Source organism: Mytilus galloprovincialis, chromosome 9 (genome assembly GCF_965363235.1).
Source record: "Mytilus galloprovincialis chromosome 9, xbMytGall1.hap1.1, whole genome shotgun sequence".
NCBI classification, from domain to species: Eukaryota; Metazoa; Mollusca; class Bivalvia; order Mytilida; family Mytilidae; genus Mytilus; species Mytilus galloprovincialis.
In genome coordinates, this window is record NC_134846.1 from 84424660 (window position 1) to 84492576 (window position 67917).

General features: G+C 31.8%; 2 protein-coding genes across 2 annotated transcripts; one reads left to right on the forward strand and one right to left on the reverse strand.

Moving 5' to 3' along the window:
* Positions 1-5396: 5396 nt before the first annotated feature.
* LOC143046195 (uncharacterized) lies at positions 5397-29374 on the forward strand. Its single transcript, XM_076219237.1, has 13 exons — positions 5397-5630; positions 7432-7555; positions 8266-8364; positions 9447-9512; positions 10053-10118; positions 10496-10587; positions 11620-11720; positions 12376-12566; positions 13031-13105; positions 27257-27376; positions 27964-28095; positions 28589-28719; positions 29166-29374. The coding sequence occupies exons 1-13, from the start codon at positions 5521-5523 to the stop codon at positions 29278-29280; spliced, it is 1422 nt and encodes a 473-aa protein (XP_076075352.1). The 5' UTR covers positions 5397-5520; the 3' UTR covers positions 29281-29374.
* Positions 29375-36928: 7554 nt separating this feature from the next.
* On the reverse strand, positions 36929-53801 carry LOC143046196 (uncharacterized). The gene is made up of 4 exons (XM_076219238.1): positions 53684-53801; positions 40542-40655; positions 39067-39387; positions 36929-37668 (listed from the first exon to the last, which is right to left on the reverse strand). The coding sequence occupies exons 2-4, from the start codon at positions 40638-40640 to the stop codon at positions 37063-37065; spliced, it is 1026 nt and encodes a 341-aa protein (XP_076075353.1). The 5' UTR covers positions 40641-40655; positions 53684-53801; the 3' UTR covers positions 36929-37062.
* Positions 53802-67917: the final 14116 nt, after the last annotated feature.

Genomic DNA, 67917 nt, shown 5'->3' on the forward strand with positions numbered 1-67917 from the left:
GCTAGCTCTAATTGTAAAGTTTTATTGTTATATTCATCCCAATTTGTATCTAGTGTTAAATTGTGTATTTATATGACATAACTTTCTTGGTATTCCTAATTATTTCAAAAGTGATTATTTTCGAAGGGTTAAATATTTCGCGGTGGTGTTTTGCCATGGCTTTGTTTGGACTTTTTTTGTTTGCTTTTTGGCCTTGAATGTTTGTCCCTAATATTTTATTAACTGTGCATTTGCATTCAGGTATTGCAGATCAAATTTATTCGTTCATAGTATGTTAATTTACGTTTTTTTTTTTTATTGAGTTAAGCCTTCCAATTTTTCCTTTTATCGTGTGGTTTTCTATGTTGTGATGTTATGCTATTGTTTCAGAAAAAGGGAGAAGGTTTGGTACCATTAAAACGTTAAATCCCGCTGCAAATGTTTGCACCTGTCCTAAGTCAGGAATCTTATGTACAGGAGTTGTCGTTTGTTTGTGTAATTTATACGTAATTGTCGTTTCTCGTTTTTTATATAGATTAGACCGTTGGTTTTCCCGTTTGAATGGTTTTACACTAGTAATTTTGGGGCCCTGTATAGCTTTTTGTTCGGTGTGAGCCAAGGCTCCGAGTTGAAGGTCGTACATTGACCTATAATGTTTTACTTTTATAAATTGTTGTTTGGATGGAGAGCTGTCTCATTGGCACTTACACCACATCTTCCTGTATCTAAGTAGTAAACAAAGTAACAATTTAAAAGCAAATATAAAGGAGACAGCCAAGCCATTATAAAAAAAACCGAAATCATTACGCAGAAAATATATCTTCGTTTACGAATCCTACTAGTTAGATTGTTTCAGATTTCTTATTGTGACTGTAATGCAAATAGTCGTCATTACATTACATTGCATATCTGAACAAAAAGACAAAGCTTTGAATATTTCGTAGTTCAACGACATGCGAAGAAAATAAAGTAATAAATTCATCAACAAATATTCTTTAAAAAAAACCTCGAGGACTTTTTATACAATTAAGGATAAATGAACTGCGTAAATATCAATATTTTGTCAGTATTTGGTTAACTTATTATCCTAGCAGGAAAACTTCAACTTAGTTTAATGTATATAGTATTGTTTAACTTATTATCCTAGCAGGAAAACTTCAACTTAATTTAATGTATAAAGTATTGGTTAACTTATTATTCTAGCAGGAAAACTTCAACTTAATTTAATGTATATAGTATTGGTTAACTTGTTATCCTAGCAGGAAAACTTCAACTTAATATAATGTATAAAGTATTGGTTAACTTGTTTATAAAGTTCTAGCTGCTATTACTTCGAGTCAATTGCTAAACTGGTAAATGCAGATCTTGTGGAAACTACAGTACGGCTGGTTTGAATCTAAATTTGGTATAAATTTTCATGAAGAACTTTTGAAAGAGAATCCTACAACATCCACATATGTGACATGTGTGTTGTGCTTACAAATACTGTGAGCGCTTAGTTCTCCAATGACATCTCTTTTTTCCATGGTCCATTGAATTAAGGCTTAAGGTGGTCAGCATTTATTACTCAATATGTGTTATATTCGTATTCTAAATATCACGTAATTCCAATACAATTCACAGTAATAAACTATTTGGGATATAGTTTAGAAATCGAACGGTTGTATAAAAGCTCATGCACCCAAAGCGCTTATAAATTGTTCTAATTGTTTATCTTTTGTTTTATGCAAATGGGGAATACGAAATGCTCCTAGTGGTAAAAGATCTCTCATGTAAAATCATGTGTTGCTAAGAAGTGACCGTTGATATGACCAACACTTCTTTGGCAATATGTGTAGATCGATGACTAGATTGTTTATTTGAAATTGATCATCATTTGAAGTCATGCACAAAAATCTAGCACACAGGTTAGGGATGGTAAAATGAGTCTTTCATTTACTATTTATACATACTACATATGCTCTGTTTTAACGTCCGATAACCTGCTGGGGGGAAATGTCACCCTTCCAGGACTTCGAAGGAAGCGAATATTCTATGATACCATGTGCTAAAGAGAAGCAGCAAATGTTGTAATCTTTCTTTTTATCTATGAAGGCGGCAATAAAAAACATTATCTTCTGCACTTGGTGCAAGTACACTAGTACTACTAGATCAATTAACGAGACGGTCACTTTTGGTAAATGTGTTGCACCTCATGATAATAATAATGTTGCACTTATAATAATAATGTTGCAATACAGTATTATCGTATTACACTTCTAAGAAATTCATATCAACGGAAATCTAAATCACTGAATCGCAAGTGGGAGGACTCGTTAGCCGATTTACTGTCTCGTGGACTATCCTTAACTACATCTCTTTTTTTAAACGCCTAACATCATCGTCTTTTATTCTCTGGTGGATAGTTGTCTCAACGTCGTCTTTTTATAATGTTTAGTTTATGTAAATTAAGATTCATTTACTACAACATACTTATGATCAGTTTTGGTTTTCAGACCGTATTATATAGATAAACATTAATCACGGTGATACGATTCTATTTTAGCATTGTTCATCCCATCAAAGCTAGACATCAAAGGTTAAAAAAACAAAACTAGATGATAAGGAAAAGACGATTGAAAAAAAAAACGGGAAATTAACTCGTCAGTAATAGTATATGGAGACTTACTTAATAATTGATTATGGTTATACAATTTATAAATTTTTTCGCTTTTATATTGCATTTGGAGGAAACTTGTGTATGTACATAATAATGATCGACAAATATCATATAAAGCAACAAACAACAACCATTGACTTCCAGACTCCTGACTTGGGACAGCCACATACAGAAAAGGATCCCAACCCTCCCCTAACCTGGGTCAGTGGCGTAACAGTACAACATATGAACACACTGTAATAATCCGTTGAAAAGGGCTTAACTCATCAGATCGATATGTACAAAGTATAAACTTGTCACAAAATACCGAGTTGAGGTAGGGTACTTAAATACATTCCCACACCAAAAAGTCACAAAGTGCAGATCTGCGTACATGTATACTCTCAGTTACTGACAGCTAGTTCAAAGCCAATAAAAATAGTTTGCATCTAAGGTAGCAACCATTTGATTTTCGGGGGGGGGGGGGGTGCTATGGGTTTTTTTTTTGGAAAAAAAGTTTGTTTCCAGTTTTTGGAGAAAAAAGTAATGTTTATCTATATAATACGGTCTGAAAACCAAAACTGATCATAAGTATGTTGTAGTAAATGAATCTTAATTTACATAAACTAAACATTATAAAAAGACGATGTTGAGACAACTATCCACCAGAGAATAAAAGACGATGATGTTAGGCGTTTAAAAAAAGAGATGTAGTTAAGGATAGTCCACGAGACAGTAAATCGGCTAACGAGTCCTCCCACTTGCGATTCAGTGATTTAGATTTCCGTTGATACGGGTTATGTTCTTCTCATATATGTTATAATGGTATGATACTAAACCCCTAACGGGAAGGATTGTGCCTGATATTCATATGATGAAATCATAATCTTTCAATCAGTTTAATTGAAGTCTGGAGCTGGCAAGTCAGTTAACTGCTAGTAGTCTGTTGTTATTTATGTATTATTGTCATTTTGTTTATTTTCTTTGGTTACATCTTCTGACATCAGACTCGGACTTCTCTTGAATTGAATTTTAAATGTGCGTATTGTTATGCATTTACTTTTCTACATTGGCTAGAGGTATAGGGGGAGGGTTGAGATCTCATAAACATGTTTAACCCCGCCGCATTTTTGCGCCTGTCCCAAATCAGGAGCCTCTGGCCTTTGTTAGTCTTGTATTTTTTTTTAATTTTAGTTTCTTGTGTACAATTCGGAAATTAGTATGGCGTTCATTATCACTGAACTAGTATATATTTGTTTAGGGGCCAGCTGAAGGACGCCTCCGGGTGCGGGAATGTCTCGCTACATTGAAGACCTGTTGGTGACCTTCTGCTGTTGTTATTTCTATTGTCGGGTTGTTGTCTCTTTGACACATTCCCCATTTCCATTCTCAATTTTATTTGTTTTTTTGAAAGCCATGCATGTGAATATGTATACAACGATAATATTTAGTTTGATTTTAGTTTACTGATAACAAAATCAATATTGATACCATTAAAACAGTATTCAAAGTTATAATTATAGTGTTGTATCGGTATATATATATATATAACCTTTTAGAATAAGTTTGTGTATCGAAATTTCCGAACATCTCCATAAAAACTAGGATGCGATATCCCGTTAGAATTGAGTTTTTTACAGGTACAACCAAAAGATGGTGCCAAATAAATTTGAGAATGGAAATGCATACAGTCTTTCGAAAAAGGAAAATTAACAATAGAGAAAGAAAAATCGTCCTTTTTGTGGCAAATATTAGTGTAGAGTTTCTCGAGTAAAACTTAAATATCTAAATCTTTGAAAAGACAGTTGTTATCGGTTACCGTTATATTTGATTATTTTAAGTTCCGTTCCGCGAACAAATTTGAAAGTGTATTTAGAACGTTCTAGATGTATAAGTTTAACGAAAAAAAATATCAAGATAACGGTAACTGTTACATTAAATTCATCAATAACATGCAATTTAAACGGGTCTCATAGGCAGCTCCAGGGTGGACCCTAGTGTCCCCCTCTTGTTTGAAAAAAATGGTTGATTATATAGGGAATCACTGAAGCATGACTGGAACGGGCCTCCCTTAGGTCACTTCTGGATCCGCCACTGGATCTTTAATGAGTTTGGTTATAAACTGTGATTCTTAACAGCACAAATATCAGTCTGCTATTTAAGAAAAACAATTGGTACCCATAGGATTTACAGGTGGTTTTAAATGTCAAATTAGACTGTTTTTATGTTATTTATAAATTATGTTTTTATATTCGGTCAAAAGCTCCTTAGAGCTTGTGTTGTATATTTGTACTTTGCCGAATCAAAATAAAGTTTTCTACATTTTATCTTATAGGAATAACTAAAACCTATCGACAAACTTTATTGCTGGAACGTACATAAACATTATCAAGGAGAACATTAACAGCTTCAATCATCTCATCTGCGGTAAGTATATCATGGCTAGCATGTATACCTTTCTCATTGGAGAAGAATGCTTTGAATGAGTTGGAGCAAATATTTTTGCATCCAGATTTACATATACACCATGTACACTGAAATGTGCCTCTTTCAACTTTTTAAGTACTTGAAGCTATGTTAATAACATATAAAACTTCTATATAGAATTACTTTCTGAAATTCAGTACTTCTAATTACTCTAACCAAGGATTTTTATAGTGAGACCATATACAAATCCTTGCTCTAACTTGAGTAACCATAGATGAATTTATAAACTTTAGATAACTCCGGATCTTATTTTCCGATATCGACAAGTAAATTATAAAAAGAGTTTCCGGTGTAAACAAGGAGGCGGGGACTTTAACTTATCGAGACTTTCAAGAAGTTCATTTATCTGTTATAAGATTAGAACGAGACGGATCGCATGATCTAAATATGTAGATTGAAATAATTTGAAACTGAAAATGGGAGCTATCCGACCTGTGAAGCTTGAAGGTTTAGATATATATCCCGCTACGGTAGAAGGTTTGCAAGAGACATTTGGTTCTCCAAATTTTATATTAGCAAAGGCAAGGTAAACATTAAACACTGAGACGATAGATCTTGCATATCAATTTATGGACTTTACTTTTCAGTTCACATATTGACAGTTGAATCATAGAATCCAGGGGGATTTCATTTCATGTTAAATTTTATTCTAAACCTTCAAATAAGCTCATATGTCGGTTAAAAGCTCATTAGAGCTTATGTTTGTCTATGTTTTATATACCATGCCGACTCTAAATAAAGCTTATTTATTATTTATTCAAGACGTCATAATTATTTGTGATTTTGTTATTTGTCAAATTCTTAGTATATTTAGCAAGAGTGAAGTTTCTGAGACCTTCCCCTTATTACACCCTTTGACCAATGAAACAAATGGCTTGTCAACAACTTCAAACATTTCTGGTGTATAAATAACTGTTTACTTACATGTAGTTGTCTAGATAACATGATAAAACCAGAGACATATATATGTATATGTGTATATATGTCTCTGATAAAACTTAGCACTTTATCTGTATACTGTACTTAAATTGCTTTTAATTTTAAATAAGATCTTTAAAAAAAAATGAAAGATATGATATGGACATGATGAATGATTGCCAATAGAAAAACTACATGCATTTATAAGAGACCAAAGTACAAATGTGATCACCAATTAAGTGTACTTTTTTAAATGAGTTTTGAAGCAAGAGGGGTTTCAAGCACATCTCCTCTACCCCCTAAAAAAAAATGTTAATAAGATAAAATTACAGCTAAGTTTTTGTTGAACTCAGGTCATCTATTCCTAATGCACAGGAGTACCCAACTGCCCCCTCCAATATCAAATTATGGAACCCACTTGTGTTAGCATTATTAAAGTTTATTCTTATACTGAAAAATATGTATCAGCAGAATTAACCAAACAGACACCCCTTGCACAAAATCTTGGTGACAATTTAGGGAGTGATGTCGGAGTTTCCTGGTGTCACACCAGCAAAAAACTCGGTGTTTGGAGTTTGGGATGGCTTTCGCGAAAATTGAACTGTACCTCAACAGAAGTAGCCAAGTAGCCAACATATATTTATAGTTCAACATATAGTCTTCAACAATAATCACAGAGACGGATCCAGCCATTTTAAAAGAGGGGATTCCCAACCCAGGACAAAAGGGGGGAGGGGGTTCCAACTATACATTGTATGTTCCTATTCAAACATGTCAAATGCATTGATCGGCTTAAAAAAAGGGGGGGTTTCGACCCCCTGGATCCCCGACTGAAGCAGTTGCATTTACACTGTCAGTTTGTCAAGGTCCCATGAATAAAGAAATTTTGTTGTAAATAAATTTAATAGCAGTGCTCTACCACAGATCTGTCAGATACACCAATTTAAAAACAAATCACATTTAATAAGGATCCAGACCTCATACAGCTCAGAAAAATCACAACTTATAACAAGGATCCTGACCTCATACAGCTCAACACATTAATGCCTGGCTGGTTGAAAAAGTTTTTTGGGATTTCAACCCTACCCGTTACAATGATTATCAGTTATGTCAGTGGAAAGACAAGCGGTCCAACACTCAGGAATAAGTATTAGAAAAACACATATCTCAATGATAAAGATATAATAGATAAAAAACACAAGTTCAAAATGTACAAGTAAAAAGGTTGTGTAGTTTGATTTTGATTAGATAACCTTAATATCCCAGTGTTCTAGGTCTTAATTCATCAAAAACATGCAATTAAACAGAAATAGCAAATGAAATAGTTGTGTGGTGCCAGAATTAAACCACACCACATTATTTCTATTTAATTTTTACCTAAATGTACAAGTATTGTATTAATGTTTCAGATGGATGTCAGATGATGAAGCTTCAAACTGTGTCTTATGTCAGAACAAATTTAACCAGCTACGAAGAAAACATCATTGTAGGATGTGTGGAAGAATCTTGTGCAGCAAATGTTGTAAAGAAAAGGTAGGTAGAGCATTTATGCACATATTTGTCAATGTTTAAAAAAAAAATGTGTATTCATCTATATATATGAAAATAAAAAGGTGTGGTATGATTGCTAATGAGACAACTCTCCACCAGAAATGAAATGACATAGAAGTTAACAATGAAAGGTCACCATATGGCCTTCAACAATATCTGTCTGAATGAGTAAAGCCCATACTGCATTGTAAGCTATAAAAGGCCCTGTAATGACAAATGTAAAACATTTCAAATGAGTAGACTAATGGCCCATTAATGATCAAATACATGTATGTATACATTGTCAAAAACTCAGCCGAGGATCATTTGTCAAAGACAAGGAAAACTTCAGCTGATAAACACCAAGACTTTCTTTGTTTTTTCAAAAGATGATAGAAAGGAAATATGCTTTCCTAAAATTTAATAAAGAAACAATAACTTTGAAGAAAATAAAAAAAAAAGCTGAAAGGATGACATTTCCTCATTCAAAACAAATAAAATTTGAGATTTGTTTTTTCGGGTCCACGGGACACTTATTATATTAACAAATTGCTATATCCATTAGATTGAATCTTTAAATTCCATGTACATAGTTAGGAAAAATAATCATATTTTGAAGATAAAATATAAAATTGAAATTGTTCAATTTGAAAGCTAAAAAAAAAATAGAATCTATATGTCAATGATATTATTTGGTTTCTGCCATCTTATAGATGCCCCTACCACAGCTTAGATGTGAAGAACCAGAAAGAGTTTGTGAGATTTGTCGTCCTGCAGCAGAATGTGTAACTAAGTCAAGGTCAACCATACTGGTAAGTTAGTTACACTCAGAAAGAGTTTGTGAGATTTGTCGTCCTGCAGCAGAATGTGTAACTAAGTCAAGGTCAACCATTTTGGTAAGTTAGTTACACTCAGAGAGAGTTTGTGAGATTTGTTGTCCCGCAGCAAATGTCAAGCTAAGTCAAGGTCAACCATACTGGTAAGTTAGCTTCAATCAGAGAGGTCAATTTATGGGTAACCACTCATGACAAGTCAATAATATTTGGTATTCAGTTGAAGTTATATTTGCACATTCTGATTTTTTTGCAGTTTTTTCTGCCCAACCCTTAATCATGGATTTTTTTAGTTTGAATACATGTAAGATAACAGATCAAAACTTCAATGTTAAATTTAGCATTATAGTAACAATATAACATACAGGTGAGACATATATCTGTGTAAACATTTTATTACATTAGTACACATTGTTATTTAAAGTCTACAGTTTCTTACATTAGTACCATGTAGATCTACATTTTATTACATTAGTACACAATGTAGATCTACATTTTATTACATTAGTACACAATGTAGATCTTAAGTCTAATTTTATTACATTAGTACACAATGTAGATCTGAAGTTTACAGTTTATTACATAATGTAGATCTACAATTTACTTCAATAGTGCAAAGTAGATCTTAAGTCAACAATTTATTACATTATAGTACACAATTTACAATGTACGTAGATCTGAAGTTTATAGTTTATTACATAATGTAGATCTACAGTTTACTTCAATAGTACATAACGTAGATCTTCAGTCAACAATTTATTACATTATAGTACACAATGAACGTAGATCTGAAGTTTATAGTTTATTACATAATGTAGATCTGAAGAAGAAAAAGATAATTGTCTGGTTTCACTCTGAATGTCATGCTCTTAAAACAAACTGCTTATTTGAAAATAAGTTATTTGTTTCTGAAAAAAAAACTTAAGAAGATGAAAATAAATATCAGTTAGTCATTTATTTGCAATGCGAGCAAGTCACTCTACTCCAGCAATAGGAGCCTTTTGTTTGAAAACTTTTACTTTTTAGATATTTGAATTTGTAATTTATTTTTTTAATTTTAGTCCTTTAAGTTTGAAGCTGTGAAAGGTATTGTTAGTATGTGTAAAGAAGATAAAGGGCTGTGTAAGGTACATGTATGACAATTTAATAGCTTCAGTTGAGGTCAAAGTTCGTGTTGAGGAGACCAGTAAAGTACAAACATAATTCATTTTGGTAAAAAAAAATAGTCTAATTCCTTTATTCCTAGATTTGAACTGTTGCTGTTTACAAATGTAAAAGAAATTGATATAGAAATTTCAATTGACATAAAAGCGAATGAAAAACTAAAGAGTTCAAACAGAAATTCATGATAATAAAGTACAACCTGTGATATAAAACCAAAAACAGTTGATTTCAAACAAACAGGTTAGTCATATAAGAGTAAAATAAACAATTTTGACAACAAGCACCATGTTCCTTCGTTCTTGTATAACAACTGTATGCACAGGATGGCATAAGACAAGATTTAAGGTTTGAAACTATTTATGGTTAAAAATGCATTTTTTTCTGAAAATGCTTCAATGTAATTTGATATTAGTTACTAAGAAAGTTTTAAAAATAAATTCCTTAATATTTATAAAGTTTCTCTTAGATGTTTTGTGCTTACACTTGTACCATTTAAATTTCAGTTAGTAGAACTTGGAGGTGTACAGATGTTGATTTCTATGTCAAAGGAGCCAGATGCTGCTTTACGGGTATGTCTAGGAGACCAGTAATTGATGTTACATGGTAACCCTAAATGCTGTAAATTTAGAGCTAAAAATTAATAATTTGAATGAATATATATCTATGATCTTTTAGATTTTTTATGGACATGAATCCTTTATTTGATTGTTGAAGTTTTGATACACCATCACTGCAATAAAATAACAAATCTTAAAACGAAATTCATGGAAGTAAGATATGAAAAAATAAAGAAAAGGAAGTAGAAAAATTCAGAAGTTATTATAAAGTTTTAAGGGGAGAAAATATGAACAATATTTTTACCTTTTATCAATCAAAGTTTTCGATATGAAGGACTGCTTAGGCATGAGGATGTTTTTTTAGCTATAATTTTCTTTGTTATATTTAGGCTATGATAGCTGAAGGCTTACATATATTGTCAACACACCAGCCTCTACATCAGATGTTATCTGTTGTTGGTGTTATCAAAGCTTTATGTTGGTAAGTAATGCTGAGTTGTGATGTTTATGGTTAAACATGTTGTTTTGGAGCCTGTCATGCTTTGGTGACCACTAGACCTAATTGTCTATTTTGGTTAAAATGTATTGTTAGATTCCTTTATTATTTATTATCATTTATCATTCTCTTTACAAAACAATAACTGATTAAACTGAATACTGAACGACAAGATATCAACAAATGGGTGTGAGTAGAATAAATATAAGAAGATGTGGTATGAGTGCAATTGAGACAACTCTCCACCCAATTCACAGTTTGTAAAAGTAAACCATTATAGGTCAAAGTACAGTCTTCAGCATGGAGCCAAATGGCTCACACCGAACAGCAAGCTTTAAAGAGCGCCCAAAATTACTATTTTAAACCATTCAAACGGGAAAACCCAAACACTTATGAACCATACCAATAAACAACAGTAAGTTCTACCAATGATTTACACTCTTAAAACTTGACTGAGCATTTCTAAAGAAAAATTTTGACAGGAAAAATGCTCCTATCAAAGTTTTGAAATTTTTCAGATACTAATTAGGTTCAACCTCTCTAAGACAAGATTGATCTTATATTAGAATTTAACTATAAATGTTAGATCCCTTTTGGTCATATATCTCTACACCTGTTTCCATACTTATACATCCTTGACTTTAAATTATAAGGCTTTTTAGGGTTCCTGATGAAGGTAGATCAAGAAATGCATAATGGACACATACATTTATTTAAGTGCTATTTCAATTTTATAATTATTAATAAGATGTTTGCTTCTAAATGATTTATCCTACATATATTTGTACCAAGTGACTTGTATATGGTATCAGTAAGAATGACAAGAATAGAAAATCAATGGAAACCTTTCATTATTAATATAATGTTAAACAAATTAAACCTGTATCCAAGGGGAGATAATTACTCTCCCGTATTGATAGTTGTAGGAGTACAGTCATTATGTTTTTATTAATTATCTATAATAGGTTGTATAAAATGTTTACATTAATGCATCCTCTTTGTATGATGTATTTTTAGGATGATATCGGCCTGTGATATAGTGACGGAGGAAAAAGCAGTTATTGACAGCCTTAGTGCATTAACTATCTTCTGTAAACTCGATGAATTTAAGATGAAAGGTAAAACACGGGAAGTTAGAACAATTATCCTCCTCGTGCATTGGTTAGAGTGTGTGTGTCTAGTTATAGCATGTCTAAGAAAATTATGGGTATTAAATGTCAAAGCTATATACATACATATTTAAAATTACATGTGCTAAGGGAGATAATGCTAAATGCTTTTAAAAAAGTTCACTTGTTTTATGAAAAAAAAATTCTAACACATTGATTAAACAATAAAATCATGAGATGTATTATGGGAACCCCTTGCCAGTCAAAAATTGGACTAAGGTATAATGTTTTCAGTAATTATGGTGATTGCTGCAGCAGTGTCAACGGGTTATGAAATAAAGGCAGCTGCAGCAGTGTCAGTGGATGTAGGACCACCAATGGTAAATCAGTGATATTTTGTATGCATTTGTATACATGTTGGTGAATTTCATTTCAATTTATATGATTTCGCCTTGTTTCCTTAGTCATGGTCTATTAGTTTTGCATATTTAGCATGTTATTTATTATACAGTTGAATAATAATTGGCATATCTTATATCTCAGAAATTATTTGGCGCTCTTCATTCAGTCATGGTATAATGAATTTAAGAATTTTGCATAATTTACATCTTATAGATTTGCTGTTTTAATTTCCACATTATTTTACAATATAATAATTTTCCAGCCTTACAAGATGGTGCCTTAGATGCTGTATTAAAGTTATTCCAGGCCCAGACAACACCAGCCATATCTCTTGTAGCAGTCAGTACTCTATCTTTACTCATGGAAAATCCTAATACACATACCAAGATCATGGACAACCCTGGGAATATACTGAGGAATATGTTACTTCTGTGTGGATCAGAAGATGAACAGGTATGATTTATATATATATTTAAACGAATAGAAAACTCCAACATATGCTAAAACATAACCTATGCTGTGTAATCCATAGATAAAACAGGGATAATATATGCATATTCTTATGTTATAGGCAATTCTAACAATGAAGAGTCATCAAAAATGCAGTTTTATAAATTTGCAGAACATTTACATGAATCTGAATTTCTACTATATTTCATTAATGTATAAAAAATATGGTGAAACTGATGGTTAAATAATCAAGCTGATGTACTAATTTCATAATAATAGTTATGGCCCTTTGTATAATAATTTTCTTTATTCAAGATACTAGTTTACAAGAACATGTTGGTGATTATGTTGCATGGTTGATAATCTCTATTGCATCATTTTATTTTTTACAATCCTGGTGAACATCATCATTTTACTGAATTTATAATTTTTTACAATTTGTGCAAATATTCAATTTTTTATTTTAGATGCAGGAAATATCATTAAAAACTTTGTCACACTTGTCAATGGGAACAGATTGGCACAGACATAAAATAGTTCAGGTAATAATGGCAGGATAAAATAATTCTTTCTACATTTAATTTGATAAGGCATCCAAAATGTGTTGGAATTATATATGAAAGTATATATCATAAAGCAAAGTTAAGATGAAAACATTTGTTTAAGTCGTGTGGACCATCATTTAGACTTTTTAAATACAAACACAAATCAGTATTTTTTAAAATAGAACTAGTATGATAAAATCCTTTTCTGTATTCATTATTCCATTCTGCCATCAAAGAAAATCCATTATATATAATGAAGCATTATCATATCACCAGTCTCAGTTTATGTAAACCTTCAAATATAAATTAATGTGACTATGTTCATTTAACTCACCACTAACCATACTTAATACAGACAAGAACAGTTTTGCTCATTTATTTTTAAGTTTAAAACCCAAACCTGTCCATTAGTCATTTACACAAATTTGATGACGGCTTTCAATAACAATTTTGATACATAATATCTGAATTTAGACATGTTTGATATGAAAAAAAATCTTTTGGATTTAGATATATCTTACTTTTTAGAGTAATTTAACTTTGTCCTTGTAAAGCTTGATTATTTCCCTTCATTAAAAGGTGAACAATTGAAAATGTTAAGAAGTTTTGATATCAATTCTAAACATTCTATCAATCAGTCTTTTCTTTGTTATAACAAACATAGATAATTAAGTTAAGCAGCACCCTAAATACAATCATATTTATGCAAATTTCAAGGGGAGGCATTTCATTTTTATATGGTTTGTAAATTTTACATATTTTTAATTGTTTATTGTTTATTTGTGTTTTCATTTAGTAGCAATACCTCTGCTTGGACCAATTATTCTACATATAATTATATATATCTTTATTCTCAATAAACCATATACATAGGTATAGAGAAGACATGCAACTATGTACAATATTTACAACAAGACAGAGCAAACAAAATAGTTGCTAAGAAAATATCTGAAGTCCATTTTAGCCAGGAGCACATACACCTGTGTTAATAATCTTTATGAATTTACATAATTTAATCAATACTGAGTTGTTTTTTGAAGACATAATCTCTTTGTATTTGACAATATTTGCATTTTGTAAATAATAATGTGACAGATAATGTTTCCTGTTTTCTTTAAAGTATTTACATTCTAATATATAATGCAATTCATCACCAATATCATTTTTATTACATAGAAGACAAATTCTATTGTTTCTGACTATATTGTTCCATCTACCCTGTTCAATAGGGAGCTTGTGATTTGTGGTCCTAAATCTACACAAATCAATAGACAGTTTGTTTCCAAGAATTTCAAAATAATCTTCTTTTCCAAAAAAATCTTTAAAAAGTTTGTAATTTAGTGCTTTTGGCGAGTTTTCTAGTAAAGAATGCCAGACTTGTACATACTGATCTTTAAGTCTAAGTTTGATGAATGAAACTAACCACTTGCAATTTATAAAAGATTGCGTTTCCCATACATTTGGGATACCACATTCGTTCAGAATAGTCTTTATTCTGTTTAAGGTAGCACAATACAAAGATTTTTTTACTTCCAATCACTAACCTTTGAAATGCTGTAACTTTCTTATGAATGCATAGAAAATAATAAAAGAGGTATATATGGATAGATAAAAGATTAATCTTTTAAATAAATGCAATATTTTTATTATGCAATCATTATGTAATCAATTATTATGTAATTAGTGGCAAAATCTGGGTAAGTTCACTTGAATGAATTTAGCTCTATCATCTCTTTAACTATACAGAAAATTTTAACGAAATCTTAATCAACACATCAAGGGCTTCAAAAGGGTGTCTCAGATTGTCTCTATGATGTGTGGTGTTGGATGGTGACGGACGTCTTTTTATATTGTGCTTCAATTTGAAGAATTACTTGTACTGTTGGCGTTTATTTGTATCAGGAACATATCATAACATTGCATAATAACACTGGCGTGATAAATTTTACCTTTTAAAAAGTATTCCTACGAATTTTAGACAGAAAAACATTTTACATGTGACCCGCCAAAATCAAAAAGCGAGAAAACATGGCGGCCCTTGGCTGATAAAGAAGTTTTTGCAGTCCACACACCACTTTTAGATTTTAATAAATAATCTATTCCAAAGTAAATATAATACTTGACATTTTAATAGAAAATTCTTAAATCCAGAAATTTTTATTGTGAAGAAATACTAAAGCTTCGGAAATTGTGATCCTGCATCAGTGTATGACCCTTTCCATCAAGAAACATTTTATCACTTGCATATAGCTGTATTTTAGCTTCATCATCACCAAATATACTTTTATCTGTGTGTGTTTGTGCTTACGCTTGACATTTATTTAAACCTAACTTGCTGTCTGCATTTGTGTTTTCCATATATATATACTTTTATACCTGTGTTATCAATTGCTAATGACGGATAAAAAGCTTCTTAAATATTTGAAAAAAAGCTTTGAGCCACCCAACGGCGAACAAATACTCACCCCAGTGGTTCTCACAGATAGTAAGGGGAAATATCTACAAGCACAGTGTAGTTTACCAATTGAAAACAGTATCAGATGGTGGGATAAATCTGGCCGTAACTCAAAACAAGGTCTAAAGTGGTTACGTGATAATTTGGAAACAGAAATTGCACTAATAGGCAATATTTCACTCTATATTTGGGTTGGCACTTGCGACCTCACTGAATACAATCATCCTTATATAAAGCTGAGACAAGAACCTGAAGAAATTGTTCAATCTGTGATAAATAATTTTCAGAAAATTGCTGAAATTCTCAAGAATTACCCAGCTTGTAAATTAACTTTTTTTGAAATATCACCCTACTCAATATATGAATGGAATTCTCGTCGTTCACATCCGGACATTAAACAATTTATTGATCAGGACATCACTCTTGTTAAACATATCCTTCAGATTAATGATCACATCAGATATATAAACAACACATTGGAAACAAGAACTCCAGGATTTTCAATTGATTTATTTCACCCTGTCAATACCTCAAAAAAAGAATCAAGCCGGAAGGCAGTTGATCAATATAATTTCAGTCTTTACAAAGACGGGATCCACCCAGATATCAATCTAGCTCGAGTTTGGCTCAGGAAAATAGCGCATAAAGTCAAGAACGACTGTTGGTAGGCTGTTGGCTAGCGGTCAGGGTGGGACCTTCCACAGGTACCGTTGACACAGTATAGCTAGGCTAGGGTGGGACCTTCCACAGTGTCTAGTTATCTGTGTTGCAACAGTCCTGCCATACAGGGTTCTTTGGTAATATAAAACTGGGCATACAACGTAACGAACAACAATAATGGATCTAGTAAGAAAATCTTTGAGAAAAACCAAAAGTGACAGTAAAATTTCGTGTACAAATCAATATGAGAATAACTACACACTAAATATTGAGAAATCATTAAAGAAAAAATTAGAATCAACCAAAAGAACAGAAATTGAATATGAAAATACAAAGGGTGGTATAACGTCTAAATTAGATGCAGTTTCCTTTGAACTCTTTATACATGCCTGTGAAAAATTCTACGGGGAATCCAATCTACATGAATTTACCAAAACAACTGCTACTGATAGACAGAGCAACAATGTTCAGTATACTTTCCATATAAAGACAAAAGATTCAGACCCGTTCAATTATACCATTAATGCATACCTTACAAAATGCTCATTATTGATTAATGGGAGAAATACACAACATTTCATAAACAATGATGTGATACATATTCATAAGATTATGTCAAACACAACAATTCAAGGAGCAAAAGTGAATGTTGAACTTTTGAACAAAAATTTAGCCTCAAAATTAGAGTCAGCATTAGAGTCCATTGATCATTCTAAATCATCTTTAGAACCAACATCAGCCATATCCAACCCCCATAAAGCTGTTGAAAAATGTCACAAATGCAATAGAATTTGCAAATCTAGAGCTGTACTATGTCAATTTGGCCATTGGGTGCATTATTCGTGCGACAAACTTTCGGAAAAAGATATACAAACCATTGCGAAAGATGAACAAAACTACATCTGTAAAAAATGTTCCAATTTATCACTTAAATCACCATCCAGATGTATAACTTTACCAAATAGTTCAGAAATTTTCAGAAATAAAAGCATACTATCAACTGGAACCTCCACTTTAGCAAAAACTCTACTACTAGAAGAAATACAATGTAATGGTTGTGATGTCACTTTGGATAAAATAGAAAATAAATGTGTCAACTGTGATATGACATTTCATAATCAATGTTTAGATAAAACAACCGACCAATGTTTCTCATGTATTGGAATTGAGGACCAAGATACCGTCATAAACTCAGTAAATTTTCATCAAACTGTAGTGAAACAAACATCTCACAATCTTCAAAATTTGGACATCAACAATTCTGGTCCTACACCAAATTTGATAACATCTGTAAGCTCTGCCAAAAACACGGCCAATTTAGATAAACAGTCAGATCATAACACTGTCAACACTCAAAATGAAATACAAACATCAAGTAAGATGAAAGAATTAAGAATTCTAGAACTAAAATTGAAAAAGAAAGAGGAGCAATTAAAAATAAAGGAAGCAATGCTCAACGAAGATATGAAAGAAAAAACAAAGATTATGGATAGATTACATAAAGCTGAAATAAGAAACATTGAGCTCGAAAATACAATCAAAACTTTACAGACTAGAATTGAGCAAATACCTATAAATTCAGTAGTAAACAACTCTAATCCAACAAATTCTCAATCTAAAATTAAAGAGGAGGAAGATGAACTGATTATTGGCATGAGAAAAAGGGTCACAAAATTTGTACTTAATAAAATCGACAAAGAATTGAACAAATTAGAATCAAACAATGATCATTCAGAACACAATACTGAAACGAGTTCTAATCCTCAATACAATTATGAAAGACAAAACTACTCTGATAATTATTGGAATTACAACAATGGCTATTCAGGACAGTATAGAGATACTCAACCTTATTATAACTATCATCATAATTGGCAACAAGGACACAATGAAGACTCTTCGTCGTACCAAAATACAGAGATTACTCACAACATCTGTACAGACAATCTTATTGAGATACAACCTACAAATGTTCACACGTCTACAATAAACTCAAAACCTGTGAATACTCAGCACACAACGTATTGTGACAAAAACAAGCTGCCAAAGTTCAATTGCAACTTAGAGAAAGTGAATAGAAATTCTCAGAATAGTGAAAAGCATACAAACCAATCGCAAACTCAAAATTCTGAACATTATTTTTCTACCATTGGACAGCCACTATATTTTCATCCAACTCCTCAACAAACTCATTTTTTACAACTGGCCAGCCTCAACCCCAGCAGATACAAAGAACCGAACTTGTAAATAATGAGAAAGATGTAAATACTTGTACATATGAGACTCTGAATATTTTAGATTTTAATTGTAAAAATATCTTAACCTGTGGCCCGTTTTTTAAAGAAACAGAAAGTGATGTTGACATTTTTCTTTTACAAGAACATTGGTTATTTGATTGCCAGTTACCTCTACTAAATGAAATCAATGATAAATTTACTGGAGTTGGCAAAGCTGTTGATACATTGGACCCAATTCCCCCTATTCAAATGCCTAGGGGCTATGGTGGCACTGTTATTTTATGGAAAAAAGAATTAGACACTCTTATAACACCTTTAACCATAGGAAATGAGAGGATACAAGGAATTGAAATATCTGGTGAACCCAATCTTATCATACTTTCTGTATATTTGCCTTGTAAAGGTACTTCTGACCATATAGATGAATTTCAAGACTGCATAGCTCTTCTAAATGAAATAGTCTGCACTTACAAACTTACTCATCAAATTATTATAGGTGGTGATCTTAATGAAGATATCATAAATGGCCCATCCTCACAAAGAAAGGCCTCCTTTACTGAATTTATGGAAGATCATTCTTTAGAAACAAAATTTACTGGCAGCACATTTATACACTCTAATGGCCATGATACCACAGCTATTGACTATTTTCTATACCAGAATTCATATAAACATTCTGTTCTTGAAATCAAGAAACTAGACATAGGTGCTAATGTCTCAGACCATTATCCAATTAAAATGGTCCTTCAACATCGCCGTTATTTAATTCAGCAAAAATCATTGAATGATTTTTTAAAACCAAAGATTAACTGGGATAGAATTGATAAGGAAAAGTATGAAAACAACATCAACTCCAAACTCTCAAATAAGAACTCAGAAATCAAATCTGTTGAAGACATAACCAATGCATTTACTCAACTCAATGAAATCATTAAACAGTCTACTCAAGCTCTGATCCCAACTAGAAAAATTGGCAGGAAAAGACCAAAACTGCAAGTTATGAATGAAGAAATTAAAGTCGCTCTCAAAAACAAAAAGATTGCATTTTTTAAATGGAAAATTAATGGTAGACCGAAAGAGACTGATAATTTATATTTGAAAAATAAAAAACAAACAACACATGCTTTAAGAAAAGAATGTAGACTGGAAGTTGCTAAAAGAAGGCTATGTGAACGTCAAAAATTGGTTGATGCTAGAACAGCGGATCGTAAAATGTTCCACAAGATCATTAAAAATCAAAGAGGAAAATTATCAAAGTTTATTGACCAGTTAAATGTCGATGATGAGATATTTTATAATGAAGATATAATAGAGGGCTGGAGTACACATTTCCATCAACTGGCAAAGAAAATACCAAATCCTAATTACGACAATGAATATCTTGAGTTGATTGAAAATGAAGCTAAAATTATAATAGACATTTGCAAACAGCGTTTCAAACATTGCCCAATAACAAACAAAGAAATGGAAAAAGCAATATCTGATTTAAATAGAAATAAAGCAGTTGACTACTTTGGCATTAATGCAGAAAACATCATACATGGTGGAAAACAACTTCAACAATATTTACAATTACTTTTTGATAAATCATTTGAATTTGGCTGCATATCTGACATTCTCAAAATTGGAATATTGTTCCCAGTATATAAGAATAAGGGTGATATTAAAAGTGCTAAAAACTACCGTGGTATTACCGTAACTCCAACATACTCCAAGCTTATAGAGAAAATAATCAAGATAAGGGAGAATCCAGTTATCCTGAAAAATCAGAATCCACTCCAAAGAGGATTTACAGAAAACACCACCCCTCTATTATGTGAACTTATGATCGAAGAGTTTGAACGTGAGAGCAAAGATTTAAAACTTCCAACATATATAGCTCTTTTAGATGGTAAATCTGCATTTGATGTAGTTGTTCATTCAAATTTAATACGGAGATTATATCAAGCCGGTATTTCAGACCAATCTATAATATTAATAGATAGCTTATATAAAAATGCAACTTCATGCGTAAAATGGAGAAACAACACTTCACAGATCTTTGAGATAGAACAGGGTGTACGACAGGGTGGAGCCATTAGCGCTGATTTATATAAACTGTATGTTAATCCGCTATTGAATATTCTAAGTGGAACAGGACTGGGTGGACATATAGGTGACATTGGATGCTGTGCCCCAACTTGTGCTGATGATGTAGCCATAATTTCAAACAACCCTATGGAACTTCAAATGTTGATAGACATTGCTGCCAACTTCAGTAAGAGAGAGGGCTACACGTTGCAACCAACAAAAAGTGTAGTCATACCAATTAGTACCTCTACTAAATCTATTGAAATCGATGAAAACTATTGGAACATCAATAAAAATCCGATGCCAGTTGTAGAACATTCCACACACATTGGAATACAAAAATGTCAAAAAAATTCTGCAAAACTTACTGCTGAGGAGAACATGAAAAAAGCAAGACGATCACTCTATAGTCTTATGGGTACAGGTCTACATGGAAAGAATGGTTTGGATCCTGGAACAGCTATAACGATCCTATATACCTATGTCATGCCTATTTTAACCTATGGCCTTGAAATCTTACTTCCATCTGGCCGTATTTTGGATACTATACATCAATTCCATAAGAAAATGATAAAACAAATACTGTCATTAGCCAAAAATACAGCTGATCCTGCGGTATACATTTTAAGTGGATCTCTACCTATGGAGGCTGAACTACATCTCAAAGCATTATCTCTATACGGAAATATTACAAGAGCAGATAGATCTACCATTGAATGGAGACTAGCAGAAAGACAACTACATTTAAAGACAAACCAAAGTAATAGCTGGTTCATCCAAATCAAGAAAATATGTTTGAAATATGACATTTTGGACTGTCAGGATTTTTTAAATAACCCTTTAGGAAAATTGCAATGGAAAAGTTTAATCACCAAAAAAATACATACCTATTGGAATGACAAAATTAATAAAGAATCAGAGAAATACTCCAGCTTAAAATACATATCTGGTGAATATATGGCAAAAAGAATACATCCAATTCTTACAACAAATACATCAAATTGTAGAGACATAATCAAATTACCCATTAGGACCAGATTTGCAACTGGCAATTACATCTTACAGACAAATAGAGCAAAATTTAATCAAAATGATGTATCTGCCGTCTGCAGAGTTTGCGGTAAAGAGGATGAAACCATTTCACATTTTCTGATTTCATGTACACCTTTAGAAGCTGAAAGAATGTCTCTCTTGAAATCTCTCCGAGAACAATATATCAAAGTGCTAGAACTACTAAACATTAATATGCATGATATAGATGTAGACTTCATCCATGTTATTATCAATCCATATCATCTAGTAAATTATTGTGGTACCTCTCTAACCAGTGAACTTTGTGCTTTTATTAACATCCATATAGAGCCTGCTTGTAGAACATTAATATATAAGCTTCATTTACACAGATACAAACTTTTAAATTTAGATCAGAAAAGATCTAGAAAAAATAATTTAAGATCATAGCCCTATTTAATGAAAAAAAAGTTGTGTGTGGACTGCAAATCCCATATTTTCTATTAAGGACTCATTTTTAGATTTTATAGATGAGAATGTGTGTGATTTGCGTGTAAAGATATACCGACATTTGTAAATAGTGTACATCGTTATATATATTCTATTGGTGATTGGATATTGTAATTCACTACTGTATGACATTCTATTGGTGAAGGGATATATTGACTTCATACTGAAGGTGTGCCTATATTGGCAGAAAATATACAGATACAGATATGGTATTCCATTCTCTCATAAATCTCTAATTAGTGTAAACATCCTAACCACATAAAAGAGATAATTTTTAATTAGGTGTAAAATTTGTTCTATACATTCTATCTGAAATCTGAGACACCCTTTTGTAGATAATGGCCATAGGAACAACATATAATAAAATCAACCCTCTAGGGATACCTATGCAGAAGCTAATTTCATTTGAAAGTGGAAATTTGCTGAAAAATATTTTTGACACAGTTAACATTATAATTGGTTACATAATTGTTGTATAATACTAACATGGCATTAATTTGAAAGAGTAATCTGTTAGCTATCCAAAACTACCACTTTTATAAATTTTCAAGCATTATTAAGAAAGTTACAGCATTTTGAAACTTGGGAGTTGGAGTTATAAAATCTTTGTATTGTGCTACCTTAACCATGAAAAATTCACATTGTCATTAATAGACATGTGATAACACAATTTATATAAAATATATGATAGTTTTGTCTCTTTACCAGAGTTTAATCTTCCCCAAAATGAAATCAATCTAGTTTTTATGTCCAAGTCTATAGGATATCTCCCAAGCTCCCCATAAATCATATAAGAGGGTGTAGATGTTTTCAGACTTAATAACAATTTACAAAATTTTAGATGTACCCTTTCAATCATGTCGTTATTGCCAATACCCCATACTTCACAACCGTACAGTAGTATTGGCTTTACCATTTTATCAAATAAATCTAGCTGGCTATATATAGAAAGATTATGTAGACGACCTAGTCTTAACACTTCGTAAAGACCCTTGGTAGCCTTTTCTACATTAAACTGTTTTGTTTTATTAAAATTGCCTGTTCTTGTTAGAACTATTCCTAAGTAGTTAAATTCATCAACAATATCAAGTTTTTTGCCATTAAGTAAAAATTGAAAATTACATGATGGTCGTCTCCTTGAAAAAACCACGACCTTTGTTTTATCAACATTAACTTTAAGCTTCCATACATCTGTGTAATCTTGGAAACAATCTAAAAGTTTTTGGAGTTCAGTTTCTGATTCGGCCATCAAAACAGTATCATCAGCGTACAGAATGATAAAAAGTTTTAAAAAAATATCAAGTTTTTCCTCAAGCTCTATTGACACTGATTTTAGGCCCTCAAGGTTACAGTTTTGCAAAAAAGAATCGAGATCATTTAAAAATAAAGAAAAAAGAAAAGGCGATAAATTTTCATCTTGTCTAACCCCGTTACTACATGGGAAGAAATCAGATAAGGCATTGTTATATGAAATACATGACTTTGTACCTTGATACATATTTACAATTACATTATACATACATCCATTAATATTATTTAAAAGCATTTTGTACCATAGTGCATCTCGCCATATCGTGTCAAAAGCCTTTTCGAAATCGACGAATGCACAAAATAGTTTTTTCTTTTTTAACTTTAAAATTTCAAACAATGTATGAATCACAAATAAATTATTAATGGTTGAATAACCCTTTCTAAAACCACATTGGTTTTCGTTTAAAATCATGAATTCTTCAGAGAAAAGATTTAGTCTCTCGCATAAGATTGCGGTAAAAAGTTTCCCCATACAACTTAAAATGGTAATTGGTCTAAAATTTTTGGGGTCCAACTTGCTACCTTTATTTTTATAAACAGGCTTAATGTAACCAACTAGCCAACTATCTGGTATAATACCAGTGCGAAATATAACGTTAAATAATTTTTCGTATAATTCAATGAATAAACTAGCTGTAGACTTGATATATTCGTTTATTATACGATCATCCCCAAATGCTTTATCATTTTTCAGGTTTTTGATGCCCTTAAGAATTTCGTCTTTAGAAATTCCTCTGTTTAAATTTTCATTAAGCCTATCGACATCATTCGGGTTTAGAGTTGGAATATTTGTATTTTCTTCAATTTCTGGGGCGGCGTTCAGATTTTTGAAAAAATCGAATAATTTGTTGATAGGGATGTCAGGTTGGGCTCTCTTTTTTCTACTGTTAAGTAATTTCCAATACTCTTTTGAGTTATTGGATCTCAATGTGTTTATTTTTTTTGCCATTTTCTTTCTATGAGCAATAATTGCTTTATCTAAAGTTTTTTTGTATTGTTTCTCCGAAGATTTCATGATTTGACGATTTTCATCAGTACTACTGTTCTTAAATTTTCTTTTGAGTTTGCGATAATTTTGGCGAGCAAATTTACAATCATAATCAAACCATTCTTTATCCAATTTTACAGGCTTGTTTTTATACTTCTTTAACCCACTAGTTTTGGTTACCCCAAATGTTGCCCTAGCAGAATCCAAAAATAAATCACACATGTTATTAACAATCAGGTTCATTTCATTTTTGTCCATATTTGATTCAACTTTATTAATATCTTCAATTAGAGCGTGAATCTCTTCTACATCTATCCCATTTTGAAAATCCCCAATTTTATCATTATCCCATTTTTTTATATTTTCTGGACGATTACATGTATCTGTTACAGTATTTAAACACTGATTGTTTACAACATCTTGTTTAGTGCTTGCCAAAGTTATCTGTAATGGCGAATGAACATCAGAATATAAGGTGCAAAAATCAAGTACATGAAAATTAGTAAAATATTTTAACAACTCAACACTACTAATACAATAATCTACAATACTGCTATTTCTACATGTTAATTTACCATACTGTCTATCATCACCAATTCGACCATTTACAATAAATAAATTGTTTCCTTTACATAAATCTAACAATCGTTTCCCGTATCCATTTTTTACCCTGTCCAAAGATTTTCTTTTCTTTGGAATATTTAATTCGTCAAGCATATACACTTTATTTTCTATAAAATCTGTAATATTATCGGTATGTTTATCATCATGTATAATAACAAAATCGTCGTCGTCTGCTGTTCGTCCGTTGAAATCACCAAGTAATGACACATATTTATAATTATCAGAAAAAATAATGTATTCATTTTCTAACTGACTGTAAGCATCTTGAGATGAGTAATTTGGGTATTCCGGAGGATTATATACTATGCTAAAAACTATGTCATCATCAATATCGAGTAAATCTGACGATACTTTGAACCAAAGAACAAACTGACTGTCAGTTGTTAAAATTTTAATTTTATTTGCATGTTCTAATTTGTACCCTAAAGTTATACCACCTGACCTATTTCTTGACACTTTCTTTCTATTTTTCATTCTAAATTCATAACCTGGTAAATCAATAATATCTACATCGTCAGTTTTTGTTTCTACTAAACAAATTATATCATTATTACTCAACAATGATTGAAATTCAGGATAGTTCAATCTTTTTTTAACACCGCAACAGTTTAAACACAAAATATTTATATCACTTCTTATGTATACATTTTTAGTAGAATTAAAATATTGTTACAGTTAAAAGTTACATCTGATAAATGTTGGTTATGCTCTCCTTGGCATTCCTATAGGTGAGTTGATTCACTACTTGGGCTTGATCCAGATCTTTGTCGTTTATAAGGGCGACCGTTAGTATTAGCTGGGGTCATCATTATGTCTCTGAACCCTCCATTCGGATGTCATCTGTGCTGATCATCTATATCAATGTGTTCTGTAATTTCGAATTGTTCTCCGTTAATGAATAGTTTGTCCCTTTTCAAAGACACCTGGTTACCGTCTTGCTTCGCCTGTTTCATAACAGGATAAAGTTTCTTACGGCGGGCTTCAACTTCTGCCGGGAATTGTTCATTAATACTAAATGGCTTTCCTCTGAGGCGAAATGCTTTTTGGAGAACGCATTCGAGGTCGCGTCGGTAAATGAAACGCGCAACAATTGGTTTGGCTCTATTCCGTCCTATTTTCCCAAATCTATGAACGTTGCCGAATTCTATATGGTGTTCAATTTGTAGCTCCTCGTAGATAAAATTTCTCAATTTTGCTTCACAATTTTCATTTTTATTGTAAGCTAAGCCAGAAAAAATTTAATTGTTTTTCATTGATCTGCACTGTAGGTCTAAGATGTTTGATTTAAGTTTTTCGATCTTTTCGTTTTCTACCCTAAGTTTTCCGATTTCAAATTTTGTTGCGTTTTCTAGTTGAATAAATTTTGACGAAAGATTTTGTAGTTTGGCCTTGTATTCTTTATTAATGTTATTTACTTCGTCAAATACATTGTTGATGCCTTCAATACTGCCCTCCAACTCAGAATTTTTTAATTTTACGTCGTGAACGGTTTTTTCCAAATCCCCTACTCTTGCTACTACAGATGTGATAATAGTTTTCAGCTCATCAATTTTATTTACGCCTTTCTCTATTTTTTGCATTCTATTATCCATGGTCGTAACGATTTTGAGGATCATGTTTAAAAGTACATAAGAATCATCTTCTTTTTGATTGGTTGACTATTTTTCGACTTTCAGCCAGAAGTGCTGCCGTTTCTTTTAGTGACATTTTAACACTCAGCAAACTTTAAGTTCAAAGGTTAACACATAACGTCTAATTTGCATATCATATATATACGAAGTCCAAAGTCCAACTTTGTCTGCTCGATCGAAACTTCTCCTTTGTTTAGTAATCAACACGAAAACTTTAGTGTGAGTGATGTTTAGGTTGTGTTGTGTATATAGCTTTGTGTCCGTTTATAAAATAGAATAATCAATGGTTGTGCAAAAGTTCAATTTCACTTTAAAAAATTCGTCGTTAACACTCACGCATCTGCATTCCTAAAGAAGGTTCATGTCCAAAAATCAACTATACAGCTATAACTTAAAACGACATTTTCAACAAATTTTAGTAGAGCAAAATTTTTCGTTCCATCATACAAGGGGACATCACTACCAGTCGAAGATTCAGATTCATTAAAAATATCTGATCATATCAAAACACATGTTTTTACAGGCAGATTTTACAGCAGGAAAGATGATGTTGTTTATTGTTTATTCGTGTGTTTATTTAGTAGCAATACCACAGTTTAGACTTAGTACTAAATATAATTAGAATATCATATCGAAACACATTTTTTCCAGGAAGATTTTACAGCAGGACAAATGATGTTGAAAGTGATGAGAAGTAAACCTAAAAATGACCAAATACTATGCAATGCAACCTGTTTGGTGGCGAACCTATCAACAAGTTCAGAAGATCAGGTACCAATTAGCTTCATCCGTTAGGGGAGACAGTTGGTAGCAAATAGGGTCATCAATGTGGAGGAAAGTTGTCATCTACAAAATAGTTAATAAGGACATTTTAAAAGGATATTTACAAATACAGCCAAGTTTTTTTCATTTTTCTTAATTTTTGTTGAAATAATTTAAAATATTCTTTTGAATCAAGTAAACATCCTGTGATAGTATTTAAGAATTTATAGCAAAGATATAACTTTTTTCAACAAGTCTAAAATTTGTAAAATCTGGGTCAATGCAATGTTAAATTTGCTAGGAATGATGCAACATTTAAAAAACAATTATTTAACATTCACAACATTGATAAACAAAACAGGATCCATACATTATATGTATATTTTCAACATCAAGGATTCTGTTAAATTCTATAGTTGGGGGATTTTAATGTTCAAAATGGCATTTGAATGCATTTGTATATACATGCAATAAAAGTAAGAGGTTATATATTCTAGTTTCAAAATGCTTTAAAGAAAAAGTCACATCTTTTTAGGAGAATGTTTTTCCTATCAAATAAAGAGCTTGTTGATGTACAAATGGTTTTTACATTGTAGGGAGGTCTTCAAGAGTTGCTATCATGTTTATGTGAAATAATGAAATCAGATGTGAAAAGTGGTGCATTATTGGTCCAGATTTCCAGAGGAATGGCTAATTTTGCTGCATTCCCACAAAATACAGATAAATTGGTATGTACATTTCTATATGAAGGCTGGAGTAGGATAAACTAGTCAATACTGAACATTTGATTTTATTTTACTTTTTCCTATCAAACTAGTTTTTCTTTTTAAAACATAATCCATGTTAGACTAACACATTTACAAAATTGTAAATCATACTCTTTAACTTAATTCTGGTGAAAGACATTTTGAAGAATTAATGTTGTTGCTTGAACATAGAATTGTAGAATGTATACTTACAAACTTATCAATTATATTTCGTTATTTCTTAATGTCCAGTGGTAAGTATTTCACATAGATATAAGACACATTGTGACCGAAATTATATTCATAGGCACTTGTCTTATAGACAATTTGTTGGTTTGTTTTTCAAGTTTTCTTCTGTTTTCTTGAGTTGCTGTCTCATTACATATATCACCTTTGAACATTTTTATTTGTAAAAATATTTAAAATGACGACAGTCAATTACATTTGTTAAATGGTCTTGTTTTATTTTTTAAAGTTACAACATCTACCAGTGGTAGTGTACAAGTTTCTGAAATCACCGGATAATATTGTTAAAATGCATGGAATGAGAGCTGTGCTACACCTACTGTCTAAGAAACCAAGTAATACAGTGGAAGAACTTTTAAGGTATTTACTAAGCTTGTGTGAATATTTCAGTATTGTTTTTTTTACTAAATAACTAATTTCATATGTATTGTACAATAAGCTGTTATAATAGCATATCCATACAACAACACAGTGTTTCAAGAGATACAGTATGGCATCAGATAGGTTAATTTTTGAATATTCTACCTACAACTAAACCATGTTTAGGAAAAAAAACTATCGAAGATACCAGGCCATAATTTGTATTGCAAAATATCCATTTTGTCTTTTCTTTAATTAAGAAAAAAAAGACATCAGAAAAGTTGAGGCAAAATATTATTTACATAAAGCAATTTTAAGATTTTTGTTTATTTTGTTTCACCATCATCATCATCATCATCATCATTCTATTTTGTAAATAATTAAAAAGAATTTTTGCTGTTTGATTTAGTTTAGTTTATCATTGATCATTCTATGTGACCTTACAGAGATGGTGCAGGTGATTTGTTAACTAACATTTCCAGACTACCTGGTGTTATAGAAGCTATACAGACATCCTTACTAACACAAGCTCCTAGCAGATCAAGACCATCTTTCAGATAACAGTTGTCTTCACAAAATCATATTCATATGAAGAGATTTATTTTACAAAAGTAAAAGGGTTTATTTAAGAAAATGAGCATATTGGTTTTACCTATTTCTAATTTATGTTTATTTTTAACTTGTTGCTTTTTTTGTATGTTTTATAGAGTATACTCTTACTGTTAACTTAAAATGGGAAAATTAACATACCAGTTATATTAACTATTAGATAACCTTGAATTGCTATATGCAGAGGCTAAATTTCTTTCCAGCTTTTTACCCTCAAGTTGCTTGAAAATTCACCTGGACCTAATGTGTCCCATTCATCAGAAGCTCATTTCTGAGTCCCTGTACAAAGTAGGTTTATGTAGATCAGGGTTTGAATCTAGCCTTGAGAAAGGTCAATATCCCAACAAATGTAGGTCATGGCATATGTTTTCCTTTCAATGGCTTTTGGTTCATTTTTAAATCCAGGTTTTTAAAAGTACTTTTGGAAATATGATAATTCAGGATATTGTAGGATGAATCCTTGATTTTAGGTCAATATTCCGAAGAAAGTCAATCGAATGTACATTTCCACTTCATTGACCTCATTAACCTTTGACTCACTAGTTTACGCTTAAGTCTCAATTTATTATGAAATCATGGTGATTATATTTACTGCTTCACTTATTTTGGTTTTTATAATTTTCACCTAGGCTCATGCCTATGTTTGCATAATTTGTTCCTGTTACCTTTTGCTTTTCTGCTTTAATGGAATGGAATAATTCATGTATATCATGCAGAACGAAGCAGACAATGTAATTGTAAATCTACACATTTGTATGCATACTTGTAATACCACTGTGTTGTTCTGACACTATATATAATTACATGTTTAAATGTCAAGTAATACTGTACAATAATACTCAAACTTTAAAATTTGATGCAATAATCTTTCGTGAATATGTTTTTTATTCATATTAAAACATGTTATGTATGTTTCTTTGTGTTGTATTTGATTAACATTATATATATAATATATATATATAATAGTAGCTTTGTTGAAAACCCATTGGTGGCCTTAAGCTGTTTGGTCAGGTTGTTGTCTCTTTGAAATATTCCATATCTACATTCTCAATTTTATTAATGACCTAGCGATCTTTTTTCAAAAGAATTTTTGTTTATATGCTCTCGTGCCTGTTTAAGGGATCATATCTACACATTAATGTTTCACCATGCTGAAGGAGCATGCATTTCCCATACATTTTTTGTACTTACATCTGTTGTATATTTGTAAGTTAATCCTTGTTCATTTAAGAACAAAAGTTGGTTTTATGTTATCAATAGTTATCAAAGGTACCAGGATTATAATTTAATACGCCAGACTATTCGTTTGTATAAGACTCATTAGTGACGCTCAGATCAAAACAGTTATAAAGCCAAACAAGTACAAATTTGAAGAGCATTGAGGACCAAAATTTTCAAAAAGTTGTGCAAAATACGGCTAAGGTAATTATCTCTTCCTGGGATAAGAAAATCCTTAGTTTTTGGTAAAATTCAAGGTTTTGTTAACAGGAAATTTGTAAAAATGACCATATAATTGATTTTCATGTCAACACCAAAGTGCTGACTACTGGGTTGGTGATACTCTCGGGGACGAAACGTCCACCAGCAGTGGCATCGACCCAGTGTTGTAAATAGTTATCAAAGGTACCAGGATAATAATTTAATACGACAGACGCGCGTTTTGTCTATATAAGACTCATCAGTGACGCTCAGATCAAAACAGTTATAAAGCCAAACAAGTACAAAGTTGAAGAGCATTGAGGACCAAACATTTCAAAAAGTTGTGCCAAATACGGCTACTTGGATAAGAAAATCATAATAGGGGGATATATATTTTTGAACAAAAGATCGTTTAAGGTACGTAATAAGCCAGGCTGTTTCTTATTTATGCAGTTGGGCATAATTTTTTTTTAAAACATACTCTAGAGGTACGGGATACTTTGTTCACGTCCCTAGAAGTGCGCTTAACAGTTTGTTCACGTTCCTAGAAGTGCACGTATCAGTTTTTTTCACTTACACTGGTGGTGCGCGTTAGAATTAGTTCATATACCCTGGTGGTACGCGTAAATTTTTGTTCACATAGACAGAAACAGAAAACCAGTCGTTCCTTTCAATGAATAATGGATTATCTTTGTCAACATCATTTCATAATCCCCCTACCTCAGACTACTTACAACAGAAAGTAAAACAAAGCCTGATTTAATTGGTCATTTAGTGTTCTCCAGATGACGAGTTCACATGGTGGTACGCGTAAATATTTGTTTACATACCCTGAAAGTACGTGTGACTATTTTTTGTCCAGCTTACCACAACAGAAAACCAGTCGTTCCTTTCAATGAATAATGGATTATCTTTGTCAGCATCATTTCATAATCCCCCTACCTCAAACTACTTACAACAGAAAGTAAAACAAAGCCTGATTTAATTGGTCATTTAGTGTTCTCCAGCTGACGAGTTCATTGTGCATAGGGTATAAAGGTTATTTCGCATACGTGAACAAACATTTACGTGTACCTCTAGGATACGTGAACAAAGTGTTACTTATACATTCAGGGTACGTGAACAATGTGTTACGTGTGACTCACGGGTACGTAAACGACCTGTAACAAAATTTTATGTCATTTGTAAGTCCTACTACTACGAGTATCCTATCAAGGAATTAGGTGTACATGAAAACTCAGGTAATCCAACGTAGATAAAAACTTTTAAAAAGGATTAGATCTTATTAATAAGTCCTTTCTGGCCTGATTAAATATTCCATTGAGGTCTTACCTTGTTTGTCAGTGGAGGATCAAGGTGGTTCTAGGGTTTGAACCCCCTGTTTTGGATGATCAATGCATTTGAATGGGGACATATGGTAGACTCTCGCCGTTACTCTTTATCCTGGGTTGCAAAAAGTAAAATCACAAAAACGCTGAACTCCGAGGAAATTGTAATAGAAAGTCCCCAATTAAATGGCGAAACCAAAAGCTCAAACACATCAAACGAATGGATAGCAACTTTCATATTCCTGACATGCTTCAGGCATGTTCTTTTGTAGAAAATGTTTGATTAAACCTGGTTTTATAGCTAGTTAAACCTCTCACTTTTATGAAAGTCGCATCAAGTTCCATTAATATTGACAACGATGCGTAAACAAAACAAACAGACACAAGACGTACAAATATCAAAAATAGGGGTACAGAATTCAACAGTGTTATCATCTTAATCAATAAAAAAAAGAAATGTTAAAAAAAGGAGCACAAAAAGGCATACATAAAATTTAACAACCTCATTTTGCTTTGCTATCATCCGATTTTATTTATCTATGTAAAATCCACGTAAAAGGATTGAAAAAAATAAGTAGTGGGACTGAATCCTTACCCTGACAGACACATGGTTAGGTTAGCATTAACTCGTAGAATCACGCGTTTGACACAGGTAGATATAGAATAATTCTGTCTTTCAAAGTATGACGGGATGCATAAGGATGGAGTCACGTCAAATGGATATCACAAACAAAACAGACTTTGATAAGACTTTTTGATGTTGTACTGTTTTACCACTGTTCCGGGTTAGAGGAGGGTTGGGATCCCTCTAACATGTTAAACCCCGTGACATGCTGTATGTATGTGCCTGTCCCAAGCCAGGAGCCTGTAATTCAGTGGTTGTCGTTTGTTTATGTGTTACATATTCGTTTTTCGTTCATTTTTAGCTCACCTGGTCCAAAAGGCCAAGTGAGCTTTTCTCATCACTTGTCGTCCGTCATCGTCCGTCGTGGTTAACTTTTACAAAAATCTTCTCCTTTGAAACAACCTGGGCCAAATTTTACCAAACTTGGCCTAAATCATCTTTGGGGTATCTAGTTTTTAAAATGTAGGTAAAATACAGTTTTGGGCTCATATATCTGAAACCAAAGAATTTAGAGCAAATCTGACAGGATAAAATTGTTTAGTAGGCCAACATCTATTTGTTTTGAAAATCGGGCAACCTGTTGTTGAGTTGCTGCCCCTGAGTTGTTAATTTTAAGAAAATTTTGCAGGTTTTGGTTATTATCTTGAATATTATTATAGATAGAGATAAACTGTATGCAGTAATAATGTACAGCAAAGTAAGACCTACAATTAAGTCAACCTGTTCAAAACAGGCAATTGACCCTTTAAGGAGTTATTGCCCTTTATAGTTAAATTTCAACAGTTTTAACATATTTACAAATATTTTTCACTGTAATTACTGTGCCAAGTTCATTATAGATTAGAGATAATTTTAAGCAGCAAGAATGTTCAGTAAAGTAAGATCTACAAACACATCACCATTACCAAAACACAAACTTGTCATGAATCCATCTGTGTCCTTTGTTTAACATGCACATAGATCAAGGTGACCGACACAGACTCTATAGAGCCTGTAGTTTGTACATAAAAAAGGACGTTAGTTTTCTTGAATTGTTTTACATTGTCATTTAGAAGCCTTGTATAGCTGACTATGCGGTATGGGCGTTGCTCATTGTTAAAGGCCATAAAGTAACCTATAGTTGTTAATTTCTGTGTCATTTGGACTCTTCTGGAGAGTTTTCTCATTAGAAATCATACCACATCTTTTTATATTAACAGTAAAAGTTATATTGCTAAAGGCAAATAAAAGAACAACATAACTTGTTAATAAGATGGTCAGTACCAAGAATCTATACTTCAAGACCATCGTGTACTATTTGTGAATTTTTATGGAATATTTATCAATTGGTCTTGGTACCTGATGGAGGTGTTCCTTTTGAAAATGGCTTGTATTGAATGCCTAGATATCACAAAAGTCTGTTCGAACAACAGTTCATCTGCATGATTCACCGTGAAATTTTCCATTAGATTAACCCAGATGCTGTCCGCATTGGAAGTGTAATGATGTGATACTTTAAATGTTTGCTTATGTATTTGTATCATTAAAGACACATATCTGAATTTTGAACTCAGTTGTCATCTCAGTACCAGAGTCTTTAATAAAAGAGACGATTTAAACTTTAAAATTATAATGATATTCCGAACCTTAAACACAAAACCGTTTGGAGTTTTCAACTCATTCGATATTCATGAGCTTGTCGCTGGTACTAGGACTTTGTAAAACCTCGTGTATAAAGACAAATTCAATAAGACAGGATTTTGCCAAAGAACGTATCACCCTTTTTTCTTAAAATGTTCATCGGAAGTTACCAAGACCTGATGGATATATGTTCAGTATCAATTTCAAAAATAATAGTTTCGTGTTGCTTAGTCTTTTGTTTTCTTTGTTGTGTATGATGTTCTATTATTTTCCCGTTTGTCTTTTTCTTTTGTAAGCCATGGTGTTGTAAATTTATTTTCGATTTATGAATTTAACTGTCCCTCTGGTATCTTTTGCTTCTCTTTCGCAAACAATACAGGATAATCTTGGGATACAGATGTTTGGTGCTGGCATTGTGTATATTATTGTTTTGTTTTGTGAATTTTTCCTTTTATTTGTCTTTGGTCTTTAAAGTCTCGTTTGGTCGTACGGATATTAGCGTGGTTCTGTATTTGTGCGTCTGGGTTTTGTTTTGTTTTTGGATTTTGGCTTGATATTTTCATAGTGTTGTTAATCTTGTACTCATATTCTATTAAGGTTGTTCTTTATCCGGAAAGTGTGTTTTCATGAGCTGTTGATTCAACAATCATCATGGGCTACTATATGTTGAATTATTATAAAACTAACCAGGTAAATAGTACCATAACTGTATTTATCACACTTTATTGGAATTTTAGGGATTAAATGATGTTAAATTTCATTTGATCCTCCAACTGTTTTCCCCGAGATCCTGTGGTGAGTCGTATGTAGACAAAACGGGCGTCTGCTAAATCAAATTGAAGCCCGATATCTTTCACTAGCTGTTTACTAGTTTCCTAATCACACCTGTTTCTGGTGAGATTTGAGTTACTCAGTCTTTTATTTTCTATGAAGTGTTTTGTGAATCTTTTCGTTAGCTTTCAATTATTTGCTATGGCTTTGTCATTTTATCTCGACCTACGAATTTGGAATGTTCCCTTTGGTATCTTTAGCCTTCATTTGTCCTGATGCGAGCATTTCTAGATTACGTTTCGTCTTGAATATCCTCATTCCTCAATTGGTCATCTTTTTAGGGAACTAGAGTGTTCATGTTTTTTATTGCGGGTTTTACTTATACAACATATGAGTATGGATAGGCAAAAATAAAAGTTTGAACTAACGTAAATCCTTGCCCAAGGTTGTTTTTGTATAATTTGTTTTTTTCATTAATGTTTGTCTGTTTGTATTCTATGTTCTCGGTTGAGTGTGTTCTTTGTTGTTAGTGTGATATTTTGGACTGTTTAATATCTTATGGCAACTTTTGTTACCTTTTTTATGTATTATTTAGTTATATTAATTCACATAGCTACAGAAATACGACTGTTTCAGGAATCGCGCCTGTTGGAATTATTGCGATTCCCTCAGGATTTATTTTTTGTTGCCTTTATTTCTGACTTCCTAATCAATTTATGAGTTTTTAACATCTCCATACTTCTATCACCTTAACTGATAGATGTTTGATTATAATGGCCTCCTTTCAAGCGATAGGAACTGCGCTTTGCTTGGAATAAGAAGTAAAAAATATTTTCATAAGAGCTTTGTTGAGTTTATTTCATAAATCAATTTTCCGTACAAACAAGGAAATAACATATATATATAGAAGAAACCGAGAGCCAGACAACGCTATGGTCTAAAAATAACATACTTTTACTTTACTTAAATCTACACAGAATAATGAAGACTGAACAACAAGAATCCGCAATAATATTGTTTTTGTCTGTTGATTTTGAATATGATCTTCGACTGTTATGTCTTTTCAAACTTTTGAAGACTTATTATTGTGCTATATAGTTGTCTAAAGCAGAGTCAGTACAGTTTGTCTGTGAACAGTGTTCTCATGTACTAGCATAACAACTAAAAGCATACAACTACGATGTCTTACAGAAAACAATATTTCACTTGCCACCTTTGGTTATATATTTTAATTTACTTTTATTTACTTACTATTCTTAAACATAAAAGAAACTTTCTTCAATTAAATTTCCCTGATAAACGAACAGTTGAATAGACCTATATGACTTTTTTATTACAATATTCAGGGAATTAAATCAAATCACATTTTTCTCATAAAGTTTCATTCCTATCCAAGCCTTCGTATAATTATATGGAAATTAAATTTACAACGCCATTTTTATCACATCGAATTTCTCCTCTCTACAAGTGGATAATTTACTGCATTATAATTCGGTCATTGTCGATGTTTGGCTTTTTCGTCTTTTTCAGCTTTTGATGGCTCATTTGTTTTCAGCACTATAACATCTAGTTGTTATGTTTTATATATACTCGCTTTATTAATTTATTTATTTAATAATTAACCATTCTTTTTTCTTTAGTGCCATTACTGTAATCGCTATATTTAATTTCTATACTTTCATTTCATACAAATAGTTTTGCAATTTTGTTTCTAAAAATAAAATAAATCAAAAAGTCAAAAAGGTATACATCAGACTCAGTCGCATAAGTATAATTAGTTATCAAAGGTACCATAAACTGATTCAATAACGATTTCAGTACTCGTATTTGGTCATGACCATACGAAAAGCTAATTGCATACAAGCCCTCAAACTGTAAATTCGAAACGGTAAATTCAGAAAATATATTATAAGTTATTTTTATTTTTTACTTTAAATCGGTCTATTTTGGTATAAAAAAATGTATTTATAATTAAACTCCTGTAGAGATGAGACGTGTTATTGTTTTTTTAAGTGGACCATATCTCTGTACATTCCCGGCTGATAACGTCCCTAATTCATATACGACCCATTTACCTTCTTCTTTTGACACAGAACACATAATGACAGCCTGCGAGTATTTCGCATGTGTAAACGTAGTATCGCCTAAACTAACTTCCGGCCTAGATGCCTCATAAAACTTAAGGCTTGGTTTCTTGTATTTTGATAGATTTGGACACCTCCAAGCACTTAGTGTAAAAAACAAATGCGTTACCACAGATGGCATATTATGAAGACAAACTTCAATTTTATGATGCCCTAACCTATTGCGATTGTCCATTATATCTCCAGAGTGTCTAATGGAGGGATGAGGTTGGTGCTTAAAATCGCATACGCCATAGAAAGTAGTTCCAGAATACAGCAAGCACGAAGCATTGAGGTAGTCTCTTCCTAGATATGGATAACCCCAATATAAATCAAATACTACTTTGTTGAATTTTTCAGGAATACTGCAAAGGCAAACAACCATACTAACTGTTGCATTTGGCTTTATGTCATAGTCACCGAGAGTCGCTGATCTGCCATTTGGAGAGGTATTCTGAAAATATACAATTAAAAATGATTAAATATTATTACATTGCATTTTTCTTGTAAAATTATCAAAAATTAGTGCACTGAGTGTCATCAACATTTATCGTAGTGTCCAACAAAAAAACAATAATCTGTGTACTTTTTTCATAATCGTCTAGAATAAAGAATGGTTAATTTTTTAAAAGTCATAACCGGCTTACTTTATTTTTTGGGTGCAGAGTTCGAAGTTTATGCTATTCATCTTTAAAACTTTAACAGAAAGAGAAAACATTCAGGCAAAAAGTGAACTTGCCAGAAACCACCAGCCAGGCCTTATAGCACCTGTTGCTTTTGAACGAGGGTGTGCACTTTGCTTTTTAGAAAAAGTATGTAGAGAGAATCTTTCGATAAACAAATTTTCGGTAAATCTAGAAATAACTCATGATGATATATTGACGAGATTGTCATTTAAATTGCGGTTTTCAGTAACAAACTTCTTTAATTGGTCGATTATTTCAAAAGCTTCAAAGGAAAGCTAGATAACAAAATAAGCTTACAATATTAATTGCAATAAAAATAAAATAGATAAAAATGGCATTTTCTACCATGTGAACAATTAAGCTTTTGTAATCCTATCATTTCCATAAGCGTTATTTCGAACACGTTTAATTTTTCTTGAATCTTTTCTGATCATTGATTTTGGATTGTTCATTCATGACGCCAGGGTTTGGAACCATTATGAATGCGTTCTTCGTTTTTTGTTTGTAGCTCAGATTTGTTTTCTTTTAATCGATTATAACTTTTGAACAGCGGCATACTACTGTTGCCTTTATCAGTAAAGTTGATATCACTGTTGCATAATTTGCCATACAATTTGTCAGTATTATGCAACCCTTACAGAATCTTTTATAAATTAAATCGATTCCATTACATAACAACCAATATCTTGCTTGATCGACAGAACAATGAGGTATTATTTTTAAGTTATCGTAGATACCAGGATTAATTGTAATACACCAGACACACGTTTCGTTCAAAAAATCGCATCAATGATATTTGAATCATAAATTATTTGTTTTTAAACCAAATAAGTAGGAAGTTGATGATCATTTAGGACCCACAATACCGAACAATTTTGCAAAACACTGTTAAGGTATAAAATTATTCCTATTTTAGATTTTTATTTTATTTTAAACCATCCAATTATGTGCATACATTTATAATAGAAAGTTATCAGGACATCTAGCTAGAGTCCAGTTGTTATAAAAGAAGCTTAAAGGAAAAGATTGACGAAACATAAAAGAACAAACTATAAGTGAACAAACCAAAGTAATGAAATAAAAAAAATATACCGCTATCCTATGGATAGACCTTAAGTTATTTTCCAAATACAGTTATTTTAGTTAAATAATATTAAGATACTCACAATCATTTCCCTGTCCTCATAAAGAAGTTTTTGCTTACTGGGATCAATATTCCAAGTTTGATTTATGTGCTGCTTTAGTTGACGAACTGTTATATATGGTGTATATTTGATTCGTGTTGATTCTCCAGTCAAACCTATTACGTTAACAAATGTTTCTTCACTTCCAATATTCACAACAGGGCTATATGTTGTTTCGTACTTAGTGAACATTTGTGCAAGAACTTCTTTAAATAAGACTATCTGATCACAATTTTTACTAATTTCTTGAAAACAACCCGGGTATGGACACTTTCCATTGTTTTCAACACTATTTACTAAACACTACAATGAACATAAAAGGATATAAAGTTATACAAATCAAAACAAGTTTATGACGACCAGTTAAAACAATTAAAACAAATAGAAAATAAGGCAAATAGATATAAAAATATCAAAACAAACGTACACAGGAGCATCTAAAAACATCTTTTAAACAAACACAAACAAAAAGGCAAATGAAAGATTAAGATAAGACAAAATTAAGAACATAAATAAACCAAGAGTGCATAATATGATTGAAATATTCATATATTTTTAAATCATAGGTCATTTAAATGATAAGGTAAAATAAGTTGCATCAGGATACTTACACTACTTGCTTAAACATAACTGTTAAAAGTTTCGTAACTGTGGAACATTATACCAGAAAATTTTCCAAACCAGAAAGTGATCCTTTGTCTATCGGTCCAGACAAAAGTATAAGATTTGTAGAATTTGATCTTAGCATACAAGCTAGTTAGTGATGTTTGAAATCTCGGATTATTTTCAAAATCTGAATATAACGTTCCATTACCTATTATTACAACTGTGCGAATACGCATGTGAATCAATTTTAGCATACTCAAGTAGGTGTACAAAATGTCAAAAATAACTAAATTCTGACAATTACAAAGTCATGTCATTCGTGAACTATAAAACAACCCCGATTGTCATAAATTTTTCGGGAAAATTACCCACATTTTAGCATATTACAGGGTTAATGAATATTTTCCAAAGTATTTTTCGACGAAAAAGTTTCGTGCTTGTTTTTGTGTCGCGGAATATACTATTTCCTCTCAATTTTAGGATCTGCTTACCCTTCCGGAGCACCTGAGATCACCCCTAGTTTTTGGTGGGGTTCGTGTTGCTTATTCTTTAGTTTTATATGTTGTGTCATGTGTACTATTGTTTGTCTGTTTGTCTTTTTCATTTTTAGCCATGGCGTTGTCAGTTTATTTTCGATTCATGAGTTTGACTGTCCCTCTGGTATCTTTCGTCCCTCTTTTAAACATGTTTGAAAATTGCATAATAAGTTGCCGGAGATTGAATGAATATTAGTCGTTGGTAAAAATACGGGTTTTGCGGCGAATATGTGCTCCCCATTTAAACACAAGAAGAAACATGGTGAGTATCTTTAATATGGTAGTAAAACCAATGAATTATTAAAGCTTTCATACTCTTAAGCATGTTAAGCTAGCGTGATCGCATTCATCTGAAGCATTGTCTGGTGCAAATTCCTTCGACAACTTCTCTTGATTACATACTATGCAGGACATCTTCACTACACACTCCTTTGAAAGGAAAAAAAAGTGTCTATTAAAACAAATATGTTAACTTCACTGCTACATACATGTATGTATATTGAATAATAAAATTAATTATTTAATGTAATAGTGACCTAATGCGACATATATGGGGTCAGTTAATTACATATCGGATCAGACCGAAGCTTGAATCCCAATATGGAATTTTCTGACCCCAAACATATCCTATTAGGTCACTGGCACACTCAGTAACATATTCATCTTCCCGACTATCCTAACATGAAGTATTTAGACTATTAGATGAAGCAAGTCTTCAATATGATTTGCATGTATCTATAAATACTTGAATTAGATTGGTCGATTAGAACTTTTCCCTTGGTTAACACTTCGATTTACCATTTTTCCGAAACTATTTCGTAACCGTCATTGTGTTCTATTCATGCACGATACACATGCATGCCGGGATCCAGGTATTTTCAGCAAATTGAGATTTAAAAACAAATACATACAAGTTTGAGCTTTCTAAAAAGCTATGGAATGCCTCGCTCTACCCTAATTTAAGTTTTCATTTCTAAGTTGCAACATTCCAGCAGCACCTGCATACGGTGTATATATCTCCCAATTGATACGATATTTCTGTGCTTGCATTTCCTATGATGATTTTCTTAATAGAGGGTTGCTGCTCAGAAGGAAGCTATTAAATCAAGAGTTCCAAATGGTGAAGTTGAAATCATCTCTTCTTAAATTTTACGGACGCCATCACGAGTTGGTTGACCGTTATGGAATAACCGTTTCACAAATGATATTGGATATGTTCCTAACGTCGTAACTACAATCCCCTTCCCTTTCATAAATGTGACCTACCGAATTAGACTATTTTACGGATTGTTATCTCATAAGCAACACGACGGGTACCACATGTGGAGCAGGATCTGCTTACCCTTCCGGAGCACCTGATATCACCCCTAGTTTTTGGTGGGGTTCGTGTTGTTTATTCTTTAGTTTTCTATGTTGTGTCATGTGTACTATTGTGTGCATGTTTGTCCTTTTCATTTTTAGCCATGGCGTTGTCAGTTTTATATTCGATTTATGAGTTTGACTGTCCCTCTGGTATCTTTCATCCCTCTTTTTTAAGGTAATTTGTGTGCAGGTGGTTGTTGAATTAGTATTGGAAATGTAGATATAATTGATAGATATAAAATGGATGTATTTAAAGAATTTGAGTTATACACCCATTCTTTTAAAAAATCTAAATTACTTGTTGAAAATTAAAACAATTATAATTAGACACGACACCGCCTCTTTGGAGGTGACTGTGCCTAAATTGTCAGAAGTTATCAAATACAGATAATGTATTTTTGTAAAATCGTTCAAATTGCAGAGTAACAAAGCAAATAAACACGTATTAATAATTGATATTTTAATATTTAATGTATCTGTAAAATATATGCATAACAAAACGAACACGAATTAATGACAGTTGATCGGAACTGAAATACACATAGTTAATTTTCCGGCCTTTAGCTGTCTTATCCTGGTCGTGAAAAGTCTGTAATTCTTCATTGGCACATCCAGGGGGGTCCGGGGGTTGGAACCCCCCTTTTTTTGGACGATCAATGCATTTGAATGGGAGCATATAGTTGGAACCCCCCCGCCCCCCCCCTTTACTCTGGGTTGGGACTCCCCCCTTTTTAAAATAGCTGGATCCGCCCCTGTTCTTTATCTCATTTAAGTCAATAGCTGTTACTATATCTCAGTCAATAACAAGATTGCAACCTTTTATATTAATGTATAGTTTTTTTAGATAGTTTTTATTTCATTTAAGATTATGCTGCATTTATCGAACATTTATGCATTTCAGAAAGTCAATATGGTGGCCAACTCCTTAGTTACGACCTGTCAATTGATCATTTGATGATAACTCTTGTAGCCATTACACAATCAAATGTTAATTAAAATTCTCGAATAGTTGACTAACAATTATAAGGATTATACACATTTTTTCTATGGATTATTGATGTGTAGATTCTGAAGATTTTGTTTGTTATCAAAACTTGGTTTTTGCTTTACCACTTTCTATTACTAGTGGGAGATATTATGGACATAATTGTGCAAATCGTGATACAAGCATGAAATTTGGTATACAGGTTGACTACATGATAATTAAAAAAAATCAGCTGCTGGCCATAAAAAAAATCATTTTTTCAAAATGGCCACCGCTCATTGGAAATGACGTCATATCCAATTGGCTACATTTTGTAAATCCTTTTAAAGCTGTTTTATAGGTATAATCCAATGTAAGTTTTGATATAACGTCAATTAAAGTTCCTAAAGTACGATAAAACAAAACATACATGAAGAAAAAAGTGACTTCCGGTTCCAAAATGGCGGCAACAAAGTGGAAAATGTCAATTTTATCATTGCCGATTCTCTTTTATTTTGCATTTGCTTCAAAAGAACTTCGTTTTGTTTGGTACCAATATCGTAGAGTTTTTATACATATCTTATCTGCTTCCGAATCAACAACTTCCTTAAAGGAGTCCATTGTGTACAAATTTAACGACTCTTTTAGAAATGAATTTCCAAACTCGTTCATCACTTTGGAAAGCTTTGGAAGTTTTTCAAAGAAATACTTTTGTGTATCCTAGAGTCTTCATGGTGTTGTTCATCTGTTGTAGAATTACTCAAACCACTAGATCTGTAAAATTCATCTACCAGTCTACTGACTTCTGGTCCAGCTACCATCCTTCGTCTCAAAGGGATCTTCTGTTAAACGTATGGAACCAACATCGCCCTTCACAAATGCATTATTCAGTTTTTGTGCCTGATCAATTTGATATAAGAAACAACTATTACGCATAGTAAAATTACCACTTGAAAAGTACAACCTGTGGGTGATGTTCGTGAAGGAATGCTTTATCATGGAAATGAATCGGTAACCATCGATCATAATTAAAATAGTAAAGACAAACAAAATACGGTATTATGTTTGGTATGGACTGTTTGTAAAGTACAATATACGACTTTTGAAATGGGCGTACTACCGAAAGCACAAGCAGTTCTTTACATTAATAGTTGAAGGCCAGAAATTAAACTATGGTCGTGATGACTCCCTCTCCTTACACCAGTTGATCGAATACTTAAACGTCACAGAGTCATGAGTAATATTTTCTGCGTTTACGCTTTCATAAGCTGACATGATCAATTCAAGCAAAACACATGCTTTCATCGATGTGCGTATTTAGTCCTAATTACATTTGAACATACATGAAAAGAGTCTGTCATTCTAGGTGTTGCAATATCGGTTTCAGTGAGGGCACATGTCCATCCACTATCACGCAATGTTTTTTAAAACGAGCCATTGCAATGTGCAATCCACCAAACATGACGATAATTTATTTTCTCCGTACAAATCTGGCCATTCCCACTGAAATTGCTGAGCCAATACCAACGTGGTTGATCTGCAGCTATTATTTAAGGTTGCCCAGAATTTAGAAAGTTAACCACCTTTTTCACCTAATCCAATGAATGCGCTTGATCATTGCACATGAAGGACGTGTTTTCAAACAGTGCCATAATAGAAGTTACACGAACTTGAACAGAAGAGCCTAACGGATTAGAAGAATAAAATGATGAGAAAGATATGCTTACAAAATCCAAATCCTTATCTGTAAGATGTACTGCGATTTACATCATTGTACCCTTGTAGTACGTGTAAATCACTCTTTATGTCTTTAAATAGTCTACGCATGCGCGAAATTGTAAAATGCATGTGTATAATAACCTTAAAAAATGGTATGAAACAAATTCATAACGTCAATAAAAATCCAAACGCGCTAAGTATATAATGAATAGTTCAAATGTTTTTGTGTGAATTTTGTAACATTTCGCGCATGCGCAAACCCTGAACATGTCAAATATTCATTTCTAGTATATATGTTACATGAAAAGAAGGTAGCGACCAGATCTGATAATATTTTATTCTAAAAGAAGGTAAAAGAAAACGTTTTTCAGAAATAAATAAATATTTTAAACCTGGAAAAAACAGCCATTTTAGAAAAGGTGGTGGCCATCTTGAAAAAATGATTTTTTTTTTTTTTTGGCCAGCAGTTTTTTCTTAAACAGTATGTAATAATGATGCTTCGTGCTAATTTTCATGCTTGTATAATCATTTGCACAATTTTTTCGATTTTGCTTGCTAATATCTTCCACTATACTGCTTTATACTTAGAACGAATTCAGATTGAATTGGGAAAAAAATAATGTGGCGTCCTTGGGGTTTATTAAAACCACTAGTTTTCAACATTATGATTTCTGTTTACAAAGGCTTCATACTGTACTTAATGTTTTTTCATTATTCGACATTTGTTTTTTTCTAAAAGTATAAGAAGTTTGAATAGCATTCATCGACTTAGAAGTTTCATTTTCAAATATATAGAGGAGTCAAATGTTTTTTTTAAATGTTTCACAGTTTTAAGCACATTATTACGAAAATTGTCCCGTATGTATTAATTTAGAGCTATAGATGAAGTTTTGACATATATGTTATGCTTCGTACACATGCCTTGAAAAATGCTTTTACCGCATGATGTAAAAATAATTCTTTTTTTGTATTACAAGCAAATTTGAATACATTATACCTAAATCTAGGACGTGTAAAAATGAAAAATATAAGAATTTGTATAGTATCATTGAAAATTGTCAAATACAATTTTTTTAAATCTATTTTTCTTTAAGAAGAACAAGTAGATCAAAAGGAAATCCAATTTGTATTTTTTTTAACTAAATTGTCTGTTTAAGATATTGTATGAAATCATTTATGAAATAATGACTATGTGGTATGTGCTTTACTCATTCTTGCAGGCCGTACGGTGACTTATAGTTAATAATTTGTGTCTCATTTTGTCTGTTGTGAAGAGTTGTCTCATCACCAATAATACCAAATCTTCTTTTTTTTTTTATACTGGTTGCATCATAGAAGTAATATATTACTTCCATGGTTGCATGAAGTAAACAAACTATTATCATATAGAATTTGTTTTTGGCCAGAAATATTTTGCTAAAACGTCTTTTATTATAATTCGGGATATATTATATATGTTACACAAAATGTATATCAGAGACAGAGATTCTGATTTGTGTATAACTTAATACCCCCTGCTTGGGGCAAACTCATTAAACAGATCACACCTGGTTAGAGAGTATTAATAGTCCAGTCAAACTAAGATTTAACCTCTTGAAAACAAATTGCAACAGAAAATGTTTTCGTTCTAATCTATAGCATTTAACCCTTAATATACACAGAAAAAAAGTCCCATAAAATCTAACATGATGAAAACCCAAAATCTGCATTTTTAATTTCCTAAAGAAATTTACATTAGAAGGACAGCAAACTCCGCAAAAATGAGTCTTTATTTGGTCAGTTTTTGGTTAATTTTCCTTAAATTTATGTAAAGTATGATACTTTAATGGGGTTATAAGTTCGTATTTAACTAAATTATATAATCTTCTGCTCATGAAATGTACAAAACCGAAGTGTAATGGGTAGTTTTTTTGGGTTTTTTTTTTGCATTTTTCCATTAAAGAAATTGCAAATTTGTGGCTTTTTGACCATTTTGAAAAAAAAATGTGAAAATTTGGTATGGCTTATATACGTAAATTATATTTTTTCAGAATCTTACTTGTTTAAAGAAACTTTAAACCACAAAAAGAAGAATACATGCTTAAATATTTTGATTTTTCCTCAAGTAAGATTTTATGTGACTTTTTTCTGTGTACATTTGGGGTATAATGCTAAAGATTAAAACTTAAAAAATCTTCTGTTGCAATTACTTCAAGGTTAGGGTCAAATTTATGGTAGATTGACTGGACTATAAATACTAAATAACAATCATCCAAAATTACAATATCCTGTACAACTTAAATCGCAAGGCCTTTTGAATTCACTAGATAAGTTATACACGAGTATAAAGTGGGGTTTTCTGATTTACCTGTAAAACACACAAGTACTGATGTAATTAAGGTGTCTTCTCATTTATCCAACTTTTTAAAATAAGGTATTCTCATTTAGCCAACTTTTTATTTTTGTTGATTATTGGGTTGTTTGTTTAGTAATAATAAGGTGTCTTTCTAAAATTTGACATTAAATTTGTTCCTCTATGTTTTTATATTATTTAAAAAATATAGATAAAATAGGCGATAGTAAACGTGTTACATTTTATTTTTAAATTTAATTTAGTATATTTTAAACAAGGATTTGTATAGTAATATCTTACTATACAAATCCTTGTTTTAAATAATAGATAAATGTTTCATTATTTGTACAAAAGAAACCCACAAATCAGTAATATTTGTTCATTTGAGGTTTTGCGTTAATTTGCATTTACAATGTATACTAGTAACATGTATGACATGTATATTTGGTAAAGCATTTTTACTTCCCAATCTGGATAGCCTTTGGTAGTATAATATTGTTTCAAAATCCATTACTTAGTAACTAAGTCACATCATTGGACCTACATTTTGCCATCAAGTTCAAGCACCATATTTATTCATGTACCATATACCACCTATCGGAACTAGACAGTGACATGATTGCTTTAATTTAGCACTGTTGTACAATAAAGTCAATTTTCCATATTCAATCATGTATTCCACATTAAAGCCTAAAATATTTAAAAAGAACGAACTTTATACTTAGTGTTTGTTTGTCTTGTATCATGTGTTGTTCAAAGAAACCAGAATCTAATCTAAAAATAGAGAGATGTTTATTAGTCTGGCTTCTTCATAATTTGATGCTAAATTGTTGAAACCCAGGAGCTTATGAGCTTCCCCATGGACCCTCTACCAGGGCAACCGTAATTACGCCTTTCGTTCATAAAATCCTGGCCTAGGACTATTGAAATGTTTAGTAACGCCTTATACCGTATGATTTGGAATTTCTCGTTATTGGTCTTCTGCTGTTAAGATCCATCCAATAATTTTAACATACCATAGACAATTAATGGAGAGATAAAATTGAGAATGGAAATGGGGAATGTGTCAAAGAGACAACAACCCGACCAAATAAAAAACAACAGCAGAGGGTCACCAACAGGTCTTCAATGTAGCGAGAAATTCCCGCACCCGGAGGCGTCCTTCAGCTGGCCCCTAAACAAATATATACTAGTCCAGTGATAATGAACGCCATACTAATTTCCAAATTGTACACAAGAAACTAAAATTAAAATAATACAAGACTAACAAAGGCCAGAGGCTCCTGACTTGGGACAGGCGCAAAAATGCGGCGGGGTTAAACATGTTTGTGAGATCTCAACCCTCCCCCTATACCTCTAACCAATGTAGTAAAGTAAACGCATAACAATACGCACATTAAAATTCAGTTCAAGAGAAATCCGAGTCCGATTGTCAGAAGATGTAACCAAAGAAAATAAACAAAATGACAATAATACATAAATAACAACAGACTACTAGCAGTTAACTGACATGCCAGCTCCAGACTTAAATTAAACTGACTGAAAGATTATGATTTCATCATATGAACATCAGGCACAATCCTTCCCGTTAGGGGTTTAGTATCATACCATCATAACATATATGAGAAGAACATAACCCGTGTCATGCCAACAACTGTTTTTAAAAAAAATAATGTGTTTAGTTCCGATGCAAAGACCTTATCAGTGACTCAATATTAACGCCAAAATATGCAATCTTTAATGACTTGACAACAGTATCGTAATTATATCCCTTCTTAATAAGTCTATTCAAAGGTTTTGTAAGTTTCTGAGGTGAATACTGACACCTTTGTGCTTTATAAAGAATATTACCATAAAAAATTGGATGTGAAATACCTGAACGTATTAGAAGTCTGCATGTTGAGCTATATTTACGAATGATGTCTTTATACCGATGATAAAATTTAGTAAATGTTTTGACTAGTTTGTGATATCGAAAACCCTGGTGTAATAATTTTTCAGTAATACATAAATTTCTCTCGTTAAAATCTAAAACATTGTTACATACACGAGCGAATCGTACAAGTTGAGATATATAAACACCGTAAGATGGTGACAAGGGAACGTCACCATCTAAAAACGGATAATTAACGATAGGAAATGAAAAATCATCCCTTTTATCATAAATTTTAGTATTCAGCTTTCCATTAGTGATATAGATATCAAGATCGAGAAAAGGGCAGTGGTCATTGTTAGTATTAGCTTTATTTAAAGTAAGTTCAACAGGATAAATTTCATTAATATACATACTGAAGTCGTCATTATTGAGAGCCAAAATATCATCCAAATATCTAAACGTATTATTAAATTTGTTTATCAGATGTTGTTTCGATGGGTCTTTGCTTATTTTTGTCATAAATTGTAACTCATAACAATACAAAAACAGGTCCGCAAATAAGTGGTGCACAGTTAATCCCCATTGGAATTCCGATAATCTGACGATATACGGAATCCCCAAAGCGAACAAAAATGTTATCCAGTAAAAATTCAAGGGCATATATAGTATCAAAGCATGTCCAATTAACATAGTTTTTTTGTTTATTGCTACTAAAAAAATGACCTAAAAGAGTTTGAACATATATATTCACATTCTGATTTTTTGAATGCCCATTTAATTAGGTGTGTGAATTTTTTCTTAATGAGAATGTGAGGCAGTGTGGTATACAGGGTAGAAAAATCAAAACTTTGAACAGATTCAAAATCACCAATATAAGCATGCAATTTATCAAGTACTTCCAACGAGTTTTTGACACTCCAAAAGTAATTTATTCCACTATTTTCGAAGGCCTTATTTGAACAATTTATTATCAGGTTTTTAATTGTACCGAGTGTGCTGGTAAGAAGAAAAGACAATTTAGTAGTTGAACAATGGCTTGAAGACGAAATAAATCTATATTTGTAAGGGGTTTTGTGTAGCTTCGGAAGCCAATACATAGTTGGGACTTTCATTGTATTTGGCTCTGCTTGTAAAGCGGTGGCTAAAAGTTTATGTTTGTTACAGATTTCCTTTTCTGAAAATGGAGTCAGTTGGAATGTTGGTGAATTGGTGATTTCCTTTTTCAGAACCTCAATGTAAAATTTACGTCAAACAATAATAATATTATTAGCAGCTTTATCTGCCGGGACAAAAACAAATTCCTTGGCTAGTTCTTTTAGTTTATGTTTGATACGAGAAATATTGTGGTTATTGTTTATAGTAAAATGTTCTTTAAAATGTTGAATACGTATATCAACTATCTTCATTACTGAATTAAAAAAAGAGTCCAAAGATTTTTTTTGTCAGCTTTTTCCCGTTTATAGAGTTTGGAATAAAACATTGTTAAACCCTGACACTTTAACTATAAAATATACAAGCTCAAAGTCAGGAACCGTTACATTAGTGCATTACTTATTTATTTTATGTTTTTGGCAAAAATAATTGTCCAAAAATATTTCATTCTCCGCCCCCTATTTCAAAAATCTTGGAAACGCCACTAGACCTACACAGACAACAGACTGACCCAACTTAAGGATAGACTACAACAAGGGCAAGGACTATATCACTATACTGATGCAGTATCCCGCCTACTTAAACTAGGATGAAGATCTACTGAACATTCCTTTAGTGTGTGCTATAGATATTTCTGTGCTACGTATTTTTAACCATTGTGTTTGCATTGCTTTTGCTTTTGTTTATATATATAAAAAAAATTATATGTATTATATGTTATGTGAATTTTGTTCTGTTCAGTCTTTGTGTAGTAAAACGTTATCAACTTATATTTTGTCTTATTTGGATCATTTGGTCAGAAGAACAGAAAAAAATGAACAAAGATGATCTATTACACAAAAAAAGCTCCATCTCATCAGAGACATGTATTATATGTCTCTGATCTCATTGACAAATCTCTTCATGAATAAAAGTGCAACTGATATTTTTCTATCCAATTCACATTTTAATTAACGGTTAACAAACTTTAAAATACTTTCAAATGATTAACATTACATTAACTAAATGTCAGTTGCACATTTTAACATGCTATGCTAAATAATACTACAGAAAAGTTAATCCGGGTATAATTTTCAGTCTTATTTTTCACCTGTCATTCAACCCAAACTCTAATTGAAAAACCCTTTGTTCTGGATTACCTTTGATCTCATCTATCCAACTTTTTTTTACCTGTATTACCTATTATTTCAAAAAGTTGGATAAATGAGAATGAACCGTAATTAAACCTTATCACAGGCTTATTGTATGCCATGTCTTTAATTTTGACAAAGGAATATTTAAGTTTGAATGAAATAATAAAAAAAAAATAAGTTACTGCAAATTTAAAACACATTTCATTTTTTAAAATGTTACCAAGGATTGCTATGGAAGTTTAATTATAATGATTAAATAAATTCATGGTTTTACAAAACAAAGGTGTCATTTTTTAAATTGATTAAGTTGCTTTATATTCTATTTTCATGGAAATGTAATTTATCAAAACAAATTCACTGCGTTATTTACTTTACTCAACTAATACCCTAAATCTATACAAGGCTTAAGTTTAAATGATTAAAATTGTCCAATAACTATAAAATATATTTGAAAGATTCAAATATTTTGAAAAACATCAAAAATATAAGTCAGAATTCAGGTTTGAGGTAATTTGATCAGCTTGCTTAATTTTTATTTTAAAATTTATATTTTTGTGTATTCTATTGATAAATATAGTGTTGAAGTAATGCTATAATGAATACATTTATAATTAAAAATTGTTGTTCAAATTTCCAGTTCCTAAATTAATAAAAAAAAAAAACAATGTATAGATACATAAAATAAGTATAGGTTGTTAAGACTTGGTCGATTATGGTTCAGATTAGGTCGAGTATCATGGTTCAGACTCGGTCGAGTATGGTCCAGACTAGGTCAAGCATGGTTCCGCCTAGGTCGAGCATGGTTCAGACATTTTCGAAGTACAAGTTCAGACTATGAAGTATGGTTCAGACTGCAGTCGAGTATTATAAAGTAAATTTCTGACCAATTTAGACTGGTCGAGTAAAATTCCACGCAGTCGAGTACGGATATAGGCCATTTCAGACTTTTATTGGTTTGTAATGTTCATACTATCAATTGTGTACAAACAAGTATATAAGGTGCAAAATATTTTAAAGTATACACCTGCATTTACCTTTTAAAGGCCATATAAACAGATTAAAACAATCCAAATATACAAACTTTATTTAATAGAGAGTTCCATTTTTTTTTTGGTCTTAATTTCAACTGGATATCAAGCTGTTACGCTCTAAGTTCGCCTAGAGACATTGGCCGTGTGCGCGATTGACTTGGCGTCCGTATTTTATTTATTTTTCTAATCTTCTCTGAAGATACTGAAACAAATGTTACCTAATGGATTTTCCTGTGTGAATCTAGGAAAAACGATATTCATCAACAAACATTACCGCTGTTTGTAAAAAGATACTCAAGTTGTAGAAATGTATTGTTTTGGTTTATATCCCAAAAGTTCAGTTAGTTAGTGCAAAACCTATCGAGTAAAATATTCAACAGGCCAATTTGTATATACTTGCACTTTTCCGAAAATTCAGATCAGATACCGCAAACTGACACACAAAATCAATATATTATTGTGGAATATCTAACTTAAAATGTTCAATACATTGGTAACACCTGTTACTAGGATAATAATCCTGTCAAGTATGAATTGGGTAAAATATTCCTGAGAGGAAGATGGGAAAGAAAAAGTTTAAGGTGCAACAGGATACCAATAGCTCACATGGCTTGTCAGAACAGATGCTGAAAAGTCGACCAAAGTCAATGTAAATTTCATTTTAAACCTTAAAGATCTGCCATAGATTTGGAGAAAACAATAATCTGCCATACATTTGATTTGTTTGACGTTTGTAACGTCACATTTGCAATAGATTAGGAATCTGCCATAGATTTGGAACCCACCATAGATTTGAGTCCTACATATATAAGATATCTTTTCTTCGGATATTGGACGGAAGATGTTGCCCTTTTATGTGATACAAGTAACGATTATTTGAAAACGCTTATTAAACAGCCAAATGGATGCACCAAATTAAAAATAGGAGTCACAAATCCGATTAAATACAATTATCTGCCCAATTTTATTGGTTCTGTAACATTTGTTTCAAATAGGACAATCTTATTACCGAAAATCACCAGCACCTTGAAGGACCCACCAGCACAATGTCAGGACCCACCACACAAAATCAGAACATGTCTTAACTGAAAAATGCACATCTTTAACAGATTGTACAGATTTTTCACAAAATGATATTGTCGTGTGGATTTGGGAATGAAATGCGGACTCCAGGAGCTTTTTGTTTTATTTTTGTCAGTTCTAGATTTTTTACAAATGAGCACTTTTGTGTTACTCGTAATGAAACAGTTTAGAGGGTCATATGTTTTATTGTTTGCCTATGAACCCATAAGTAACTAAAATGAAACATCTCAACTTTTTCCTTCCATTAAGTATTCGGAAAAACGTTAAAAATCATCATTTTCGTCTTTGACACACTGTGATGATAACCTGTTCCCATTTAAAAAAAAAATCAGAGGTTGATATATGTCATAATACAGTGATGTTTAAAACTTTATGGTGACTTTTCAACTAATAAGTTATAGATATTTCATATCTTTCGGATAGTCTTGTGGTGTTTCGTTAATTATAACATAGATTTTGTAGAAAGCCACGGCCTAAACTTCAGGAGACCGAAGGGATAATTAATAACTCTATTACTATTGAAGTCTAGTAACGTCAACATCACTGTTTTGTTGAATCTAGTGTTTGCGGAAACATATTTAGACAAGCAGGAGGAATAATATATATGTCTACTGGTGTTGGCTTACCGCATATTTCATATGGGAAAAGTCTGTTCTTAAGTCAGGAATATGACAGTTCTTTGTATTATGTAGTCAAATATACTATAAAAATTTAAATTAATTTTCTTTCGTCTGACAAAATATTTTACGATCCCTTGTTACATTTTATATGATTTACATTTGAATTTTATAGGAAATGTACTCACAGTTTGTCACAGTCCAGAAAAAAATTAATTTCACATTTCTTTCTTCTTTTTCCTGTTATACAAGGTCAGCCATTTATTGTATAGTACATACTGCGCATAAGCAGTAATTCATTAGTTGATTTTCCGAAAACTGCATTCTAGATTTAAAAACAGGTCAATGTTGATAACATATAATATATCAGTAGATCATATGATTGCTGTATGACACGTATGTGCATACAGATATATTGTTTATCATGTTTATGCAGCAAATGCAGTATAATGGTCAACAATTTGCCCATGAGGTAAGATTTCAATCTTTTTATTATCTAGTTTAAAAATTATTGTTTATCTAATATTCTCTGGAACCTGAACAGGCAGGGGCAAATCAAGCTATTTTTCAGGAAGTGTCACCAAAGTTAACTTCAAAATATTTCATGTTGTTTTATATGGATATGAAGGTCATTTAGGTAGTAATAATACAAATGGTAACACACGGTGTTTTTACAGAATTGATTCCATCATCATTTCTCTTTTGTTATAATTATGACGAACGTGCTTTACTCGGTGTTAGTAATCAGAAGTTTAAACCATTTGTATTTTTGGTATGAGATGATTTAAGACAAATTTAAGAAACTTTTTCTCCTGTTTAATGAGCTTTCATTACAAATTATCATCCAAAGTTTTCTATGTTGTGTCATGTGTTCTATTGTTTGTCTGTTTGTCTTTTTCATTTTTAGCCAGGCGTTGTCAGTTTATTTTCGATTTATGAGTTTGAATGTCCCTCTGGTATCTTTCGTCCATCTTTTATAAAGTACACAAAAGTTTGATCAATTTTTTTTAGCTCACCTGGCCCAAAGGGCCAAGTGAGCTTTTCCCATCACTTTGCGTCCGTCGTCGTCGTCGTCGTCCGTCGTTAGCTTTTACAAAAATCTTCTCCTCTGAAACAAATGGGCCAAATTAAACCAAATTGGCCACAATCATCATTGGGGTATCTAGTTTAAAAAATGTGTGGCGTGACCCTCCCAACCAACCAAGATGGCCGCCATGGCTAAATATAGAACATAGGGGTAAAATGCAGTTTTTGGCTTATAACTCAAAAACCAAAGCATTTAGAGCAAATCTGACAAGGGGTAAAATTATTTATCTGGTCAAGATCGATCTGCGCTGAAATTTTTAGATGAATTGGACAACCTGTTGTTGGGTTGCTGCCCCTAAATTGGCAATTTTAAAGAAATTTTACTGTTTTTGGTTATTATCTTGAATAATATTATAGATAGAGATAAACTGTAAACAGCAATAATGTTCAGTAAAGTAAGATTTACAAATAAGTCAACATGACCGAAATGGTCAGTTGACCCCTTTAGGAGTTATTGCCCTTTATAGTCAATGTTTAACCATTTTTCGTAAATCTTAGTATCTTTTACAAAAATCTTCTCCTCTGAAGCTACTGGGCTAAATTAATCCAAACTTTGCCACAATCATCATTGGGGTATCTAGTTTTGAAAATGTGTGGCGTGACCCTGCCAACCAACCAAGATGGCCGCCATGGCTAAAAATAGAACATAGGGGTAAAATGTAGATTTTGGCTTATAACTTTAAAACCAATGCATTTAGAGCAAATCTGACAAAGAGTTAAATAATCTATTAGGTCAAGATCTATCTGCCCTGAAATTGTCGGACAAATCGGACAACCCGTTGTTGGGTTGCTGCCCCTGAATTAGTAATTTTAAGGAAATTTTGCAGTTTTTGCTTATTATCTTGATTATTATTATAGATAGAGAAAGACTGTAAACAGCAATATTGTTCAGCAAAGTAAGATCTACAAATAAGTCAACATGACCAAAATTTTCAGTTGATCCATTAAGGTGTTATTGCCCTTTATAGTCAATTTTTAACCATTTTTCTTAAATTTTAGTATTCTTTTAAAAAATCTTCTCCTCTGAAACTACAAGGCAAAATTTAACCAAACTTGGCCACCATCATCATTTGGGTATCTAGTTTTAAAAATGTGTGGCGTGACACTGCCAACCAACCAAGATGGACGCCATGGCTAAAAATAGTACATAGGGGCGAAATGTAGATTTTGGCTTATATCTCTGAAACCAAAGCATTTAGAGCAAATCTGACAGGGGTAAAATTGTTTATCAGGGCAAGATCTATCTGTAAACAGCAATAATGTTCAGCAAAGTAAGATCTACAAATAAGTCAACATGACCAAAATCGTCAGTTTACCCCTTAAGGAGTTATTGCCCTTTATAGTCATTTTTTAACAATTTTCATACAATTTTTGTAAATTTTTGTAAATTTTTAGTATATATATTTTCTACTGTAATTACTGGACCGAGTTCATTATAGAAAGAGATAATTGTGTAGCAAGAAGAATGTCCAGTAAAGTAAGATCTACAAACACATCGTGATCACCAAAACACAATTTTGTCATAAATTTATCTGTGTCCATTGTTTAATATGCACATAGACCAAGGTGAGCGACACAGGCTCTTGAGAGCCTCTAGGTTTGTTAATGATATATTAAAATTTTTTCTTGAAAACGTAAGGTGTATAAGATGCATTGTGTCACATCTATTGAGCGTGCGTGTGTGTCATTTTGACAGAATATATTTTGGATTTCAGTTGCTACATGTACTCTGGGTTTGTTTCGGGGATTTGAGGGTGTAGTTTAAGCTGTTTATAATATATCAATTATGTCTGTTTGTGTTGCTTGCCAAATTTTGTCAATATAATGGATTTATTAAGATAACCAACTGTCATACAAGTGGGAAGTTTAGCTAGCTATAACAACCAATTTCGTAAAATGCATGTCACAATTCAGGAATTTAACTTATAACATAGATAACTGATTGTTATTCGTTCCTTGGTTTGATAAAGTCAAGCTTTTGTTTTTTTCATATTTTGTCGACTCCCTCCCACCCCCCTTTTTTTTAATGAAAGGTTGTTGCTTTTACTTTTCACATTTTGTAAATAGATTGTAAGTTACGTCCTTAGATAATTATTGACTTGACAAATGCTAACCTCGGACGGACCAGTTAAAAAAAACTGTTAATGCAGTTCTCGACAAAGACTGAGAATGTGAAAAGAGTGTTTTGTGATACAAGGAAAATATGCGTCGTTTGTGTTTAAAACATTTTGATAAGATGGAAGATCATATCAAACTTACAACTTGCGAAAATAGAGTTTGGTCGCATATTTGAATAAAAACTGGACTGCTCACGTAAAAACTACAGAAGTTCACACGTGAAAATACTCTCTTATCAGAATACGTAACTATTCATTGCAAAATTATCTATTTAAGTTGAACTAATAAATTGTTTAGCTCAGATAATAGATATCTGAATTAATTTCGTCTTTTAAGTATGAAAGGTATATTTTGTTAAAAATTGTATAAAGGTTTGCCTATCTACCTCCTTTCAATCGAGATATTAATACAATGTAGTACTACTAGCAATATTGATTAATTTTGTGGACCATGGTAAACCAATTATAAATGTATCTAAAGTGGACTAATTTTTTTTTTTTTATGTGTATGAAGTACATATTGTATTTACAATACCTAGTATTAAAACATATCGAGTTCAAATTACCATTTCAAATGAGGACACTTCCTGGTCTAGACAATTCAGTTATGTTAGATTGGTCGCTTGGCGATAATAAACACTATATCAAAATTTATTTAAGTATGTCTAAGGTTCTGGATCACTAGTGGGTCAAACAAGGTAAAAGAAGAATAAAAAATTCATTAGTGATAATAGAACTCGACAGAATCAAAGATTGAAAAGGTAGAAAGTCTTTTCAAATATTCGAATGTGATATCTAGCCAAATTTAAAAAGAATGTTTAGGTGTGAAACTAATTATAACAAGAATTTTAAAAAAAAAATCTCACTAGCGCTAGATTAATCAAAGTACTTAGCAAACTTAAGATTCTAAGGGACCAGTAATGAGGACAGCAGTAAATTATCTTATTTTAGCTCACCTGACGCAAAGGGTCAAATGAAGTTTTCACATTTGGCATTCGTCGTAGTCCGTCGTGGTTTTCGACCGTTAACTTTTACACACAAAAAATCCTCTGAAATTACTGAGCCAAAGTAAACGAAACTCAGCCTTAATCGTCCTATAAGTATCTAATTTTAAAAATATGTCCGATGACTTTGACCACCAACCAAGATGGCCGACATAGCTAAAAATGGAACATGGGGATACAATGCATTTTTTTGCTAATATCTCTGGAACTAATCCATTTAGAGCAAATCTGACACGAGGATATAATGTTCATCAGGTTTAAATCTACATTTGTATCTAACCTGAAAATTTCAGTTGTTTGGTTGCTGCTGAATTGGTATATTTAAGGACATTTTGTAGTTTTTGGTTATTATGTTTGATATTATAATAAAAAGAGATAAACTGTAAGCAGCAAAAATGTTTAGCAAAGTCAGATTTACAAATAAGTCTACATTACCGAAATTGTCATTTGAGTTAAAAATGAGTATTTGTCCTTTGAAATCAATTTTTCACTTTTTTTTTGTAAATTTTTGCAATCTTTTACGAAAATCTTCTCCTGAAATACTGGTCAAGTTAAACCATAACTGGTCTAAATCATTCTTAGAGTATCTAGTTTAAAAAAATATATAACAAAGGGTTCTACTATAGACTAAGAGGTCTTTGGGGAAAGTGTAAGAGAAAACAATTACAAATGGTCACAATTTGAAAAGTAATTTTAATAATGATATGGGGTCTTCAGTAACTATTGTGATACTGAAATGGGAGTGCGTTTTTTCATGGGTGTGTGTAATTATTCCATGATATGCTGCATTTTCACAATTATTTAATCTTATTTTTTCTATAAACCGTTCACATATTTTTTTCTGACAGTAATTTTTTTATTGTGCGAATGCTCCCAGACCAGGCGTGTTAGTCGGGGTTGGGGAAATCTGCCCAAACTGTTTTGAAGGGTGTTCCATAAAAACATCTAAAGGCATTTTCAACATTATACAGGCACTAGGTGAAATATATTTTGGAGCGGAGGAAACGATTTTCTTTTTTTATTTTTGTTACTTATTTTGAATATCAATATACTGTAAACAGCAAAAATATCAAGGAAAGAAAGATCTACAAGTAAGTCAACATGACGAACTGGCACTTGGCATCTTATTGGAGTTACTGTCTTTTACAGTTATTTTCTGCAATTTTTGTAAATCATTTCCTAAATCGTTTGCTTTTGAATAAACCGGCACTGTTCCAAATTAACCCAACTTGGCCTCAATCATTATAAGGGTATAGTAGATACAGGTATACTATTGGGATATCGTGACAACACCGCCTACACTCTGTCAAGTGCTCTTGTCTACTCGGTCTCGTAGACTGAACTACACAATCATTCCTCGTCGGTCGAATTTTAGAGTTGTAACACATAACATGAAATATATGGCATGAGGATGGAATTGATTGCAGATTTAATTAAGCTAAATTATCTGTTGTAAAGGGTTGTTTTGTCGTATTTGTTCAATAAAGATTATAATATTTGTTAATAATTGATTACAAAGTTATACTGATCGACCAAGGATGTTCAAAGTCTAAAATGATTACACTTTATCAACGGGGAGAGTAAATACAGATCGGTCGTTTCAGGCCATGCTACAAAGAAGGGAGATAAATAAAACAAGTTGCTTTCTTTAAAAAAAGAAAAGCAATACATGAACCTAAGACCGCTGACTGCCGGGTCACCAAAAGATTGTTGCTGAATTTGTGTTTGCTTTTGAATTGAAGAATTGACTGTAAATAGAAGAAGCCAGTTGAACGTACAATGTATATATTTACAGCTTCTATTTGAATAGTCATTTTAAAGCTCGACTATTTTATATATTACTTGGGAATGTACATATTTTTTCCGATTATAACCCATTGGCAAATCCTAATTTCTACTAACCGGATGACTTATACAAATTGCACAAACCTATCGATATAAATTTATGCACTCGGTTTGCTTTATAATCTGGAATTCTGGATGCATTCATTTTATCTATCATATCTTTATATTTTGTTTCCTAAATTAATGCCTTTATATTCTCAACTCGTATTTGAAGCTGTCTTTACTCATGGTAGATGTTGTAAGCGGTTAAACCTGTGGCATGCAATTGATTGGGACCTCTTATGAAGAGACTTATTTTGGTCTCATAAACATCTCAAATTTTAAGGATTTACTTAAATCAATTCAAACATTATACAGAGAAACTTAGTTTTGCCAAAGAATTTCTTAATTCAGAAGTTTATGAATACCTGTACACACTTTCAAAATAACCAATTTATATAAAAAGGTATGGAGATATAAAAAATGCCAGATACGAGTTAAGTCTACAAAAAAAAAGCATCAGTGACGCTCGAATGAAAACATTTAAAAGGCTAAATACATTACAAAGTTAAGGAATCTATTCCTTAGGTAGACAATCCTCAGCTCTTTGAAAAGGTCAAAGTTTATAATAGGACAGTGACTCAAAAAATAAACAAAAGAGAAACAACTCGAGGTCAGAATACCGTTAGTAATGATGACCGTGCTTGAAAGTCACATGTAAAGCTCTTTCTGCCGTGTCCTGAATTTAGATAACAAAAACGAAAATAAGCTTCCACGAGTGAATTTAATAGTATTGCATGCAAGTAGTATTTTAGCGCACGAAATAGTAAATAGAAAGCATCTCACTGATACTCAGGAAAAGAAGACGCATTTGCGTCATCACATATCTTAATCTAATAGTTGAAATCGAATGTCAAACGGCCTACATTAAATGTTTTGACTCCGGATTCATTGACATTTTCACGCCTGGTAAACCATCTAATCTCAACCAAATGTTGAGACGGAAAAAAATATTCTGGCACTTCCTGTTGAGCTATTCTGGTTCAAAATATTCAAAATAAACACAGGGTAGGTCGACTTTTCGTCAATTTACTGAAAATCAATGCGTTTTTTTGTAAAATCGGAGAATGTCATGCCAGAGATATTTGAATTACAGTTTGTCTCGTGTATAACACAAATGAATGGGATTTAAAATGACATCGTAATGACTTTTCTCCAGCAGGTAAATGTCGCCAGCGCACTCAGCTATTGACAAAATGACAGTGATATCATTGATAAACTAGCATATATATTAGTAAATTAGTATTTTTCTAAAACATTATAAACATAAAATTATAGTTTGTTCTTTTTCTTTACTAATATAATTTCATTATGCTAAATATGTTATAAAGTATGTCATGTTGAGATTTTCTGTTATCGGTTGAGATATTCTGGAACAATGTTGAGATCTTCTGGTGAATGACATTTTCAACTATAAAAAGAAAGATGTGGTATGACTGCCATTTGGACAACTGTCCACAAGAGACCAACATGACACAGACATTAACAACCATAGGTCACCGTACAGCCTTCAACAATGAACAAAGCCCATACCGCATAGTCAGCTGTAAAAGGCCCCGATATGACAATGCAAAACAATTTAAACGAGAAAACTAAAGGCCTTATTTATAAAAAAAATAACGAAAAACAAATATGATTCAATATGTAACACATAAACATACGACAACCACTGAATTACAGGCTCCTGACTTGGGACAGGCACATACATAAATAATGTGGAGGGGTTAAACATGTTAGCGGGACCCCCCCCCCCTTACCTGGGACAGTGGTATATTTAGCAGTACAACATAAGAACATAAGAACGAACTATAAAAATCAGTTGAAAAAGGTTTAACTCATCAGATGGACAAAAATACAATTGGACGTGGCCGGGTTCTTGAACATCCCGACAACAAAAAGACAATAGGAACAGATCTGAGAGTACTCGCAGTTATCTGACAGTTAGTTCAAAGCCACTAACAACTAATAAAAAAAATCATGCATCTAAGACTGAACTATCAATCCGTACGCATCCAACATCCAATGAATTTAGTGTAAAGACGTCATAAACAGTCAGAGAAAAACATGATCTTGTGTAGCTTAGTATCAATTACATATACAACTGTCAAAATTCATAAACTTGCCGTATATTGTTTGACATTTCAACAGTCATTTTAATCTTGTCTGTAGTTATCACAGCAGCTTCTAAAGAGGCCTTTGGTTGTAATAGAGTCTAAATAGTAAATAGCTGTGTTGTTAAGTACTAGTATTAAAGTTCTAACGCTGGAGATTAAGTCTAGCGTTTGAGATGCAGTTTTGCACAAAATCTTTAACGTCAATAATGTTGTAATTGACATCTCCAGGGCTAGAATTTATTTATTTTTTTATGTGTAACATATTTGTTTTTCGTTCATTTTTTTTTTTATATATATATTAATAAGGCCGTTAGTTTTCTCGTTGCAATTGTTTTACATTGTCATTTCGGGGCCTTTTATAGCTGTCTATGCAGTATGGGCTTTGCTTAGTATCGAAGGCCGTACGGCGACCTCTAGTTGTTACTTTATGTGTCATTTTGGTCTCTTGTGGAGAGTTGTATCATTGGAAATCGTACCACAGAAAGAACATTGATAATAAAACGGATACATACAAATTGAAAACAAATCGCGTAAGAAAAATCAATTATTGGTATGTTAGTTTTCTTTGGTATCATTAATATTTTTGGCTCAACTTCTTAATCATGATCAGGCAAAATTATTGGCTTTTTATTCTGACATTATTTTTTTTTCTTATTCCTCTTCCACCCCATTTTAGGCATATTACACGTCCGTTTTATTTGGTCATTACATCGCGGACTCCTAACGGATGCAAAAATTTTGTAAATGTAAAACTTTTGTTTATCCTTTCGGTGTTCGTTCGAGCTATCTGGTAAGATGTGACCACAGTTTTAGCAGATATTGAATGCTTAGCATAGACACAAACATTTTTTTTTAGAATTTAAGTTGACCAGGCCAGAGTTCAAACTAACTATCTCCCACAATTTACCTACGTCGAATCCAGTTTTAAAATATTTCAAAAGAAAACTGAATTAATATTCAGAAATGGATAATCATTAAATTCATTCATTTCATCAAAAGTTATTCTCATTTAAAAAATTGCAAAGGAGATGTACATACATTGGAGATTACCTCTAACTGTCATAATCTGAAGGAGAACTGTTCTAGCGGACAAATGTGGAACTATCTCCTGACACTTTTAAGACAGTTCTAGCTAGAACAGTTCTAACCAAGAATTGATTTGGTCATTGGTAAGTTCTATACCTAGAATCGATTTACACAGTTCAACCTGGACTGACCCTGACAGTTCCACGGCTAAAAAAATCTTAGTCTCGATCATTCAGCCGCTTTATTATTCAAAGTAGATATATTTAAATATGCGTCTGGGTAATCGAGACTAAAAAAATCTACGACTAGAACAGAACTGCGACCTGATTTCGCCACGAACGCATCTGCATACTGCACTACGATCGCCATTAGCATTATATTTTTAGAGATCGTAACTTGCGATCACGGCCTAGTGTGACGGGGCCCGGGTTATAATATAAATGTTGCTAAATATTACCAAATATTAAGGATTTGCCCTGAATGCAGTTGTGAACAAACATCTAAGTTTTAATTATTTCAATACAACACCTGTGATTACACTAAGTTGGACTTCACTTATAATACTTACAAAGCAATTTTAAAATCGAATCATATTTTTTTTTGTGATAAGTAAATGACAAAAATGACATCTTTTACTCATATTTAAGTTATCACCACCTTTTACCTGAAATAATGTTTACGATAAAATAAACCTAGAAAAGGGGTCCTGTTCGATTGTTTAGTTTTTAACTATTTTATTTCTTTATAAATGAACGTATTTTTGATGTCTGTTAGGAATCGAATTCATCCAAATCATATTAATAAATAACCATTTTAAAATAATCTTATTTATATTTGTAAGGCATGTATTTTCTATCGGCAATGCTTAAAATTGTATCTGGGTGTATTTAGATTTTATTTTACCACAGACAGAAAACATGAATCAGGTTATTATAATAACCGTAAAAAAAGGTAAACTCGAATAGTACAGCGCAACCAGAAAGTCTCAACATTGTGACAAAAAGACTCAACCAATACCTTTATATCTCAACCATTTATATTTTTTTATTTTTCTGCTCAGAGTAGGCTTGACAAAAATATATTTGGGCAATTTACAGACGTGGGGTGTCTTCCTTGAATGCCAACATTTTATATGCTACCTATTCCTTGAATGCCAAGAAAAATATTTCAATCGATGTTTATACAAGAACAATAGGTGATTTTATAACTATTTAAATGATTTTCTAAGTATTTAAATGTAAAAATAAATTAGAGAACTTGATAAAATTGCAAATTTTTATCACTTTTTGTTAAGAAAATATAGCAGATTTTGGGGTTATAATTATCATGAATTCTAAAGAAATAAAGAAAATAAAAATATTTTGGGAATGGAAATGTTTATAAACATAAGACATATTTGAAAAAAAAAATTAAAGAAATTCTAGTTAAATAAAATTATTTCAAACTAAAAAAAAGGATATTAGAGATTTATCTAAATCCATATCATATTGAATATTTTATTGGTAAATATAAACTGTATTAACTTTTTCATTTAACAATTAATAAAATTTTACACTTTTAATAGACTGTTTAATGAAAATTGCTTGTATAAAATATTCAATAATATTCACATATGAAGATTTATAGTGCTTTTGTCAATCAGCTTATGTTTACTTATGTTAATATATGTATTGTTTTCTGTGTTCTCTGACTGCAAACAAATATATATTATTCAAAATTTTCTTCTTTTTTCAAAGTTTGTTTTTTTTTAGAGAAAAAATATTGGTTCAAGCAGTTACAGCAAAAAAATGAATTTTCAACAACTTTACACAATAATGAATAATAATAATGATTTATTTTATTATAGTGTCACATATTTGATCAGACATATATAAGTATCTCAGATTTACTTACCATAAACCCAAGACCTATATTGAGTTCTGGACTCTCTCTAACTCATGTTGATGTCATGTTAACTTACCCTTATTCTCAGATCTATATATCCTATAAGGTCCTGACTCTCTCTGTCAAAGGTAACGTTGGTTGTGATATTCCCCGATATAGGGGACCGGTCAAAATTTATCGTCACATAGGACCGGTGCAAAAAATAAAAACATTTAATAAAAGTTACAACCCTATGGCTTTCTGACTGAAAAAAAAATGATGTCCTATGCCAACTTAGTAATAAAAAAGTTTGTGTCCTATCCTACTTTTCCAATGTATTGTAAATAAAAGTATACTTAATAGAGGCATTTAACATATATTGTCTTTATAATATGATCAAAAGCAACAGTTTCATGTTTTATTTTGTTGATTCACATACAATTACAGGCATGGCATTATCATAAATTATACTTTAAATAAAGCATTGAAAAAACAAAGACATTGCATAATGCAATCAAACCACAAATAGGTGTTTGTTAAACTGAAAAATTAATGAAGCTGCATGTATCTTATATAAAATTTTATCAATACCGTTAAATATTAATTATAAAAACAAGCTCCAGGAGAAACATGAAACTGAATAGCATTTGGTTTAACTCTCTATATATATTTTAACCCGAAGACCCATAGGTTGCCTTGGAATGTGTTTTTTATAAGAAATGGTAATAATTGCTTCAACATTTTCCCATTTACAGAAAATGTACCTGATGTGACCCCCAAATGATTTTTGCTACTTTGTTAATTGATGTAATGTACATGATGTACATGATGTATGTTTGTTGCACTTCACCATATAAGTGAAATTAAATTTTACAGCAAAACAACATACTAAATGGCATTGGATTCAGTAAGCTTGATATACATGTATATCTAAGATAGCGGCATAGTTTGATGAAAATCCAAGTTAAATTTAAAAAGTTATAAAAAAAATTAAAGTGTACTATCTTATCTCTATTTTGTTTGAACTGCAAATTCTAGCTTTTTTGACCTAGATTAATTTAATTCTTAAATTTGACAGCAATACAACAAAAAAACAAAATGACCTGGGTTTTAGTAAGCTTAAAATATATATAAGATAGCTGCATAGTTTGATGAAAATCTAAGTTGATTTGAAAAAGTTATTAAAAAAATTAAAGTGTACTATCTCTATTTTGTCCGAACTGCAAATCCTAGCTATTTTTTACCAAGACTACTTTAATTCTTAAATTTTACCACAATACAACAAAAAACTAAATGAAACAAGATTCAGTAAGTTTGATATATATCTAAGATAGATGCATAGTTTGATGAAAATCCAAGTTGATTTGAAAAAGTTATAAAAAAAATTAAAGTGTACTATCTCTATTTTGTCCGAATTGCAAATCCTAGCTTTTTTTTACCAAGATTACTTTAATTCTTAAATTTTTACAGCAAAACAGCAAAAACTAAATGAAATGAGATTTAGTAAGCTTGATATATATCTAAGATAGCTGCATATTTTGATAACAAACCAAGTTGATTTGAAAAAGTAATAAAAAAATTAAAGTGTACTATCTCTATTTTGTCCGAATTGCAAATCCTAGCATTTTTTACCAAGATTACCTTAATTCTTAAATTTTTACAGAAAAACAACAAAAAAATAAATGAAATGGGATTCAGTAAGCTTGATATATATCTAAGATAGCTGCATAGTTTGATGAAAATCCAAGTTGATTTGAAAAAGTTATTTGAAAAATTAAAGTGTACTATCTTTATTTTGTCCGAATTGCAAATCCTAGCTATTTTTACCAAGACTACCTTAATTCTCAAATTTTTACAGCAAAACAACAAAAACTAAATGAAATGAGATTTAGTAAGCTTGATATATTTCTAAGATAGCTGCATAGTTTGATGAAAATCCAAGTTGATTTGAAAAAGTTATTTGAAAAATTAAAGTGTACTATCTCTATTTTGTCCGAATTGCAAATCCTAGCTTTTTTTTACCAAGATTACTTTAATTCGTAAATTTTACAGTAATACAACAAAAAACTAAATGAAATTGGATCCAGTAAGCTTGATATATATCTAAGATAGATGCATAGTTTGATGAAAATCCAAGTTGATTTGAAAAAGTTATAAAAAAAATTAGAGATGCCTTTCTGAATTTTTATATAATGATTTTTATTTTTACATATTGTATATTATACACGGTTATTTCAAGTTTTGTTATAAATGTTAATAAAAAAAAATTCAAAGTCATCGTTTGAAAAAAAACTTTTGTCCTATGGATATTATCTGTGAAAAAAGTGATGTCCCAACAAAAGCGATTCCGGAAAAAAGTATCTGTCCTACTGCACTTTGCACCGGTCCTATGTGACGATAAATTTTGACCAGTCCCTAGGATCCAATCTCACTAGCTGGTCAATAACTGAAATCAATATTCATATTTCATTTTAATCCCACCTAATTTGTTTGTCCCAGGTAAAATATTTTATACCAGTCCATGTAACAAAATAGAAAACATTTCAATTTCTATTCAAGACACTACATGAAACTCAGTTTTAACGTTTGTTTTGTATAAACGGTATGTCCTTAATTTATTTCCGTTTACATTGTTCGAATCGTCAAATAACGCTTGTTTGAATTCATCGTTATCAAACACATCAAAGCGTTCCTTTATTGTTCGCATAACAGTTTTTGTAGAAATTAATGTATCATTAAGAATAGCAGTGGCATCAACGGTTTCCGCAAAACGTTTCACTTTAACGTACCATCCTCGATTTTTAGTCTACTCGGTAATCTTTCGAGTTAAACGCGTATCATCAGACCGCAATATCCGACTTAATAATCGTATACATGCAGTTCTTTGTTTCGTAAAACACGAGGTCCAACCCATATCTCCTCGAATCGCAGTATTTGCAGTGTACCTTCCAACAGACATGAAAAATTTAGCTGCTTTGTTCTGAATAGAGTTTATTACTGAATGCACTTTTGTGCCTCATATTCCCGAACAATAAAATAACACTGGTTCAACCATAGTAGAATACAACTTGGAGTATACAGAGTGTGTCATTCCACCTGCGCTTATAAATTTGCCATATAACGCACCGAGTGCTCTGCTCGCTGATTTTGATAGTTCACGTACGGCTTTGTCGAACGTTAAATGTTCATCTAACCACATGCCTAAATATTTATATGATGTAGCATAGGCAATGTTTTGTCTGGAACAAGTAAAGTTAAAGTTACTACGATCGATAGATGGATTTCGGAAATGCACTACGTTACTCTTGGACGGATTAACATCAAGCTT

Excerpts from the sequence above, each read along its gene's own strand:
- LOC143046195 (XM_076219237.1), top strand. The coding sequence starts at position 5,521 with ATGGGAGCTATCCGACCTGTGAAGCTTGAAGGTTTAGATATATATCCC. Across the intron at positions 10,119-10,495 it reads AGCCAGATGCTGCTTTACGG|GCTATGATAGCTGAAGGCTT; the intron begins GTATGTCTAGGA and ends TGTTATATTTAG. Across the intron at positions 12,567-13,030 it reads GTGGATCAGAAGATGAACAG|ATGCAGGAAATATCATTAAA; the intron begins GTATGATTTATA and ends TTTTTATTTTAG.
- LOC143046196 (XM_076219238.1), bottom strand. The coding sequence starts at position 40,640 with ATGTCCTGCATAGTATGTAATCAAGAGAAGTTGTCGAAGGAATTTGCA. Across the intron at positions 39,388-40,541 it reads CTAGCTTAACATGCTTAAGA|TGTTTAGTAAATAGTGTTGA; the intron begins GTATGAAAGCTT and ends TGTTCATTGTAG. Across the intron at positions 37,669-39,066 it reads ATGAGGACAGGGAAATGATT|AATACCTCTCCAAATGGCAG; the intron begins GTGAGTATCTTA and ends GTATATTTTCAG.